Here is a 72089-nt window from a genome sequence, read left to right on the forward strand (position 1 = left end):
ATAAATGAAGTTAATGAGCATCTTCCCCAAACCATCACTGAAGAAAACCCCAAAAGGAGTGACTTCGTTTTGTTTGGAATGAGATCTCGAGCTTTGAATGATTACCAGCATTTACCTGCACATTATTCTAAGCAGGTCTCTGAATCATCAAAAGCTATGCAAGCTTTCCTCAGCCTTCAGGTGCTGTAGCTGCTTCCCCAGGGTCAAGCTGAATTGCCAACTTACTTGGGAATGCTACATCCACTGAAAATATTCTAGTCTATTAAATACAGATGGGTGGAAGAGTTAGGGTCTGCAGGCAAATGCAACGATGCTTGAGCTCCTTATGTTGCTCCTAATAGTACGTAATAACACAGATGATTTATTAAGACATAAATACGTTTGAAAAAATGCACATATTTTAACAGGAAAACCTGTGTAAAAAAAAAGCAGAAGTGTGAAAATAAAAAACTGGGTCATGATTTGCACAAGTGAGAGACAGAACAGGAATGGTGATTTTCAGGTCAAAATATCCTGGAACAGAAATCTGAAATCATCCATATATTCAAAGCCCTAGCCACTCAAGGCAGAGATATACACTCCCCAAGACTCGGATCAATTCCGATTCGGACAATTCACACGTAGGACCCGAACCTCCGAGCTGGCTCGCTTCCTTTCTGATCTTTCCCAGTGACAACTTGAAAAGGAAATCAATCCAACTGAAAAAATCTGAATTAGCCAGAAGGTTCCAATAAATGAAGGATTTCTCTTCGCAACATCTGCCCGTTATGCAAATTTACCATAGCTGTTGAATCAACCCCCCTCCTTTTCCCTCCCTTTATCTTGCTCTGGAGACATCCTTCCCCTACAGATAATGAAAAGTGTTTCCTGCTGATAAATATTTCATCTGTTCAGCTTTGAATCTCTACAACAAAAGGCAACTCCACCCCTCCCCATCGTTCATTTCAAAGCAGAATCAGTTTTGATTCAACAGCGACTGGGTAACAGGGAAATAGCCAAAGAGACAACTCTGATAACCTCTTGCTCCAGCAGAATCTCCCCAAATAACGGCCAGGGACGCTTCCACATCATCATTGCCCTCAGTCTGACTGGCGAAGGCAGTACCTGTTTCAAAAGAGTGGTTGGTTGTTCCCTTTGCATAGGAAATTCTTCTTCTCTTTGATCAGAAACCTGCCCACCTAACAGGCATGTAATTAATCCCAGTGGCCACTCATTGCTTGCTCATAAGAAACAGCATTTTCCCCCACCCTACAAAAAAAAGTTTTGCTTTCTTCATAAGAAGGCAAGCCAGGCAATCAAATATGAAGTCCCAGCCATATAGGAAATCTGCTGTTCTCTCAGTCACAAGTTCAGAACAGGTTACCAAGATAATTAAAACAGACCTGAACAGCAACATTGCAGTGGCCGTGCCAACCACAACCACATGTCGAAATGGAGGAGAAGAAAACAATGTAAGGTGCCTTTGTTTCCTTTGGGAGAGAAGACGGTGGGTAATAAATAAACAAACAAACAACAACAATAACACACTAAGAGAGCAACGATCTGTCTGTTCACCAATTAAGTGGAAAAGCCCTCTTAAACAATTCACCCTTGTAACCTTTGAGGAAACATCAACATAAGCCACAACTACTGTGGGGGAGGGAGGGGGAGGGGTGTGGTTTTTTTTGGGGGGGGGTGTCTGGATTGTGCCTTCAAAGAATTGTACACAGGAAGGCATTTTTATAAAGACAATATGGTTCTCATATATCAGTGATGGCGAACCTATGGCACGGGTGCCAGAGGTGGCACTCGGAGCCCTCTCTGTGGGCACGCACACACAGAGTTTGTCATGTGGGGGGCGGAAAATCACCCCCACACACACACATATCTAGGCTGGCCTGGGCCACTGAGCATGACGTGCACACACCATGGTGAGCAGGGAGGACTTGACTGGCGGGCCTGGTGCCTGTGCTCCGGGTGGCTGCTGCCCGAGGGAGGGAACGCAGAGGAGGCAGAGATGCTAGAGAGGCACAGAGTGGTGCACGCAGAACTTGCTGGAGGCTACAGCAGGCTGGGCCCTGCTCGAATGGGTGGGGCAGAGGAAGAGGGAGCCAACCATTTTTTTCTAAACTAAAACCTCAGCATTCGGGTTAACTTGCCGGGTTGGCACTTTGCGATAAATAAGTGGGATTTGGGTTGCAATTTGGGCACTCGGTCTCAAAAAGGTTCGCCATCACTGTCATATATGGTTCTCAATTAGGCAGTGTCATTACATTTATTATATATGTCACACTGTTTCATTGCACCGTTTTGAAATGCTGGAATCCATCTGGAGTCTAGGCAGCAAAGGCAGAGTACAAGTGAAGTCAAGAACGACATTTGTTTTTTTTATTTATATATTTATATATTTATGTATTTATTTACATGTACTTCCCACCTTTTATGTTGGTCTCAGGGCAGGTTACAATAAAAACCATATAAAATCTCAGTCAAGAGTGGTAAAATCACACTTAAACCTCAACCTAAACCCCTAAAACAATCTAAAATCTCAAGCACCCATCCCATGCACCCACAAAAGGGAAAGGCGTAGGGATACCTCGGGCGCCCCCTCCAAGTGTGTGTGTGGGGGGGATGTCAGACAAACACTGGGTGAAGAGGACAGTCTCTGCCAGGCACTGAAACTCCAAAAGAGTAATCAGCAGATGTGATGTAGTGGTATGGCTCATGCCTGGAAGTAGGATGGTCCATTTCCAGCTGATGGCAGGCAAAGTCCTGCCTGTGCTCTGCAGCCCCCCTTCCCTCATGCTCACTCAATGGAGGGCAGAGGAACGGGGAAGAACATAACATCACCACATCACAAAATGTCCCCATGTCCCACCACCAAAAGCTCCCAAGAGTCTCACCTCATCTCCCTGGATGTGTGTGCCCACCTTAATTAAAAGGCAGGTGGCAAGATGGAGAAATTACATGTGGTTTCTATAATATAAATGGAAACACCACTCATCATAGTGCCAGCTCTATCTGCTTTCCATGTGCTCACTGCTGACGTGGAATTTTTCAAGACCATGTTCTCTCTTCTTTTTTAAATTTTTATTTCTTATCAATATAAACAAAACAGAAAATCATACCACAACATCAATTTCAATTACATTGGAAGAAAAGGAGGAGGAAAAGTATGCATTTAATATAATATAATGTACATAGATTGGTAACATCTGAAATAGAAAATTAAGTTTTGCCATACGTTCATTTTTATTGCAGAAATTCTTCCCAGCTATGGAACATTTAGTTTAGACCGCCCCTGCAAGTCTTGTATTTTCACCCACATTGTTTTGCAATTGTCTTTGAATAGTGCGCTGTTTTTTCTGGTCAGCTTCTCACCATTTAACTGGAGATTACAGCACATCCTAGAGTCCTTCTGATATCTTTCTCTTCCTGCTTCATTACCCTTTTACCCCTACAATCTTATAACATCAAGCGGATTCTACCGCCCGTCCCCTTTGGGGTTGGGAGAACGGAAATTGGTGCCCTCTGTTTTTAATGCTACACTATTGTATTGTGTTTTAAATGGGGCTGGGTTTATTTTTATTAGAGCCGTATTTAATTTATATTACTGAATTTAACTTATTATTGTGCTCTATTATATATTGTTCACCGCCCTGAGCCCTTCGGGGGAGGGCGGTTTATAAACCCAATAAATAATAATAATAATAATAATAATAATAATAATAATAATAATAATAATAATAATAATAATAATAATAATAATTTAAAAATGTAAAATTATTTTTGTCTTTTTCCTATTGATTTTAGAACCTGAAAAGGATCTGACTTTTCACTGAGTTCTAGTATGTGTTGCATCAATGGGTGGGGGCGTGAGATTGTCAGCACCACATCATCTATATGGCTTTCCATTTTAAACTCTTTTCCATCCACTTTCAAGTGCGAGAAAAAATAAAAGTGCCAATGGACAACTGGTATGTATTTTTCTTTTTCAATTTGAAATATCTCTGTTAATACTCCACTTATTAAAATCTTTGCATACTGTTTTGTATAAATAGTCTGTGCCCAGTTCACGAATCTTGAGCCACAATTGAAACTAGCCAGCATGTTCAATTTTTTAAAATAGGCCAAGCTATACTGTCAAATGCTTTTTTGGCATCTAGAAACATAAACACTGCTTTCTTCTTTTTTTCATGAATTATATTGCATTAGTCATGAAGTGTACATTGGCCCTTTCCACACAGACACTATATAATGTTTTGAAGCAAGAAATAAAATGTTTCCTCCATGGAGTTCCACATTGTTTTTACCTCAAAATGTTGTACTTTCAGTCTGAAAACATTTTAAAAGAATGCCATTTTAAAATGATTCTTTACTTGAAACATTTTCAAAACGGCTTAATTTGCCTGTGTGGTTCCTTTAAGACATTTCCCAACCTTCTCTGCCTTCCCTGCACCTCCTCATCAGCACCTTTTTCTCAGTTCACTCCTTACCCCTTGCCTGTTTTTCCTGCAGGTTTCTTAATTGGAGGGTTGGGCTAATCACTGAAGGATGGACTGCAGAAGGTGCAGAAAATTACAGCATTCTGCTGTGAAATGTAGAAGCAGTGTTCTCAAATGAAGAGGGAGGAAAAAGGGAGAAATCACAAAATGACAGCAAGGAATCATGGGAGGGCGCAGACATACATTGTGGTAAAGGGAGGGATTGAAAACATTTTATAAATTGGGGGGGGGATTTGTCGGGAAAAGGCCATGGCCTTTCATTAATCTCTTTGGTACAAAGCCAGTCTGATCTGTATGAGTTAGTTTTTGTCTTTCTGACATTATTGACATAAAAAGTTTATAGTCCACTTTCAGTATTAAGATGGATCTGTTAGATTGTGTATCAATGTTAGGTAGTTTCTTGGTATGATGAAGGCAATATTTTTTTTACTATTTCATGTATAACTTTCTGCAGGGGTAGTATTGCATTTTTCTTTCAAGAACTGATAACTCATTGCTGTAAGTCTGTCTGGGCCTAGTGCTTTATTGTTTTTCAATTTCTTTAAAGTTTGTGATATTTCTTGAATTGTATTAGTTGATTCAGCATATCCTTGAATTCAGATGTGAACTGTTCAGTATGTATTCCTTTTATATTATTATTATTATTATTATTATTATTATTATTATTATTATTATTATTATTATTATTATTATTATTATTAACGTTTGTATACCACCCTCCCCCAAATGGCTCAGGGTGGTGAACACAGTGTATATAAACAGAGCACAAAGTAAAATCGATAAACATCCAGGAATAATTAAATTATGGCTCTGTACATATTAAAACCAAGCCCCATTATAACACAGCATTCTAATTACAAAACACAATAGATGGCGTCCCACAGCCTAAACCCTTTAAGAGAGGGGGGGGACGGCAGGGTCCACTGGTGTTATGAAAACAATACAGTTCTGAAAAGAATTTGCCTCCTTTGAAGTTTATTTGGTTCTTTTTTGGAAATCCATTATTCCATCCATATCTTTGAAGATCATTATTTCTCTTTGAAAATTAGAAGAAATTAGAAGAAAATTAGAGGAAAATTTTTGTCATATTCTTTGGGGCATATATCATTGCTAGTGTTTAAATCCTGCCTTCTGGGAGCCTGTTTTTCAAAATATGATACATTCCTTCAGAGTCTCTTAGTTTTTCTATAACATTTATCTGTAAATTGTTTATATATACCAAAACTTTTTTTATCCACTGAGGCCACTTATACTTTGCCCAACTTTTTATCATTGAAAATGTGTTCATATTTTTTTCTTTATATGAGTTTCTTTATGCATACAATATCTGCATTTTGGGGGTTTTTTAGTAGATTAAATATTTTTGTTCACATGGAAGGAGAATTTGACCGTTAATATTTTTCAATACAATTTTCATTTTGTTTATTTATTAAAATGTCAGGTTGTGGCTTACCTGTCTCACAGCCTAACCTACCTTGTGGTGGTGTTGTGTGGACAAAATGGAGAGGATCATTGCCCAGAGTTCCAGATTTAACATTGCATCTTGCATCAGTTGAACCTGATTAGAAAAAAACAAGCTCCAGGGTGGCATTGAACAATTTTTTATATAAATATCAAAATATATTAAAGATTTCAAGTGAATAAATTAAATAAAAATAATGTTTATGTAACGGAATGTTTATGTTAACTAAGCATTAACTTAAGCTCATTTTATCTTTTGAGTTTAGAGTGTAAATATATAAGCACTATTTGTTCATCTTATTATTTGATTGCTTTTAATCCCAACCCTGATTAATTCTTAGATGGGAGATCATCAATGACCCAGGGTTCTATGCCAAGGCAGACAATGAGCAGAGCAAGCCTTTATTGGCATAGACAACAGTACAACAATAACACAAAACGGATTAAAAACAAATACAATACAGGAAATAAATGTTAGGTCAAAGGAAATCTACCGGCGTTTAGTAATTTCCAGGAGAAAGTCTGCCACTAACATACAGAGAGAAGGATCAGGATTGTCCAACAAGTAGTATAATCTAATCGGGGAGATGGGGTAAATGTAAAGGAGTAAGATTCACATACTTGGATCTGATTTCCTTGAATCTGAGACAGTGTAGTAATTGGTGGGCCAGAGATTCAACTGGCCCATCGTTACATGGGCACAATCTTTTAGCCTTTTCTTGCTTATTAAATCTGCCATGTAACAAGGCAGGAGGCATGACATTAAACCTGATGAGCATTATGGCTCTCCTTTGAGCAGGGTTTATTAAGCAATATAGGTAGTGTGCCGCGTGGCGTCATTCAAATGGGAGAGAAAAATACAGGGGGGAGCACGTTTTCTTGGCTGCGGTGATTAGGGTAGAGAACTCTCTATCCAATAGTTGACCTTTTAATTTTGAAGGCAGACAATGGCAAACCATCTCTGTTCACCTCTTGCTCCAAAAGCCCTATGAAATCGTCATCTGTTGAATCTTGACATCACTGTCCATCAGCATGTGCTCAGTTGTTTGTAATAAAAAGGAATCAACATGTTTTAAGAATGTTGCCATATAGGAAGTTATTTTGCACAGTCCCCAAGTCTCTGGTCTCTAGTATATCAGCCTTGATGGATATGAGCCCCACTATGTGCCAGGTTGCAGACATGATCTCCTAAAAGGTAATTCAGTGCATGGAATCAGCACATAATGTGCAATATATTGTCTAGGGGAAGGCAAAACCCAAGCCCTCAGCAAACATTGCTTAGAGAGTTTGACTCATGGTTACACAACAAATGACAGCTAGCAAGGGAGAATTTCCCTTATCGTAGACAGAGTTGTTTTGTGCTGAAGATCTCAATGCAGCACAGCAAGTGATCAAATGTGGCCTTGCGCTTTGTCTCATTTCCTGGCCTGAAAATCACTACAAAAAAAAATTCAGTCGAGAAAAGAAGAAAAGGAAACCTTGAACTGTGTACAGCAAATACAAATAACAAGAAAGGAGAAAATTGCAAAGAGGAAGTCTACAAACAGGATTGTCTCATGCTGGCAAAAATTATGGTTTGTTGCTATACGCAGCGCATAACCATTACCTAGCCAGCCAATTTCGTGTGTCGTTCCCAGAAGCTCTCAGCCCCAAAGCTGTTTGATTAGCTGTTCTAGTTTCTAACTGAATGTGGCCAATTGACTAGAAATCAATGCCACATAAAGACAAATATTAGAGAACTTATAAGGTAGCAGGAGCAGCTGTGACTCAGTGGTAAAGAATCGGTTTTGTGCACAGAAGATCCTGGCATTTCCAGTGAAAAGGTTCAAGTTACAGGTAAAGTAAAAAAAAAACCTTGAATCCCTGTAAAGTCACGGCCAGTCATAGCAGACCTTGATAGACCAAGAGTCTGGCACTGTAGAAGGCATTGTCATGCAGTAGGCAGCATACATAGGTCAAATGTCACCTAAAGTTGGCTATTCTCAGGGACTTCCTCCCAGCTTCCCCTCTTCCGGCTATGACCCCTAAGATAGCAACATTTGCTCTCTGACTCTCTCAGTTAGGCAGCTATCTACAATGCCTATCTTGCTTTTCCTGTAATAGTATGGATTTCTTTATCAATAAAGAACATCTTCTCCTGTCTTAAAGCAACAAGCCTCATGTGGACTTTATCTTAAGGTGGTTTCCCTCTGCTTCCAGTCAGCCAGCTCAAGCTAACAAATAACGGGGGTGGGATGGGATCAGGGAAATCCCAACATATCTGCTGCTTGAAGCCCACAAGAAACAGAAATGAAAGATGTTGATCAAGATGTTCTGTAGATACCATATGCCTCTTAGCTGCACTGGATGTCTTGTTGATTGTTCAGGGTGGAAAGAAAATTCTTCATACACCAGACTGGTTTGTTGTGACTGGTGGTGGCAGCATTTCCATCAATTGTGGGGTAAAGTAGTCAAGTTCTACAAGAAGTGTAGGGCTTCCTATCCACAACCTTCCAAGGAATTTTGAAGCTGCCGATGCTCCAAAAGGCCAGCCAGAAGACACACACCCCGCCCCACCCACCTATACTCACCCCACCAAAGGTCAACCCAGAAGCTTCCCATTCCCCCATCTCACCCCCAAACAACCCCATTTCCCCCTCCCACCACCCCAAACAACCCCATTCCTCCATCCCACCACCACAAACAATCCCAGTGCTTCTTCTCACCAGTATTCCATGCCTACTGGGCTCCTGGGACCAGATGACCACCAGAAGGTAGGTGGGAAGCAGCCCTGCCACGGGGGGCGGGGGGGGAGTAAAGCTCCACTAAACTTTGTTGCAGGGGAAAATGCTTACTCATCCCCCCTTTTCCAGAGCTCACTGCCCCCCCCCCCCCCCCCCATGGCCTTTTCTGCTACTGCATCAATAAAACCAATGCTATTTCTGAGGATATTTATATTTTGGGCATGGATATATATTTAAGGAAGATCTTTAATGTCTATGCCAGGACTGCTTGAGGAGGTCAGCAGAGGTTTCCTGAAACTGGTAAATGGGTTATTTCCAGGCTGTTTTTTAGGGTTTTAGTATGGTTGAGTTTTGCTATATTAATTGTGATTTTTCTACTGCTTTTCAACCAAAAGTTCATGCCTTCATTTCATATGAGCTTGGTGGCAGGACTGAAGCCAGGGTCTTAGAAACCTATTTTATTCCCCTGGCCTACCACTAGGATCCAGGCGTGCCAAACTCCAGGTAGGACCTGGAAATCTCCCAGAATTATACCTGATCTGTTAGGCTACAGTGACCAGTTCCCCTAGAGAAAATAGGTGCTTCAGGGTCAGGCTCTGTGGCATCATACCCCTCAGAGATCCCTCTGGAGCTGGCAACCAGGTTGGGATCAGGTACCTGGGTTAGAGGTGTCATCACGGTGTAACAACGTTCTCAGTTCCAAGGGCACAGACTTCTTTGCCCACCTTACAGTCCCCAAAATGCATTATTATAAACCAAATAGAATGCAGAAAAATGCCAGTGACTCCTTTCTCACCACTGTCATTTCCAGCTCTTGAAGATGAGAGCAGCATTGGACAGAGATCACATAGCAAACAACTTCCAGTTGCCAACAAAGGAACATGATTTATTTTCTGTGTTCTCACAGCTGTCCTTTGTGTTTCTCTCTAATCTCTACTCAACTTGGGTTTCTCTCCACTCTCAACTCAACTCTCTACTCAACTCAATTGGATTTCTCTCTACTGAACCTGTGAGTTTCTCTCTAATCAACTGGCAGGCAAAATACCTGTGGCATTGTTCCTTGATTCTCTGTTAAGAATATGGCAGCACAAATCTGGCAACTGGTGCATCTCACATCCTCTCCCTCTGCTGCTTGCAGTGGCGAAGTGGTTAAGAGCAGGTGCATTCTAATCTGGAGGAACCGGGTTGGATTCCCCACTCTGCCGCTTGAGCTGTGGAGGCTTATCTGGGGAATTCAGATTAGCCTGTACACTCCCACACATGCCAGCTGGGTGACCTTGGGCGAGTCACAGCTTTTTGGAGCTCTTTCAGCCCCACCCACCTCACAGGGTGTTTGTTGTGAGGGGGGAAGGGCAAGGAGATTGTAAGCCCCTTTGAGTCTCCTACAGGAGAGAAAGGGGGCACATGAATCCAAACTCCTCCTCCTCCTCCTCCTCCTCCTCCTCTTCTTCTTCTTCTTCTTCTTCTTCCTGAATGCAAAGAGAGCTTGGGAAGAGCTATGGCAACAAGGAGATCCTACAGTTTAAGAAGACAGAAAACTGTTCTTAAGAAAGCTAAAGCTGGAACAATGAAGTCACCATTGCCAAGAAGGACACAAAGATTTTACCTTCTACTTTGATTTCTGAAATTCTGCAAAGCTCAGAAGAACCTGCAAATGAAAAGAATGGTGAGACATGAAAATGAATTGCATACGTAACAGGTCACAAAGCAGCACACCGCGACCTAAACACTTTGGAAAAACTATTTACTGATCTGGAATATTAAATTCTGAACCCTGGATCCAGGCAACAAATTAAAAAAAAAGTCCACACGACTTTTTGAGAGTATTTAAAATATACTAAATATGAATATGTTAAGAGTGGAAATCCACCCATTAGGGCCAGGGGCAGACACGGGGGATGTTTCTACAAACACAGGGAAACCTCTGTGTTGGCAGAAAAATTCAAATAGTTTTTTTAAAAAAAAATTGGAAGTGTTTAAAAAAGCAACTGAAGAACAATGCAAGTGGTGTGCAAAAATTGTGACTGAAAAATTAAACAGTTACTAAAATCTCATGAAATGACAGTTGGCATTGCTGGGCTGCCTAGCAACCATCAACGACAAGGCACCAAGAACTGCCAAAGAGAAGAAAAATGACAAGGCAGTAGCAAGAGTGGGCAGAATTTGATGGCGAAGGTGCAGTGGAGCCAGGGGTGATGAGAGACCTCTTAGTGGGGTGAGGCTGGGAGACTTTCACCTAGGACAGGGGTGTCCAACTCTGGTGGCCCAGATGTTCGTGAACTATGATTCCCATCAGTCCCTGCCAGCATGGTGGCCATGCTGGCAGGGGCTGATGGGAATCATAGTCCATGAACATCTGGGCCACCAGAGTTGGACGTCCCAGACTTAGGATCACAACTTAACCGCTGTAAAAAGTATTTTCTTAATATATGCGTTTAAAAAGTTAGATAGCAATTAATGTTCCTACTTGACTTACATACATACATACATACATACATACATACATACATACATACATTATCTACAGCAGGAGCATCAGTGGCGTAGGAGGTTAAGATCTCATGTATCTAATCTGGAGGAACCGGGTTTGATTTCCAGCTCTGCCGCCTGAGCTGTGGAGGCTTATCTGGGGAATTCAGATTAGCCTGTACACTCCCACACATGCCAGCCGGGTGACCTTGGGCTAGTCACAGCTTCTCGGAGCTCTCTCAGCCCCACCTACCTCACAGGGTGTTTATTGTGGGGGGAAGGGCAAGGAGATCTTCTTCTTCTTCTTCTTCTTCTTCTTCTTCTTCTTCTTCTTCTTCTTCTTCTTCTTCTTCTTCTTCTTCTTCTTCTTCTTCTTCTTCTTCTTCTTCTTCTTCTTCTTCTTCTTCTTCTTCTTCTTCTTCTTCTTCTACATACATACCACCTTGTTATCCATGAAGGTATACCACTTCTATCTCAAAATGGCATATGAGAATAGGTTTGGAAAATGCATGCATCTATCGTCTCTTCTACACAGAACAAGGAGTAAAATATTGTCGATCCTGATTCTGTATTCCTTATGTCTGTAGACAGATGAGTACCTCCTGGTTACATAGTCATGAACTTCAGAAGCCAGCTTTGTAGGACAATTTGTTAACTACTGAGGTTTGGGACTAGATAGTGATGAACACTGCAATATTATGGCGGGGAGTGAAAAGATGTCCTGATTGTTTATCCCTCCCAGGCCTTTTCCAACTTGTTGGATAACAGTCTAACCATTTAACATTACTTATGCATTCTGAAGCATAACTGCCTGCTAGTAAACCACACAGGAATCAATGAAAGTTATTGTCGATAAAACTCCTTTAGAATTAAATGGCACTACGTGCGCACTAAGCTCCAAATCCAATAGGACTTAATTTCAAGTAAATTTATATGCTTCTCCCCCTAACTGCCCCCATCTCCAGTTTTCTAATCTCTGATTAACTTGTTGCTTAAGCTTCCTTGACAACCTTTCCTGCTCTCTATGCATCTCCTCACAAATGTTTTGTTTGTTTGTTAATTTCATCTCATGTTTCACATAGTGATTGAACCAGCAGACATCAAAATCGAAGCCTAAACTTCACACGTTAACAAGTTTCCATGGTCCTTCATAGCTTAATGCTTGTCAAAGTCCTGTCTCAACAAGAAGGCTTTAAACTGGCTGAGAAACTGGGCCAATGAGCGAGGCCTTCAGGCAGGCTATTACAAAGACCTGTGGTAGTTTTTGAAAAGGAATCGACCTGGGTGGTGGCCAGACAAACAGTTCCTAAGTGGGTTCCAACAGAAGTAAACTTGAGGTATGTGACTTCAGAAAGGGAAGAGGTGATCTCTCCATCATGCAGGTTTTAGGTCATATCAGGCCCGAAAGGTCAATACTAGCATCTTGAATGGGACTCAGAAATAAACTGATCACCATTGGAGCCATTTCAAAATGGCAGTGACGTACTCCCCCAATTCTGGGGTGTCACTAACAGACAAGTAGTCATGTTCTTTTCCAAGTGAAACATCTTGAAATGTTTAATCTGAATGTTCCAAGTGGCAGAGGTTTTGTTGTGGCCCTTCTCACACCTTGAGCAATTCTTACATCCAGGACCGCCAAAAGGATCTCCTCAGACTGCAAGAACAGGCATTAAATAGAGAATGAGATTTAATGTGAGCAAGTGTCCTAAGTGAGGCTTATTGGGGCAAATAATTCCAACTTCCAATATACACCGATGGGATCTGAGCTGGAAGCAACAGACCAAGAAAGGGACCTTTCTGGTGGTAGTAGTGTGGTAGTAGTGTGCAGCTCAATGAAAATGTCAAACCAGTTTGCAGCTACTGCTGCCAAATTCCATGTTGGCCCTAATTAGAAAAGGAATAGAGAGTAAAACTGCCGCCTATATATTGCTCTTATACAAATATATGGTGAGACCACAAAAGGAATCCTGGATTCAGTTCTGGTGAAATGAATCTCTCTCATTATGCAGTTCTTGCTTTTCCATAGTTGAGTATTAGGCTTGAAGTCAACAAGAATCTCACTAAAGAACCTCACCAAGAACATCCTCTTTCTGCTGGCTAGGGATGTCAGCCTCCAAGAGGTACCTGGGAATCTTCCATAATTACTATTTACCTCCAGACTAGAGAGATCAGTTCTCCTGGAGAAAATGGATGCTTTAGGGCAGTGGTGGCGAACCTTTGGCACTCCAGATGTTATGGACTACAATTCCCATCAGCCCCTTTCAGCATGGCCAATTGGGGCTGTTGGGAATTGTAGTCCATAACATCTGGAGTACCAAAGGTTCGCCACCATGGCTTTAGGGGGTGGACGCTATGGCATTGTACCCAGTGGTGGGATCCAAAAAATTTAATAACAGGTTCCGATGGTGGTGGGATTCAAACAGTGGCGCCGCCACACACTCACCTCCAGTCCCTATTGGGCAGGGAGGTTGCTTTAGTAACCCCTTCTCGGCACTCAGAAAAAATTAGTAACCACTTCTAGAGAAGTGGTGAGAACTAGTTGGATCCCACCTCTGATTGTTCCCCAGTGAGGTCCCCGCCCTCCCCAGGCTCCATCCCCAGATCTACATGACTTTCCCAACCTGTTCTGGGAACCTTACTCTCCCCGCCTCCCCTAATCCCTTGTCAGTGGCTAGAGGGGACATGGCAACCCTACTGCTGGCTACTGCAGGTTGTTTTTTTCACTTTTGCCTTCTGTAAAACTAGAGGATGACCTGCCAGTGCTCATAGCCAGGCCCCAGGTTCAATCACTGACATTTCCAGTTAAAAGGAAAAGGGAGTTGGTGATGCAAAAGATCTCCGGAGAGCCACTGCCAGAAAACATTGCTGACCTTGGCCGTTTCCCCACTTAAAAAAATTACGTCGGTTTCATCCGGCGTGGACCTTTCCAGCACAGGGATTGTGTTCCCCGGCTTCCCCACTGCCCCGCGCTCTGTGCGGGGTCATCAAAAGGTGCCATTTTCAGCAGCGCCAGAAATGATGCACACTGAGGGGGGCGCGAGAGCGGCAGAGTCGGGGTGGCTGCGTTGTCACCGCCCCTGTAGTGGGGAGTGCTGCTGGACCCCACGCTACTTGGCAAGAGTAGCACGCAGCAAATGGTGAGTGGGGAAAGGCCCCTTGATGAACCAATGGTCTCATTCAGCATAAGGCAGCTTTATGTGTTCATGCTATACTGCAAGGGGCGGGGGTAGTCTGGTGAAGTGCTACTGAATCCACACTGTATACTTACACAGCCAGCTAATCATACTTTTGCAACAAGGTTTTCTCTTTCCATTTCCTCCCAATTTTCCTAGGTTTATAATGCTGGACCATAACAAGGGTGACCTTTTTTGGCCGGGTGGGGGGGAGGGTTGTCCCCCAGCTTCCACAGCATGAAAGAGAAGTTTATGTCCCCTCTCCCTTCTTTCTCTTTTCAACTATGTGGGGGAACTAAAGAGCTTTCCCCCATGATGGCTTTTGGTTCGCATTTTTCATCAGCTAGGCCAAAGTCCACCTAAGCATGATGAGGTGTAAATTGTCCACTGAACTATAGCAATGTTCCCTAACCCCCATCAGCCAAGCCTTTGTGAGATTTTGGGAAAAGCAATTACCTATTCTCACTTGCCGGATAAACAGAAGATGTGTTTTTTCTGGAGCTGTCAATCAGCCTAGGCAGCGCATTAAAAAAAAGAGTGATATGATGCTTTTGCAAAGGACCTCTTACCAAGCATGCACACATGATCTCCATATAATGTATAGCATATGGGTCAAAAGTCACACATCAAACGGATTTCAGTATTAAGCTAAAATGTGTATTGGAATTCACCATGCAGTGTACACCACACTGGATATGAATTTGCCAGTAGTTATATTTTACTTACCTTATATTCATCTATGATGGTAATAAAGATTGATTGATTGATTGATTGATTGATTGATTGATTGATTGATTGATTGATTGATTGATTGATTGATTGATTGATTGATTGATTGATTGATTGATTTACCATAAGGCAGGGTCCTCAACCAATTTAACCTTTGGGCATCTTTGGAATGGTGGGCGCAACTACAAAATGGTAGCCACATAGGGTTGCCAATTCTGGCTCGGGAAACTCCTACTTTGAGGGGGATGGTGTTTTATCAGGGAGAAGAGGAAGATGACTTTGGATTTATACCCTGCTTTTCTCTCCTCTAAGGAGTCTCAAAGCAGCTTGTGAACTCTTTCCCTTTTTCTCCCCACAACAAACACCTTGTGAGGCAGGTGGGGCTGAAAGAGTTCTGAGAGAACTGTGACTAGCCCAAGGTCACCCAGTAGGCTTCATGCATAGGAGCAGGGAAACAAATCCAGTTCATCAGATAAGTGTGTACCCTACTGCTCAAGTGGAGGAGCACGAAATCAAACCTGGCTCTCCAAATTAGAGTCCACCTGCTCCTGACCACTACACCACTGCAGACTTTTGCATTTGCTTCAATGTCCACAGACCACCAGACAATTTCAGAGGCAAACAACTGTTCAACCTCAGGTGTCACTTCCCCTTTTTGGGTCATTTTAACCCACAGTCTGATCTAGGGCCATCAGTGGCACATATTTTCTCACTTTCCCAAGCAGCCCTCATCTGCCCCCAGTGAACCTTTTTGAGACCGAGTGCCCAAATTGCAACCCAAACCCCACTTATTTATCGCAAAGTGCCAACCTGGCAATTTAACCTGAATGCTGATGTTTTAGTTTAGAAAATCCTCTTCCCCTCCCGCTCCCTCTTCCGCCGCCCCACTCGCTTGAGCAGAGGCCAGCCTGCTCTAGCCTCCAGAATGTCCCGTGCGCACCGCTCTGTGCCTCTCTAGCATCTCTGCCTCCTCTGCGCCCCCCCCCCTCAGGCAACAACCACCCAGAGCACAGGCACCAGGCCCGCCAGCTGAGTCCTCCCTGCTCACCGCGGTGTGCGCACATCGTGCTCAGTGGCCCAGGCCAGCCTAGATGTGTCTGGGGGGGGGGTGATTTTCTGTCCCTCACATGACGAACTCTGTGTGTGTGTGCCCACAGAGAGGGCTCCGAGTGCCACCTCTGGCACCCGTGCCATAGGTTCGCCATCACTGCACCAGGAGAAAGGAAGTGAGTAGATCCTGCAGTGATCCCTCTAGTGCTGGATTAATAGCATTTCAAGTCCCTGATAATAAACAACCCAAACAAAAAAAATCAGCTGGTGAGGCAGGCTAAAACCTTGCAACAAAGGGACACCCACATGGATCACTGTCTCCACGCCTGCCCTTTCTGCACACCACCAGAAGACTCAGTCAGCTCCGACACCATGCTGAGTTATGAAGAGATAGCGGGCGGACGTCAAACCTGCCTTTTGAGCTTGTTAGTCAGAAACTTGATTAAGTCAGCAGGAGCTGTCAATCCATCGAAAAAGAAGACCGTGGTGGGGAGTCAGCAATAAACCCCTCTGCCAATTATTGCCTCGTTTGCTCCCGATTGGTGGGTTTTTTTTGCAGTTCCCCCCAAGTTGCCTAGCAGGCAGAACATGATGGCTAATTCCCACGATAGTTTTTGGAACATTGATGGAACTTCCCACATTACTTTCCTCCAACGCAATATCGGCTTGTGCATCACCACACTGATCTTATTCGTGCTGCCTTCTTCCTGAGGGATTCAGAAGGGGTACCCACGTTGGGTGTGAAGTGGATCATCATCCCGGAACCACCATGTGATGTGAATTAGGCTGAGAGACAGGGACTGGCCCAAAGTCATAAAAGCTTCAAAATGGCAGTTCCTTTTCATTATAGCAGCTTAGCTACAGGAATCAATAAGAGGTTTTGGGCCAAGAAGCAGCTTTGCGCAGTGGTAAATTTTTCTTTGGGACCAGCGTACCTGCCAGAACCTGTCTGGGGGTTTCTGCATCCTGGTAATGCAAGCCCGATTGTGCATCTTTGTAATAAAGTTTGGAAAGATATTGTAAAATTCTCAAAGAGTTTGCTTTGTTTTTCCCTCTCTCCCTCTCCCCTTCCCCAAAGAGAAGCACTGCTCAGAGAATACAGGCAGCATTGTTCAGAGAAATTCCTTTAACTCCTTTTTACCCGATTTCTCCCTGTTTCTTGCTGCCTAGGTAGTCATTTGAAGTCCATTTCTCGATTCCATTTTGTTCAAAAGAGATTTTCAGAAAGAGGAGAGGCAAGACGGGAAGTTGAACAAAATTTCACTCTGCAGATGCTCAGAGACAGCCCCCCCCCCCTCCTATTCTCATGCTAGAGTTTGTGGTGTGTAACATAAAAAATGTAAAAGCTGAAGTTAGAAAAAGACACATAGAAGACCACCATGGGACGTAACAGAAATCAGAAATAAATTCCTCTAGTGAACAAGGGGGGAAAAATCAATCAATGGCTGTATCTAAACAAAAGAAATTCAGAGAGAAGAAATTCCAGTCCCCATCCCAGACCAACTTGTAGATGCTTGGAGAATATTTTGAAATATGTAGAGCAATTAGTAAAAGTAAAAATTGATGTAACCAATGATTTATTAATTGTGGGGATAATAGATGATATAAGAGTGAACAGAAATTTGGAACCAATGTATAAAATAATGATTGGAGTAGCACACGCAACGTTGGCGTTGGGTTGGAGAGATAACAAGAAATGGACAGTCTCAAAATGGTTGGAATATATTTGGGAACAAATACAGTTAGGGATTTTTGGGAGACTGGCAAAAAAAATACACAATGGCAAGAGAAACTGGAAGATATTATAAAGCTATGGACATTGGATGAAAAATGGATGGAAGAAGCTGGATTTAACGAAGAACTATGGAATAAGAAGAATGAACCTTCTGCTGCTTGCTTGAAATAATCAATGGAAAAGAGGGGGGAGGGGGTGAAAAAGGAAAAATGTATAGTTGGAACAAACATACTGAATGTAACAAATATGATAATATTGTATACAATAAAAATTTTTTAAAAAAACTTGTAGATATTGCCCTTACCTAAAAAATAAAGTGGATATGAAAAATACATGCATTATATACGCACGCTGAAGTAAGATTAGCTGTTGGACGCTTTGCAGAGTTCATATAGTATGCTTGCCTAGTGCCAGTTCTGTGTTTTCAGGCATCAGGCCAAAACATATCTTTTCACCTAGTCTTTTAATTAAGGGTTTAATCCTACCAGCTTTTGAAAAGTCTGCTTCTGTTTTATTAATACTCTTATGCCGTTCATGTCTAAATACGTAGGGATTTTATAGCCTGTTTTTATATTGTTAACGTTGACTTAATTGTAAGCTGCTGAGAGCAGACTGTAGGGTACTGTGGACCGCCAGAATGACCAATAAGTGGGCTCCAGACTAAATCAAGCCCTGGAAGCTGAAATGGTTAAAACAGAGGCTGTGGTACTTCAATCACATTCTCAGAAGATAAGTGTCACTGGAATTGACATTAATGCTAGGAGAAGTTCAATGCAGCATGAAATGAGAGAGACTCAACGTGAGACGGATGGAGACTCAAAGAAGCCAGTCTGCAAGACTTGAGCAAGACGGTTAACAATAGAATGTTTCGGAGGGCATTGATTCACAGGGTCACCATGAGTTGGAATTGACTTGATGTCACTTAACACACCCAGGACAGGAATCTTATGAGGCAGCCCAAAAATATCCTACAGAAATAAATGAAACAGTGTATGTTAGGTAATAAGTGATTAATTGGCAAGGAGCCATGTGGTGTAGTGGTTAAGTGCTTGCGCTGCCACTCACACGGTCAGGAGTTCGAGCCCCCTGTGGGTCAGATATCCTGGCAGCTGGCTCATGGTCAACTCAGCCATCCATCCATTTCTTGGTTGTTGGTAAATGAGTACCTAGCACCTAGCTAGGGGGTAAAGAACAGCCAGGGAAAGCAATGGCAAACTACCTGACAAAAATGGCTTGCCTATGAAATCACTGCTCGTGGTGGTACCCCAGAGTCGGATACGACTGAAGGGGAAACTTTACCTTTAAGTGATTAATTAAACACATTTTAAAAGGAAGCTTTTAGATGTACATAACAGGCATTTATTCCGTGTTAAATGCATATTTTTTACTGTGACGTGGATAGCCCAGACTAGCCCAATCTCATCTGGTCTAAGAAGCTAAACTGGGTTAGCCTTGGTTAGTATTGAAACAGGAAACCACCAAGGAAAACCAAGGTTGCCATGTAGAGGTAGGTAATGGTTTGTCTCTCACCTTGACAGTCCTACAGAGTCACCATAAGTTTGCTGAAATTTGATGCACGAATGTGTTTTTCCTTATAAGAGCAACCTCCTTGGTACATAATCCAATGAGAAATTCCTCTACTGAAGCAGAATGAACAAAGGAGAGTGGAGTGGGCCATACACAGAGCCATCCCTGGTATGACCACCCCAGGCCCTATGGTTTACGGATTTCTATACTCCCCCACAGAAACTGGCAATCACCTGGGCTGATTTTCCACCCAGGTAATCAATGGTGATTCTAATACACAGTGGCATAGCGCCAAGGGGACAGGGGGTGCACGAGGCACCGGGCACGGGCACCTGTGGGGGTGTGGCAAGGGCACTCCGGGGGTGTGGCGGGGGCATTCCAGGGTGTTCCAGGCACGTTCTGGAGCAAGGCGGGAGCGGGCGTGGGCCTGGCAGGGGCACAGGACGCATGTGTGCCCCGGGCACAGTTCCCCCTCGCTCCGCCCCTGCTAATACAGGTGCCAGTATATTTATCAATATGGGCCAAAACAGTGCCCCCCTCCAGGAGAGTTTCAGGTTGGAAAAGAGTGTGAATGGAAGGTTGCCCACTCCCCTTGCACTGTAGTCATAATTAAGCTCCTGCAGCTCTGCTGCTAGGGGAAACAAATGCTGTCTATAGCATCTGCACAATCTCATATCATATAGACCACATCCACATGGTACAGCAGCAAAGTCCACCAGGCGTGGTCAGAAGCCCACAGGAAACAAGTGCGTTGCCAAATTCTGTTTCCTAAAATCCTCTGGCTTCCCAAAAGAAAAGATACTGGAATTCCTTAAATAATTACAACACCAGCAAACAAATTCCCCAACCTGCAGGACTGTGATCCCTAACGATCTTCCCTTCCCCAATGTTTATGCCCTTTTCCCGTTCACCCCTCTGTATTCCTTGCATTTTTTGCTCTTAAAAAAACACAACTATTTTCTCTGTGCCATGAAAGAAAGAATGTAAAAGATGAATGACCTAGTTTTAACTTGTTGGGCGCTTTCCCTCTGAATCAATACACTGCTCTATAGGACATTTCCAGAACTCATTCTGTCTCCTACATGATCAAACAAATTGATGAACGCAAAAAAAAAAAAAGTATTTTCAGCAAAATGCATCAGGGAGATAGGCTGAACATTTTGCCGTGTTAGAAAATATTGCCAGGGCTGCATGCATGCAAATCATCCACGAACATGCTAATTGGGACATAAAATTGTTTTTCTTTTCCAAATTCCAAGGTCTTTTGTCAAGGTGGTGGTGAATTCTGAGTATCCTGGTGGGTGAAATAATGATATATTCGAAGCTTTATTCATGCATATACAGTGCTTCACAATACGTTGCTTCCTACTATACTGGATTGTTTCTGGTTGCCAACATTTGATTTTGGAGAACTGAAGGGACTCTTTTCAAGCAGTTAAAAACTATTTACATTCATAAGCAAAGGTGTGATTTATTTGGTGATAAGAAAAGGCAGAAAAATACAGAGGCATTGTACTAGATGCAGATTTGCTGAAAAAAAATCAGTTTTCTTATTAAAAGAAAAACAAGTTTCTAGCTCTTGGGATTTGAATGATAAACTCAGAAGTATTGACAAGATCTTCTGCCAGTTTGAGAACAAGATTTCTAGAGTCTAGAACTTAAGTGCCCTACAAAGCTCCTTGCTTTCCCCATGACTAAAAGGTAAGGGTAGTCCACTGACCCATGCGGTGATGTCACATTATGATATTTACTAGGAAGACTTTGATCGATTATGCACAAGGGGTCTGGTGCACAATGGGGGTGAATGCCCCTCACAGCAAGATTTCTTGTATGGACATATTTCATCGAGCACCACTTTCACTTTGCATTCTCTTCACTACAAGCGGAACCACTTCCAATTCGACTTTGCTTTGTCACCAGAGCAGGCAGATTTGTCAGTGAGCCCAGCTTTGCCCCAGACATGTTGGCTCAACCCACAGCCAGCCTACCTAGCTCCACTCTTCCCACTCCCTTGCACTGCCATTCACACCTTCCCACTCACTCCTCCTTCCATGTTGCCAGTTCCTTCTCTAAATGCTCATATTGGAATAGTACAAGCAGGGTCTCTTTTTGCCTCCACCTCACTTCCCTCACTCTTGGCGTTTCCCCACTCACCACGCCCCCCCTTATGCAGTGCGCTGCTCTCAGCATGCGTCATTGCTGGTGCATGCAGGTGTTCCCAAGACCCCGCACTGTGCGCGGGGTCATCAAAAAGCACCATTTACAAGAGCCCCAGGGATGCCGCGCGCTGAGGGGGCATGACAACGGCAGCGTTGGGGCGGCTGAGTTATCACCGCCCCTGTCATGGGGAGTGCCGGGGGAACCCGCGCTACTTGAGGAGAGTAGCACGGGGCTTAAGGTAAGTGGGGAAAGGCCCTTTGTTTCTGCCTTTCCCCAATGAGCTTTTTACAACTTTACTTCAAACAACCCTATATTTTAAAACCATTTTCCTGACTGCCGTAGCTGCAGGAAAGAGAGAAAAAGAGAGAGAGTATGTGTGTAGAGGGGAAGGAAGTGGGGTCTATTACATGGTCCCCTTCTTCAGCAGTGTGTGGTCCAAGGAATTACTTTACCTATCTTGTTGGGGGGAGGGGGAGGTTATATTGGGATATGGGCTATGACATTGCTATGCTTGCTATCACAGTATATCGATATAAATGCAATTTACAAAGCCCTTTATCTTGCAACTATAGGTGTGATGAGGTCTGTGCCTTTAAGAGGAATTGATGGGCAGAGTTAAGAGAACCAGTAAAGCAGAGGCCCATTGAAACCAGCAAGCCAACTGTGGGGCAGTCAGAGAATGGCTCCTAGCATGTAAACAGAGAAACATGAGGCAACTACACTACAACCTCACTGTGCAGCTAAGAGCCATGAGGTAAGCATTCCATGCATCATGGACCTTAATTTTGGGGGAGGGGTTGCCATTGCCTTCCCCAGTTGTCTACACTTTATCTACAGCAAGCTGGGTGCTCATTTTACTGACGAAGGAAGGCAGGCAGGCAGGCAGGCAGGCAGGCAGGCAGGCAGGCAGGCAGGCTGAGTCAACCTTGAGCCGGCTACCTGAAACCAAGTTCTACTGGGATCAAAATCAGGTCATGAGCAGAGCTTTAAATTGCAGTATTACAGCTTACCACTCTGCGCCACTGGGATTCTAATTCCCCATGAGCAGGAAACACTAAATAACATTCTCTGAGCAGCACAACATGCAGTACAAACTCGGCAAAGTAGGGGATTGCACAACTTTGCCCCGCTGGAACAATCTATGCAACTTACAGAATTCAGCAGCCTACATGCAGACTTGCCTAAGAGATTATTTATTTTGAATATTGATTCCCCACTTTCTCAATTATGCTAGCCCCCAAAGAAGTTTCCAACATAATGCAAGCCATGATATATCAAACAAGAGCAAGTAAAAGACTAACAGCAATAAAATGATAATAGAATAAACAGCGGTTTTTCAATCATTAAAAGATAAGTAGTAGCTAAATATTAAAACAATTATTCCTCGGTCTAGAAGGCAACTTTAAGGGAGGCAGAGAAAGAGTGAAAAGAAAAAGTCAACAAAATAGTAGAAAAAGATCTACCGTATATACTTGTGTATAAGTCGACCTGTGCATAAGTCGAGGCACCTAATTTTACCACCAAAAACTGGGAAAACTTATTGTCTCATGTATAAGTCTGGGGTGGTAACTCCAAAGCAGGCAGGGGCAGGGAAGAGGCAGGGCACCCACTCCCCACTGGATTGATCCCTCCCCCTGCCGTCTCCCAGATCTCCACAGAAGCCCCAGCCCTTGGCTGTTCTGCCGTTTCCCTGCTTGCAAGCAAGGAAACGCCACACAGAGCATTCGCCTGCTTTGCAATCTTTGGAGCATTGCCCTTTTAAGAAAATCATAAAGACAGGCTGCCCGAGCGGCAGTTTCCCTGAAGCCGAGCCTCAGAGCCTGTGGGGAAAGGAAAAGGTGAGTGAGTGAGTGAGTGAGTGAGTGAGTGAGTGAGTGAGTGAGTGAGTGAGTGAGTGAGTGAGTGAGTGAGTGAGTGAGTGAGTGAGTCAGTCAGTCAGTCAGTCAGTCAGTCAGTCAGTCAGTCAGTCAGTCAGTCAGTCAGTCAGACAGACAGACAGACAGACAGACAGACAGACAGACAGACAGACAGACAGACAGACAGACAGACAGACAGACAGACTGACTGACTGACTATGGGCAGCGGTGGCAGTGGGTGGCTCGTGTATAAGTTGAGGAGGGCTTTTTCGGCCCAAAAATGTGTTGAATGGAACTGAATTCCTTTATTTTAATATAAACAAGAGTTCCAGATGGCACTTACTTAGCTAATTTTAGGATATCTGGCACAAACCCTAGCTGTAGTGAGCATTGGTTTCTTTTTTTTGGGGGGGGGGGGTCACTTCTCTACCAGCACTTGCCTTCTCATTAAAGAATGCCTGAAAAGTTACAAGAAATCCTAACAATCTCTGGGACATGTTTCAAAAACCAAAGTACTGTACACCTCAAAGATGTGTACAATAACAGAAGAACAACAACTTGTTACTGTTAAATCCTATCTGCTCATTTTGGTAAGGGATTTAGGTGACTTTCAGTATCCCAGAAGTGTATTTATTACTGAGCTAGACAGGAAAGAAATATTGTAGTCTTGTAGCACCAGCCTGGAAATGTGATTCAGAGAAAACAGGTTGCCATGTGAATTTAGAGTTGCTCATGGCTGTGAGGAGCTATCTGCCCAGCAATTTCGCTATCCTTCTGAACACTATACTAGATTACAAGAGATCATATTTAATGAGGGAGATCTTTTTAGGAGCCACTAAGCACATGCCTGACATGTTAGAGACAAATTGTCATTATATCATGTCACAATTATTTACCAAAAAACCCCTCCATAATTCCTGTATGCTGAGGTGAGATCTTTACCTTCTGCGTGCAGTGCTGGAATGCAGTTGTTGGTATTCAGAGGTTCACAGCCTCTGGCTATGGAGGTTTTTTTAGAGTAACCATGACAAATATCATGAAACCATCTAACTCCCTTTATAAAGCCATCTATGCCGCATGAAGATGCCTTATTCAGAGTCAGACCAAAAAGTTACCAAGATTAACATCGTCTTCTCTGACTGGCAGCTCCTCTCCAAGCTCCCAGGTAAGATTTTTTTCTCTCCTTGCCTGCGGCTTGATCCTTTTAACTGGGCATGCTAGGAAATTAATCTGAGGACCTTCTACAGAGCAGATGTTCTGCCACTGACCTACATCCTAACCTTCAAAGTTGAGCACTTGCTCCCAAGAACATGTTAAGTTATATTACACTGAGTCAGACCACTGGTTTATGAAGGTTACTCTGACTCAGAGGCGTATCTAGGGAAAATGTAGGTGGATGCAAAATCTGAGTTTTCTGCGCACACACACACCCCGTATGGGTAGCTGTCCTCCCCAACCACGACTAAACAACTTTTTTTGCACCAGGTCATCTCAAAGTCACCATCACATTATGGACCCAGGGGGGAGGGAGGAGGAGGGGTGTGGGGATGTTTTTCTGCTCTGACGTGACTAAATGGGCACAGCCTAGGGACATTTGACCCCATATTTGGCCCCTGCTCTGACTTGTAGCTAATGACTTTTGCATCACCAACTACCTATTCCTTTTTCCACTGTGAATGCCAAGAATTATACCTGCATGTCAAGCAGATGCTCTACCACTAGGGCTGCTGGAACCCAGCAGAAGTATTTGGTGGGGGGCAGGGACAAACTATTGAATGCCACAGTGATGCACAATGGCACTTTCAATGTGTTGATATCATTAGTCAGATCAATGCTCTAGAATTCACCCAAATATCTATGGTAAATCAGGGAGTTTGAGGTGAATTTTATTGTGTCAATGCATTGGCATCGCACCAAATCTCCACTCCCTCATTTTCCCATGATGCCCTGTCAAGCAGTGGCAGAGAATGTGGTCCAGGTACAGAGGTCTCCTGCTGTAGTGGGGGACCCAGTCGCCTGTATACCAGCCGTATACTCTCTATTCACCACTGAGAGTTTTATCCTGTCCCCCTTCTCTTCGTTGCTGTTTCCTAAACTAAAAAGTCGCACTTGCTTGTAGGGAAAGTATCTGCTTGCCAACTAAACCCCCAAAAGCAATGGTGGTTAGCGATACCGACCTTTAGGTGGCACCTAGAGTTCTCTGCTATTATAATTGATCTTCATATGACCAACATTAGTTCTCTGGGATAAATTGGCTGCTTTGGAGAATGGATTCTCTGGTATTATATCCTGCTGAGGTCTCTCTTCCCCATAAGCCCCACCTTCCATAGGCTTCACACCCCAAATCTCCAGATATTTTCTAACCCAGTGCTAGCAACTGTAATGGAGGAGCAGCAGTGGCGTAGTGGTTAAGAGCAGGTGCATTCTAATCTGGAGGAACCGAGTTTGATTCCCCGCTCTGCCACCTGAGCTGTGGAGGTTTATCTGGGGAATTCAGATTAGCCTGTGCACTCCCACACGCCAGCTGGGTTGTTACCACGCTGCCTGGTAACGTTTACTAACCCCACAATGCCCAGCTCTCGGCAGCTCAGGGGAACCCAAACAAGACCCGACACGGAGAGTATGATAAGAAAAAAAAGCTTTATTGAGCTGCTGACCTAAGTGTCAGCACCTCCGTTCCACACAACAACTGCCCCCCCTAGCCACTTTACAGCATCTTAAATACCCTTTTCCCCCGTCAGGAGTCCGGGAGAACACAAGACAGCCCACCACCATTCATTAACAAAATACAAAACAGACAATCGTGCATTTGCAATACATGGGACCCAATCGGAGTTCGAGGGGCATTTCCTTCTTGGATTTCGCACCAAGGTAGGGCGAGGCGATGACATGTGCACTGGCAGGAAAACACAAAGGGTTCCTCAGGTGTTCGGGGAGCTTGATGACGATGGCCCCCTTATCTGCCTGCTGACGGGATCAGGCAGGGCGAGGCGCTTCTTCCGGGATCTCCTTTGTTCACGTCCCCTGAGGATCTTTACACGTGAAAAGGGACAGGCCCAAATGGAGCCGGAAGGGATCCCTGCCTTGAGCCAAAGAGGTTCCATGCATACACAAATACAGAAAATGCAAAAGATATCCACAAATCCTACTTCCTATCTAATACAGCTAGCTTCTACCTATCTAACACAGAAATTAAACACAGTCTAATCTTTAATGAGAACAAAGTCCAGAAGGGGAATAAATTCACTTCTGGCTCTGCTATCAGGGTGACCTTGGGCTAGTCACAGCTTCTCGGAGCTCTCTCAGCCCCACCTACCACACAGGGTGTTTGTTGTGAGGGGGGAAGGGCAAGGAGATTGTCAGCCCCTTTGAGTCTCCTGTAGGAGAGAAAGGAGGGATATAAATACAAAACTCTTCTCTCTTCTTATCCCGGCTTGGTTCGAACCTCTAAAATGCCTGATGCTACCTGCTTCTTTATGTTACTGCCCTTGTTTAATGAAAAGAAAAAGTATTTCTGTCTCCTTTTGTAGTTAGCATTTCCTGATTCTTTCCCAGAGCAAAGGCTTAAGAGAGAATCCTTGCTTTGCTTTTGTAGACCATCCTTCAGGGAGATCCTTAAACTTGTTTCTCTCCCAATAATAGCCGACAAAAGCAAGGCTCAGGGTGTTAAGCTCATGTTTAACTTTGATGTTAAGGGGCAAGATTGCAGCTGATAAAATAGAAAGGATCTCTTGAAAAGTAATGAATTCCCCCCTCAACAAAAGCGACTTCAGCTGGCCTTCTTCTCCATTTACTTGTGATAGTAATCCGTTAGGCAACGTGGAGTGGGAAGAAGCTGCTCGTCGTCCTTCAGTAAGACGCGTTACCTTTTTTTTCCTCCTGAAAACACCAGGAAATCCTGTTGGGAGGCAAGCCACTGACTCCCTTGGTTTCCTGACAATTTTCAAATCTCTTTAACAGCTATTCAGACTCGCTCACTCACTGGGAGACCTCTCCAGAGATGAAAAAGGGAACGTTTCTAGCTGCCAGGAATTCAGTAATCAACTAACAAGGACGCAGCTAAAGCCACATTCACCACTGTAATTAGTTGATGGGTTGAAATAAACAAAGGGCCAAATGCTCAGGTCCATTTAGGACATGCTAAAGTCACCACAAGGTCATCTCTCCCCGCCCTCCCCCCCCACACACACACTGAATTGCTGAACATGGGTAGCAGCAATTATGCATTGTGTGGGCTGAGGCTAGCAAATGCAGCTGTCATCCTGCAATCTTACATGCATTCCTGGCTGCCATGTAAAAGACCGCCCAGAAATGGGATTTGGTGGCAGCACAATGCAATCTGTAGATTGCTTGGAGGAAGATTTTTGGAGGAAGATTTTCCATAATCTTCCATTATTGCCAAGAATTGCTTGCCTTGTTCTGCTGGAAAATTAAGTTGGCATTATTGGCTGCCACCTTTAGAAATCCCTTTTCCCATCCAAGGACAATTTCAAAGCAGAAATTCCTTCAGTCGTTCATGCCACAACATGTAAGCTTGGAAACCAGTGTGTAGTTTTGTTAACCCTTCCCCTTCATCCCATTCCCCTGCAAAAAATTATCAGGCACTGGAGAGCAGCAGTGGCGTAGTGGTTAAAAGCAGGTGCACTCTAATCTGGAGGAACCGGGTTTGATTCCCCGCTCTGCTGCCTGAGCTGTGGAGGCTTATCTGGGGAACTCAGATTAGCCTGTCCACTCCCACACATTCCAGCTGGGTGACCTTGGGCGAGTCACAGCTTTTCGGAGCTCTCTCAGCCCCACCCACCTCACAGGGTGTTTGTTGTGAGGGGGGAAGAGCAAGGAGATTGTAAGCCCCTTTGAGTCTCCTACAAGAGAGAAAGGGGGGATATAAATCCAAACTACTACTACTACTACTACTACTCTTCTTCTCTTCTTCTTCTTCTTCTTCTTCTGGACAACATCTGTGATTATTAAAGTTGCAGAGTTTACAAGGCCTGAACAAAGCTCTTAATGATAGGACTTTTGAAGGTCATTAATTCATAGGATCACCAAAAGTCAGAAGGCACTTGACAGCACATATAACACGTCAGGTTGCGTGACCTTTAGAAACGGTGTATTTAAAAAAGGTCCTAACAATCCTTAAAATATTTTTTCAAATCTGAACAGCTGGATCTGTATCCCCTTTTACTCTTTTCTTTTGCATTGGGGCTGAATAGCTCTTTATGCAGTCCAACAAAGCTTGCTAAAAATAGTAAGAACCAACAGATGATACAGATCTGATCATAATGCTGGATATTGTCAAAGGACACAATACAGTTACTTGGAATTCATATTTCCTCCCGGTCTTTTGGGAGGGGAAGAATCACGCACATTTCTGAAGTTATTTGAAAATTAATCCAGATTTACTCTCATAAGATTTCTTTAGAGAGAAATTTGTTTGCTTGCAGGCGCTGGTGCAGAAGGACAGAAGAATGAACAGGGACTGAAAGCCAGGTCTGCCTGATCCAGTCTAGGGTTCTATGCCACATGTTGTGACTGAGAAATATCGCCACTTGACTTGTCCACCAAGCTCACTGTGCCAACAAATTTATCCCAGCTTAACCTACATTGTAGGGCAATTAGTTAAACAGCAAAAAGGGGAGAACTGTATATGTTGGCTTCATGAAAAAACAGTGAGATTTTTAAAAGTATAACCCCCCCCCAATAACTTGTTCAGCACCAGTTGTTCCTTAGGAGCACCTGTGGGGGTGAGGGTATCTACCTGCCAACTTAAACTACTTGGTTGAAAGGATGCATTATTTAACCAGTGGGTGTAGACCAGGAGTCTCAAACTATAGCCCTCCAGATGTTCATGGACTATGGTTCCCATCAGCTCTGCCAATTGGCCATGTTGACAGGGGCTGATGGGAATTGTAGTCCATGAATATCTGGAGGGGCGTGAGCTGGAGACCCCTGGTGTAGGCCAAACTCTGGAGCTTGGTCACAAACTGACTGAGAAGTCCATCAGAATGGCAGGCATTGCATTTCTTACTGCTCTGTCTTTGTGTATTATAGGACTAATCAGAAAGCCAGAGCTGATGGCAGAGATGAAACACAAATGGAAAATACTGAAGACTAAATAAATTTACAGCCTCAGTCCCCAAGTAGATTGTGCTGGTTCTTGAAGGCTGACAAACACTGGAATGCCAAGGCACATCTGATGAGCCCATGACTATAATGAAAAAGGACTTGGCTGCAATCCTGGAGACCGCAATAAATTTCACAGTTCTTCAGACATGGGAGTGCAGCAAAATTAATGGCAGTTTTTATGTACCTCCAGCTCAGACCGAGAGATCTAAATCACTAGCACTAATTTTCAATCTGTTGATCCAGTTGTGTGCTGTTTTATTAAATTTCTCTCTGTTTGTCAATCACTCCCACAGAGTTGTTTTTTCCATAGCAGAAATTGCTGTTCCTGCTGGTCCCTTTTCAAGATTGTTGAGCTTCTCGCTTGTGACATTGGCTTGATTTGCATTTCTCCTCTAATGCAGCTTGGTTTCAATCTGTTACCCAAAATAGTGAGGTCTGATCCTTTTTTAAGAGTGGGGAAATTAGCAGGGACATACATAGCACAGGGAGAGGCCAGATAAGCTCGGGATCTTTGTCACCTAAGTTTACAGAGATCAGTTTCCACAAGAAATCTGCATTAAATGAGAGTTAAAGTTTAACCATTTCTATTAGCAGGACAAAAATAATAAATGTATACACACACAAATCAAAGCAGCAGGGAATTCACATGATCCTAAGATACAGATTATGTTGAGGGGAAAGGTTTGGAAAAGTGAGGGAACTGGAGGGAATAAAGGCAATAATTACCTGATCGAGAAGAGGAGTGGTCCAATGAGCAGAGTCCAGTGACCAGTCCTAAGTTCCAGTAGAAGAAGAAAAGCAACAGGTTGGGAATAGTATTAGCCAGACAGAGAGATGTACAGGAAAATACTGGACACAGAGTGCTAGTTGAGAGTGCTAATTGTAGAGAGAAATGGACCCTCAGATGGACCCTAAGTGACCCTAATCTCTCGGGAAAAAGAAGCTGTCACCTTCCAGTGGGAAGACAAGAGAAGGACACTTAACTGTTGGACATTTAAGTTAAGCAGTAGATAGTAAAATTAATAGTTGGACACTTGTTAATGTTCTAAGCTAGGGAATGCCTGGAGATAGTTAGCTTTTTAGGTTTAATAACAACTTTGGGACAATTCCAAATACAAATGAGGGTGTTCCTTGGAGGGGTTAGTCAGAAACTAGAAGATGATAGTATTTTGACAGGAACTCTTGATGAAGTCCTGATTAGCATATCCTTCATCTCACGTGGTTTGTGAGTCAGGGCTGAAGTTGGGAACTGACCTTGTAAGCTGAAAGCTATTGTCTCTTCCTCATCTCTTTAGGAAGAGGTAAGACAAGTTGTTTTGCAAGGCTGATGTTGGGGAGGGCAAGTCCAGGCCGTTTTTTTCTATTCGTGTGGGTAACCCTGAGCTACTGCAAAGGATGACATCTTCAACTAAATCTAATCCAGCTTTCTGTATGATATGTTCTGCATACAGTTTGAAGAGACAGGGCTCTTTTCATAAGTTGCTGACCCCCTGCCCTAGAGTGCTGGGATCCAAAAGTGGGTCCTAACTATCTTATTCAGCTAAAGCCCCTCAGTTTCAATCCTGGACTAGATATGTGGTAGAAGGTGCTAGGATAAAACTGATCTTCACCAATTGCTGCTTGTGGCATTCCTTAATAGCACTTCTCTACACATCCACACACACACCCCACACACACAAGCTTCATCACAATGAAAATGGGCCGGCTTGTCTACTAGGTGCCCTTGACAATTGTGCTAGGTGCAAGAGATGGAGCAGCACTTTCCAGTCCTGTAGTCCTCCCTGCATGGCATCCAAGTCTGCCATGGCAAGCAGAAGCCCTAGAAGGTACCTCCACATCCTCCCTCCATTTGGGTGGAATGTTCTCCCCAAGTCCCGGGGGGGGGGAGCAATGACTCCCTGTCATGCCACAGTGGAGAGGGTAATGTTACTAGCTCTGGATTGTGAAATTCCTGGAGATTTGGGCAAGGGGAGTGGTATTTGGGAAGGCGACAGATTGCAGATGGATGTTGAGTCCACCTTCCTAAACAGCCATTTTCTCCAAGGTAACTGATCTCTGACCAGCAACCCTAGGGAAGCTGCCTTGTTGACAATGGACTTGTTGGATTTCAGTCAAGATGTGTCCTAAGTCACATATGCAAGAAGGGGAAAAGTCTATTGCCCTTTGTTTCCCACACTCCATTGCACTTCTTCTAACTGTCACATCGCAGTGTAGCTCAGATGCAACTTAAGTAGTAAGAAAATTATTATTTTCTATCTATGCATACTCTTCATATCTAGCCTTATTTCGTAAAATCTTTTTACATAAACTCACTCACAGCCTGTCTGTTCTGTCTGTTGCAACTCTGTACTCCGCAAAATATGCATGATGATTATTAATATTTGTCCTGACAGAAAGCAAACGACCCAGCAGATGGAACTGGGTGTAGAGCTTTTTTAAAGGGAAATTTGGAATTGCACGGCACATGATTGTAATAAACACCGGTACGACTTATCTCTGCATTTTCCTTGTGTGCACATGGATGCTTTGCAGCTGACAATCATAGTCCAGGGAAGCCTACTCATTTTTGAACTCTTGGAACGTCACTCTCACCCCACCCCCCCAAGTATTTCTGTTCCCAATCATACATTTTTTTAAAAACCCCATGGCGTTCTGACCCAGTAATGCCTGAAGTCATCATTGCCAAGGGTCCGCTGCCTGCCCTGTGCTTTCCTTCCAGCTGTACATTTTTTAAAGCCCCACGGCGTTCTGACCCAGTAACGCCTGAAGTCATCATGCAAAGGGCCCACTGCCTGCCCTGTGCTTTCCTTCTCAGTTTAATCTGCTCTGAAAAATGGCTGACACAGCTCATTTCCGACAGTGGAAATGTCGGGTTTGCACAAATATACTCCTTAGTCCAAAACATGCTGCTGTCAACAACAAAATCCAAAAGATGCTGGGATTTGGCCGACAGAGTCGCAAAACTTGCAGCTGCTGTCTGGAGCCACTGGGTGTGTGCGTTCTCACGTGTGACCCATGGAACTTTGCACCCATTATCGGCGTGCGCTTTGAAGCACGGACATCAGATATGCCCGTCACTGACAAAAATCAGGCTCGTGTGCATCAGAAGATTCCTTTCATGGGCTTTAAAGCGAGGCATCCAAAACTGGGCCGCTTGCCAAAAAAAACTAGCTTGGAACAAAATTCTTTAGCCGTGACATTTTTTAAAAATGCAACATTATCTTTGCTAACGGTTCAGTTCGCACAAGAAGAATGCACCTTCATTCTTTTTTTGCTGGCAGAGTTTCCAAAGAGATGCCAGCAGTGATTTTTTTTCCCATAACTATTTTCCCCCGTCGCATAATTTTTTTTGTTTTAATTTGAAGATGCCGTTAATATTTCAGGCTTTCCATCAGCTTCATTGACTTTCCTTCCTCGTTACCCACTTGCGATGATTACGTCTTACCAGGCGGCCTTTTCAGATGCCAATATTCACAATAGCTGGCCCCCTCCAGAGATAACCGCCAACTACAGCAATGTCTTTGTAATCCCAGGATGATCAACGGTCACTATCTTGAGTCCGGCCTTACATCTAATAAAATAAATACACATTGACTGTATTATTATCATTTCCCCACTTTGCCTTTCTACCAAAAAGCTCCAGCTAGGAAGTTTGCAAAAGGGTGGTCAAATTGATAAGCGCTTCCTGACAGGATGCATGAAATGTGAGTTGGGATTGGCATTTCACAATGTATCAGGAGGAATCAGTTCTAGAACATGGCGTAGCAGCACAAAGGTCTTCCGTTTCCCTTCCCTTCCGCCCCATGCTACTTTTGACAGGAAAAAAATTCTTTGATGGGGACAACAGTTTGTCCAGTGGTTGTCCAGGTCTGTTTGTCCCTCTCAGGAGCCACAAATAACTAAAGATGCACTGGAGAAACAATGGTCTTTTCCATATAGCAGAAATATAACATCTTGAGGATGTTACAAACAGTGTTTGGGGGAAGAAGTTCACGCAACTCTCTCTGAGCAGCAGTGGCATAGTGGTTAAGAGCAGGTGTACTCTAATCTGGAGGAACTGGGTTTAATTCCCCGCTCTGCTGCTTGAGCTGTGGAAGCTTATCTGGGGAACTGAGATTAGCCTGTACACTCCAACACATGCCAGCTGGGCGACCTTGGGCTAGTCACAGTTCTTCTGAGCTCTCTCAGCCCCACCTACCTCACAGGGTATTTGTTGTGAGGGGGGAAGGAGATTGTAACCCTTTGAGTCTCCTACAGGAGAGAAAAGGGGGATATAAATCCAACTCTTTTTCCAAAACGTCTTCAGGACATTTTATTTCTCTCAACCCAGTTTTTTCAAAAATCACTAAACTAGCAATCTTTTTTTCCTGAAGACTGGTTGAAGACGTCTCCTGCTTGTCTGTGCGAACAAGAGCAGGCAGGAGATGCATTATTTCTCCAACCTCCCAGCTTTTACTTTCATTTTTGCTACAGTTGCATGCACTATTTTGTGCTGCAGAGCTTCTCTGTCCATGCCTGGAAAAGATTGCTTTTGATTTTTTTTTTGTAGTGCACTCTCTAATTGTGTGTGGATGCAATCTGTCTGCCCCCAAGCATGTCACTTTAAAATACTACAAACAGCGCCCAAGACAGGTCTTCCTTCAGAGCTCATTTTAGAATGTGAAGGGTATCCAATGGGCTTTGTGGGGTCAACTAGAGGTTCAAATGGGAGGAACATAAAGAAAAAAGCCAAGCCTCTGTCATGATATATATAAAAAAGAAAGGTTCACAACAGGTTCATCTTCTAATCAGCAGAAGTTTGCCAACACAGAGGCCGAAGACAGTCAGTCTAGGGACAAGGAGCAACAGTTGACCTTTAACATGATTGGTGAGTTCAACTGTGACTGTCTAGACCAATGAGAGGCTGTTGCTGGGGCAGAGGGAAAAGTATCCTTGTTGGATGTATAAGCAATGCTTTGTGCATACTGAGTTGAGTCTGAGTTGAGAGTATAGCTCAGTGTGTGTTCAACTTTGTTCTTACTGAAGAGTTCTGTATAGTCTTATAGTCTTGCATAGAATAGACTTGTGTAACCTTGCAACTGCTAAAGTAAAACCTTCCTATGGAAAGAACATCTTGTGTTGAGAGTATTATTTTCCAAGTGTGATATGACGTTGCAGTGAGTGCAAGAAGACTACTAAACCTTCTCATATTACCAAAGTGACTTCGCTTTAAACTCTGCTGATAGCCTTGGCATGGTGTCTCAATGCTTAAGGCAGACTAGGTTTCAGCACCAATAGTTTATATCAGTACATTTTCCGTTTGGGTACCTTTGAATAGGTAAAGCCAAATAAAGCTGATATAAATTGGCACTATTTGGCTTCTACCGAAAATATTCCAGTAAAAAAAATGAACCCAAAATGGTGCCCCTTCTCTCCTCCCGGGGGGCTTGGGAAATGGACAGAGGGAGAAACCTGCCCCCACCAGTGCTTTCCAAGCCTCAGAAAGGAAGCAATCCTGCTTGGTTCTGCTTGCGGAAGGGAGTGAACTCCATAGTCCAAGCGGGATCATGCCCCCCCAACTCACTTTCCAAAGCTTACAGGCCTTGAAAGGCAGGGCAGGGGGGAAAGGCAGCATGATTCTACTTGTGGGAAGGAGCGTGGAGGAGCATGTCAAATGACTAATTGGTCCCAGCCTCTTTTTTGCACCACTGTGGCTATGGGCCTGCCCACCATACAATTCACTCTGCATTATGTTTTGAGGGAAAAACATCTTACCATGACATGCTTCCGAAGTTGCCAGCTGCAGATACTGGCAAAACATTAGGAGCTAAAACCACCAGACCACGGCCGCACAGCCCGGACCTACAGGAGCTAACTTTAATATATTCATTATATTCCTCTCCACCTGGAAAGCGGAAAGTAAATACTGGGATTTCAGTACAGAGTTCTGTTAAGCTTTTTTCATTTCGACTTTTATTAGATTGTTCACGAAGCACCGGGTGTATTTATTCATTTAATTAGCATGACTCAATTATAGATGGTTTAACTCTAATCATGAAGGCATAGTGGGGTCATACAGAGAATCCCTTTGAAGGCCACGAGAGCTGGATTTTAGCATCTCTCTTGGCTCATATCAAAGACATCTTTGAAATGCAAAGGGATGGTAGGAATAATTAGAAAATTTACCTCAGAACACAAGAACAGTTAGTGCTCTTGTTTTGCTAACAGCAGTTTTCAAAACTTTTTTTTTTAAAAAAAAGAACTGCAGGCATAACAGAGTACAGCAACAGGACTCATACAATTTTTATGACAGCAGCCGAATTTACTTTCTATAACCACCAAGAATATGAAAGGCAGTTTATGAGTTTTGTTTCTAGGCTGATTTTCATGAGACAGAGTGAGAACCCTGAACCCAACCTGTGAAGTTCATCCTAACAATACAATATTTGTGCAATCTCCTTTCTCCCCAGACACACTATTTTTTGCTCCCGGATCAGGACCCTAGCACAATATAGAAGTTTTACCTCCCCCCACCCCCCAAAAAATTGTTACCATGATCAACAGTGGTCTATAGAACTAAATTTTTGCAAGTAACTAACTTTTGCAAAAGATCACGCAAACATGTAGTCTTTTACAACGGATCGAAGAATTTCCCCCCCACCACCATTTCTGTTCATAGTAACTGCATAGGGGGAGGACTCAGGCTTCTTCTGAACTGCACCAAAGTCCCTATCTATAATGGGAACAATGTACAGGGGAAGAGAAGAGAACATGCAAGTCATCTGAGATTGTGATGGTGTTCTCAGAGTTGTTTCAGGATCACCAACATCTCTTACCCTGAAAACACACTCTCATGGAAATTGGCACCCTGTCACGCAGAACCCCAAATAAGGATTTAGAGAATTAGGCAATCTCCATTGTTTTCATGGAGTTGCATTTTTTAAAAAAAAGATAAATGAACTGCAACGGAGAAGAGCACAGAGAAAGAAGAACCTGCCTCCATCTCCAATGCAAGAATCACAAGAGGAGAGATTCATAGGCAAGCTTTTCTCAATTGCTAACTAAGTAACTACATGCCTGATACGACCGTGTTACAACACCTGACTAGCCTTCCCTGTCAAGTATAAAAGAACTCATGACTGAATGACTACAGAAAGAGAGTAGGACAGACAGTGATGACATCCTTCAATGAACTATTACCTTACAATCTATGTAGAGTTAGGTCATGTTCACATCAATAACTCAGAAGCTTCCCCTCTTCCATTCTCCCTGGCCTTTAAAAAATGTCAAGAAGTAAAGCAATCTTATTTATTCCGAGGCATTTTCGAAGGCATCTTGGTAATGCTCCTCTGTTGCGCTTGAAGAATTCATCAAGCATCCCACTGCGGCTTCCCATGCGCCTTAAGGGCATAACACCAACTATTTAAGCACATCCTTCATCTGATCTCCCCTTCCTCATACCAGACACTTGGGACGAACCACCAATCCCCTAGCACTCTGACAAACTGTTCCTAAAAAGGGAGGGAGGACAAGGAGGGAATTGCCCTTGACGACATCACAGCTTACCTGAGAAAATAAGATTTATTTTTTTCTAATCTCACTCCAATTTCCTGTTCTGTCATGGCCACTCAAGTGCTTTGATGAATTACTTCAAACTTTGTTGCTCGTTCTTGAATCAAAGGGAAAGATCTGCTTGTTCTGCAGTAATCACAAAGAAAAACATTGCAGCCTTTAACCAGCGTCCCTCGGTGCCTCAAAAAACACGGAGCCAGCAGGGTGCCGTGGTTAAGAGCAGGTGGATTCTAATCTGGAGGACCAGGTTTGATTCCCCACTCCTCCACCTGAGTGGAGGAAATATCCAGGTGCCACATGGAGGTTGTCAATCATGATCCTAGCAGCAGAATTTTGCGCCAACCGAGACTTCTGAATACATCTCAAGGGCGGTCCTAAGCATAGCACATTGCAGTGATCTAACATACAAAGGACCAAGGCAAGCACCACGTTGTCCAGATCTTTCCTGGCCAAAAGAAGGTCACAGCTGAAGTTGAATCAGTTGAAGTTGGTGAAAGGCACTCCTGGCCATAGCTGCCACCTGCTTATCCAGCAAGTTGGCCTGGGTCCAAAAGAACTCCTAGCATATAGACCAGTTTGTTCATGGAAAATTCAATCCCATTCAGGACAGGTGAAACCTTGAATCCTGGGTCAAACCTTGTGCTGAGAGGGTTGTCAGATCCCCACTAGCCACCAGCAGGAGGGGACGGGGGGAAGGGAGGGTTGCCAGATCCAGGCTGGGAAACTCCAGGAGATTTGAGAATGGAGCCTGGGAGGACAGGTGCTTCAGTTGGGTACAATACCAAAAAGTGCACCCTCCAAAGCAATCATTTTTCCCCAGAGGAAGTGGTCTCTGCAATCTGGAGAGGAGCAGGTATTCTAGGGGGGTCCTTAGGTCCCACCTGGAAGTTGGCATCCCTATCTGCTCACTAATAGCTCTTTCACCTTGATGGCAGTCAGCTTAAGCTTCAGTTTATTACGCTGCATCTACTTCGAACCATACCTGCAGGAGCTGGTTCAGGGTTTCTGCAGCTTCCCTGGGATCATCCAGAAGCTGGGGATGGAGAAGGGCTATTTTATTTGCTTCTAAGAATGAGGAAGGGCTAGTACAACAGCAGGTTCTCACAGGTTCCCGAGAGTAGGTTACTAATTATTTGTGTGTGCCGAGAGGGGGTTACTAATTGGTGATTTTGCCACGTGATTTTTGCCTTAGTTACGCCCCTCCTCTCAGCAGTAGCGCGCAGAACTTGAAGCAGTCTAGCAGGAGGTGCACCGGCATGCGTGGCAGCCTGCGCCTGCGTGCATTCATTTCCCGCCCAAGGACCGGTGCAGGGGCTGTGTCCTTGCCACAGCCTGGCCCAGGAATGCCCCGCCCCCAGAATGCCCAGCCACGCCCCTGACATGCCCCGCCCAGCCCCATTGGCACTACGCTACAGTTTGAATCCCACCACCATGGAAACCTGTTACTAAAATGTTTGGATCCCACCACTGCACCCCCCCGCCCGATCCCAGTGTGGGTGTTGGCCCTTTACACAGAAGCCCTCTACAAATAACACTGTGCACTTTGAGGTCTACGTGCATTGAAGGGGAGCAGACATCACTGCAATGGCCCTGTTCCCCCATCACCACCACCACCCCACCTTCCAACTACAAATGATTGCACAGCCACAAAATCTACCTGTGTACAAAGTGTACATGTCTTGACCAGGCCAGGTGATTCAGTAAACCTGAATCACACAACCCACCCACCCGCAAAAAGTCATATCAACTTTTCGGGTTTTCTTTTACCAATAAAAAAAATCCAGGTGTTTGCAAAAAGCCAACTACATCTGGGGCTAAAGAAAAGCCAACTAACATGCAGCTACTTCAGCTTTTCAAATCCCCTGCTATTCTCCAAGCCACACGGAAGCCAGGGGAGGGGGGAGGGAGAGAGAGATCTTCATGCTGCTGCTCTTCCAAGACCCAGAGGGCTTGGAAAACATGGGCAGGGGGGAGAGGCAGAAATATCTCCATGGCACACTGAGCTCGCACAGAGCTCTCCTCCCCCCTCCCCGTTTTGTTTTGTAAACCCTCTTGGGCTTGGAAAGCACTGGCATGGGTTCTCTTCACCCCTTGGCCCCTTCCGCACATGCCGAATAATCCACTTTCAATCCACTTTCAATGCACTTTGCAGCTGGATTTTACTGTGCGGAATAGCAAAATCCACTTGCACACAATTGTGAAAGAGGATTGAAAGTGCATTATTCTGTATGTGCAGAAGGAGCTCTTGTCATTTTTCTTTTTGGAGGGGAGAACTAAAAAACTTCAGATTCGGGTTTTTTAACTTGAACATTATCAGTAATAGCCGATAGCTATCAGGTTTATCCAGCTTTACTGAAAATTTCTGGGTTAAAAAACCCACAAACCTGAAATTTACCAATAATTTTTATCAGCGCTCAGATCGAGAGCAGACTCCCTTCCTCAAGCTTTTTTTTTTTTTGATGATGTGAGGGACTCTATGCACACAGACTCCATGCTCAAGAGCCAGTGACTGCACATCAGCTGAGATACAGAACCAGGCAAGCTCTTGCCAAGTCCCCGTTCGTGAATTGATGCGCTTAATGTGATGTATGTGTGCATCAGTCTAACATCTTCTGTGAAGTATAGCTGACACAGTTCCATCATTTTTTAAAAATTCAGTTATATAACTGATTCTAGCTGATTGGCAAGAAGGAACTTCGGCTGATTCCGCATGGGCCAAAAACAGTGGTGTGAAAACGGTGTGAAAACAGCATAAACCCTTTTACACCATTTTCACACCGTTTTTCACACTGCTGTTTTGGGCCCATGCGGAATCAGCCTTTGAGTGGCTTCATTAAATACTCTTGGTTTGGAAGAACAGGCAATGTGTACTGTGCCACCACAGTTTATGTCTGTGGTGGCGAACCTTTGGCACTCCAGATGTTATGGACTACAATTCCCATCAGCCCCTGCCAGCATGACCAATTGGTGATGATGTGAATTGTAGTCCATAACATCTGGAGTGCCAAAGGTTCGCCACCACTGGTTTATGTCAACATTCTCCAGTTCCCCGCTTCTCATTTTGCATGTTTGTAAGTAAATCCCATAAGTCTCCATTATTCTCAACCAATTAGGAATCTGTTCCTGTAAATGGCAAGCTCTACACCTCCTTGACATGCCAGCAAGTGAAAAGTGGTCCTTATCTTCAGGGTAAAATATGGACAAATGTCATCTCATCACATACTGAGGTCATAGATAAGCATCTCGGTCTCATAGCAAGCATACCCATTGACAAATTAGGCCATCCCTTTAACTGAAGGTTCACTTCCTAACCATTTGTGTCAGGAAAAGTGGCATTTGGTAGGCTTAGAAGGGGGGGAATCCCAAAAGAAAGAAGGCAATTATCCCTGTTGCATCCCACCCCCTACACAGTGGCAGAGCTTTCAATATTTTCTTGCCAGAGCCTCAGCAACCTACAGCATCACCCTTACCAACCGCAGAATCAGTTCCTGTTCCTTCCGTACTATAGAAACCTTCTACCTTCTCCTCGTTTCCAAGGGTGCTTTCAGGCTTTTTGTCGAAGAATAAAATGCAGCTGAATGGGAAGATGGGAGGGGGAGTCATTTACAGAGCTTTCTTTTTATACTCTGGATGGATTGCCTCAATCATAAAAACCTCTTGAAATCATTGTGAGAACAACAGCGGGCAGGACACATGAAGGTAATATTAGGGAACTCAGCATTTAATGTCTATCATTTTTCTAAGTGGTTCATGGGCAGTGCTGGGTGCATCGGTTTTATATATATATATATGTACACACACACACACACACACACACACACACACATTCCTCTGGAACAATAAGGGAAGAGGGAGAAATAAGACTGCAGGATATCAAAGCGACTGAAAGCCCTGAGCTATTGTCAGGAGACACACAAATGATTCGACAACTGTGGCAGAAAATGAGGAGCTGATTTAGAGGCACGGGGGAGGAGATTAGATAAAAACCCATGAAGTATAAACACAAAACAATAAGCCAGGTCATTCATTCATTACCAGGTCGGAGGCAAGTGGGTAATCAGGCACTCGGAACCAAGAGTATGAACCTGACAGGTGAGCTTCCATCCCATTTGCTGTACCTGGAGAGCAAGTACAAGAAAAAAGGGAGGGGAAAGCAGCCCGTAAAAACAAAGCAGAGAGGACAGGGCTAGAAGAAGGGATGTGCATTAGTGACCATCCAAGTGGCTGTTAGATAGTGATGCTAGGGATGGGGAATGAAAGACGGGGAAAGCACACATGCCTTAACGGTCATACAATCATAAGAACATAAGAACAAGCCAGCTGGATCAGACCAGAGTCCATCTAGTCCAGCTCTCTGCTACTCGCAGTGGCTCACCAGGTGCCTTGGGGAGCTCACATGCAGGATGTGAAAGCAATGGCCTTCTGTGGCTGTTGCTCCCGAGCACCTGGACTGTTAAGGCATTTGCAATCTCAGATCAAAGAGGATCAAGATTGGTAATAAGTCGACTTCTCCTCCATAAATCTGTCCAAGCCCCTTTTAAAGCTCTCCAGGTTAGTGGCCATCACCACCTCCTGTGGCAGCATATTCCAAACACCAATCACACCAAACACCAATCACAGCATATTCCAAACACCTATCAGAGCTTTTTGGGGAAGGGCACTGACAGTTTCTCAGCAAGTGATGCAGATGCAGCATGGAACAACACTATTGTATTTCAGCAATGCTACAAGCCCAATGTTGGTAATGCAAAGAACTAACTTTTGGCAGGTAACTCCCACTAGCAGTTATACGCTGCAGAACCTAGGACAGCTCCAAGGAAAGGCAGTTGTTACTTCCAAAAGATCCACAGCCATCATGTTCCCACCCAAGGCCTATTGATTACCAGTTTCCCACCCACCCCTTGTGTAAATTTACAAAGCATCTACACCATGCCACTATTCAACAACCTCAGATTGCACTCTCTGTATTTTAACAGCTTTTGGATTTAGCCGGATTAGTGATTAGGTCCGATTAGGTCGGTCGGTCGGATTCCGGTCAGGTCGGTCGGGTTAGATTACACGATTAGGTCCGGGTCCGATTACCGATTAGGTCGGTCGGTCGGTCGGTCGGTCGGTCGATTGATTGATTGATTGATTGATTTTACCATCTACTGATCCAAACCCATAAAAATAATCATGTGCAAATCAGAAAATCTAATACCAGTTGAACAGCAAAACAGCAAATAAAATGTTATAAACTTATAGAAGAGACTCAGGCCCCTGCCGTGCACGCAGAATCATGCACTTTCAATCCACTATCAGTGCACTTTGCAGCTGGATTTTACTGTGTGGAATAGCAAAATCCACTTGCAAACAATTGTGACAGTGGATTGAAAGTGCATTATTCTGCATGTGCAGAATAGGTCAAAGTGTTGAAGCAAAACAATTTAGGAATCAGCATCCAAGATTCTCCAATTTTTCAACCAAACACCTCGGCCAAAAAATTTGCAACCTCCAAAGAAATCATGCCACTTTTAAGAACATAAGAACTAGCCTGCTGGATCAGACCAGAGTCCATCTAGTCCATCATTCTGCTACTCACAGTGGCCCACCAGGTGCCTTTGGGAGCTCACATGCAGGATGTGAAAGCAATGGCCTTCTGCTGCTGCTGCTGCTCCTGAGCACCTGGTCTGCTAAGGCATTTGCAATCTGAGATCAAGGAGGATCAAGATTGGTAGCCATAAATCGATTTCCCCTCCATAAATCTGTCCAAGCCCTTTTTAAAGCTATCCAGGTTAGTGGCCATCACCACCTCTTGTGGCAGCATATTCCAAACACCATTGCGTGAAGAAGTGTTTCCTTTTATTAGTCCTAATTCTTCCCCCCAGCATTTTCAATGAATGCCCCCTGGTTATAGTATTGTGAGAAAGAGAGAAAAATTTCTCTCTGTCAACATTTTCTACCCCATGCATAATTTTATAGACTTCAATCATATCCCCCCTCAGACGTCTCCTCTCCAAACTAAAGAGCTGCAGCCTCTCCTCATAAGGAAGGTGCTCCAATCCTTCAATCATCCTCGTTGCCCTTCTCTGCACTTTTTCTATTTCTTTGATATCCTTTTTCTATCTCTTCGATATTTTATCTTCTATCAGAAAGTAGACACAGGACTGAGCTGAGCTAGCTGTCAGGATCAACAATAGGGGGGAAATTGGCCTTAATTGGTGCTCACGATCATACAACTTTCAGTCTAAAAGAATGTGTTGGAGAGTTTCCATGTCTTGAGAGTTACAGGGACACACTATAAGCAGGAAGTGAACATCTTTGAGCCTACCTCTCAGGTATTCAGAAGTGAATACATTTAGCCTCGCTTTTTGTAAAAAGGTCTTTAAATAATTAGCGCAAAAATGGGGTGCCGTGTAGTTAATAGGAAAGAAAGCCGAGGAGCAAGCTGCCTGGGAACAGGACCAAAGATCTGCTAATGTAACATCCCTCAGTTTATGTTCTAGTGATTGAAGAGCTAAATCATACCACCAAAAGGGTAAGAAAAGGGGCAGAGAGACCAATTGAGGTGGCTTTTCATGCTGCCATTTTCATCCATTTTCATCCATTTTCATCCATCTGCTAGAATAATCATCTTGGGCTAGGAATCCTAATAAGCAAAGATTGTGCAAAGATCTTGACCTTGAGCCAGATGTTAGGGGCTATATCTAGAGCTATTCTTGCATGTTTGTAGCCCTTTGCTGCCCTTTCCCATTGCACATTGCTCTTCTTGACCCATTCTGTACTGCCTTCATTTCCTTTACAATAACACATCCTGCACCATCACCTAAAACAGAATGAATTATTTAGCTGCCTGTTAACACTTCCCTGTATTCAAGGCCGATGCCTATATAATGGAAAGTTTAATCTCACAGTGGATATGATTGTACTCATGACAGAACACTTGCCATTCAAAATATGCAACAATATTTATCTTCTGGGCAGGTGTTTATGGAACAGATAACAGGGAAGTGGTACCACTAGCCTGCCCTTATGCTCAAGAAGATGCACACTGGCAAACAGAGAGATTTCACAAGATCCAGGGGACAGGACTAGAAGCTGAAGGACACCATTGCACGCAGCATGACATTTATTTTTTTAGAAGCATTCTCTGCATCATTACAAGCCATCCACTGAGAGTGTTGAGAATGTAAGAGTCTTGGACCAGGACCAGGTGGAATCAGGTTCTGATCCCCACCATACTGTGAAGATAATCCTGTATCAGTAGTCAAATAGAGCTGTTGCCCAAAATGCTGGGGTCTGCCAATACAATGCCCCAAAATATTAAGGAAGATGTTTTACAAGAGATGAACCATTGGATCATATGATATTGAAGCAAAGAAGGGCAATGATTAGCAAGATGGACTTCTTGAAGATGCATCAGTTTCCTGGAATTAGTTTGGAGTCTGAGAAACAAAGCTCCAGCCCTACTCCCAAAAGACTGTAAGTTCAAGAACTCCTGTGGTCACTAGTGTACTGAGGCACTCTTAAGTTTACATTTAAATTTAAAAGCTAGCATGGTTTGTCAGACTAGAGCAGGGTCTGCAACCTGCGGCTCTCCAGATGTTCATGGACTACAAGTCCCATCAGCCCCTGCCAGCATAGCCAACTGGCCGTGCTGGCAGGGGCTGATGGGATTTGTAGTCCATGAACCACAGGTTGCAGACCCCTGGACTAGAATGTCAGACTAGAACCCAGAAGAACCAGGCTTACACTGTGCCATGGACACTCATGGGGTGATCTTGGACCAACAGTTCTTTTGCAGCCAAATCTACACCACAAGGCAACTGTTGTGAAGACAAAATGAAGGAGGGGAGAGTGATATAAGCCAGCCCGGGTCCTTCTTGCTGATAAAATTGGGGGCAAATAATGAAATGACTAACGTATCATTTTTCAGATGAAGTTTTAAACTTGGCAAGAGCGTAAGCCATGACCCAAAGATGCTTTCATTCCACTCATTCTTTATCATTAAGCAATTAAAATATCCACCTTATCACAAATTAATATAGTATCCATAGATCATATACCTAAGTAGCTTAGAGACCCAATCCTGAAAATTCATCGGAGATAAAAGTGGGTGTCACTTGAAATTAAAATGTGTTTTCTCCCCTTTCCATTTGGAGTTTCATTGTAGTATGAGTCATAACCAGGCATTTTGAGTTGAAGAATACAATCATATTCTTCAGCTTCAATTTTTTTTTTAAAGGACAAAGAGCCAGCTTGTTAGTTCAGAAAGACTTAAGGAGACACAGGCGAAAGGAATAGTTCTCAAATGAATGGCAGCATCCCCACCCTATTGCGCACAGCCTTTTACTGACCTGCCACAAGACCTGATCATTTCAGCAGAGCCATCCACCGTAAAGTTTGGCTGATGTATACCCTAGAATAGTCAACTAATGGCACAGACGCAGACCCAAAACAGTTAATGTAAAGGAGAACTTTCCTCCACTGACGTCAATCATGCCCCAAGATGGTGACCTTTGATTAAAATGAAAGAGTATTGCAGGATTTGTCTTCAGAAAGGTGTGGGGGGGGGAGGGAGGCTGATAACAGTGTGGCCCAGCATGCTTGGCGGTAAAAAGCTTTTGCTTATCCTGTTATCTCAGTGCTGGGTCAGGGTGAAGGTCAAAGTATCTTTTCAGAGTTCTCATCAGGCTTACAGGACAGCTCAGAATTGTTCCCAGTTATATCTGAGCCCAATGCTGACTAATTTACATTCACACACCTGTCAAAATTCCCCAAGCTTCAATAAAATCAACTTCATTATTAATAAAATGGGATTAACAAAGGGCAACCATTATTCCAGCATACGCTTTTGTGAGTCAAGAGCTCACTTCCTCAGATTCACTGGAGTGCATCACAATTTTACATGTACCTTGAAAACCCACTTTACTAGAGGATTTGAAGAGGTGGAGCTGTAGTAGAAAAAGACCTGCTGAAAACATTCAGGTGTGAGTCCCCGTGAAAGAGACTGAAAAGGATATAGGAGTCTATTAAATGGTTATATATTTGCATTTCTGAAAAGCAAGGTCTAATGAAAAATAGTCTATTCTGGAATAAATTTTGACAGCCCAAAATTAGATGTTCCATCTGTCCCAAGTTGGGTCAGGGTTGCCCCAACTCAGACCTTCTATGAGTCAGGATTAAGTTTACAAGTGCTGTAGGAATCTGATCCACACGGTGACCACGACACACGGAAGTTGTAGCTCCTTCCTTCCCACCTGCAGTGGTTTTCAAACCCAAAATGACTTTGGGGGTCATGCAGTATCCAATTGGGGAAAAGAACCCTGAAGCCCCGTGTTCCCCACACCATGATCACAGTGCAAATTAGGTCCCAGCAGTGCCTCAAAACTTCATTCACCTTAGATCATCTCTTGAATCATAGAAAATTCAATTAGGTCAGGAGGAACCTGGCCTGACTAGTGGAGAAGGCGCTAAGCCCTGCTTGGTAGACATAAAACATAAGAAAAATCGTGACCCTCCTTATAATAAATGGCACAACCATCGATTAAATCACAAGGTAAAGTGAAAAACAGCAACATTCAAACCAAGGTTAATAAGAGAAGCCCAATTTTTAAAAAAGGAAACCTGGTGCCCCAGACCAGTCACAGGAGTAGGCCACATGGTATCCCAACATTACAGGTGAGGCAAAGCAACATGATGAGAGGGAACTGATCCTGGTGAGAGAGGTGGCTAACTAAAATGAGAAGAAGTCAGTGGATCTAATATATGAATGACATGTTCCTCAAAACAGTCAGGACTCAAATCCATAAATGGGCCTTTGTGACCTGAAGATTGTTAATGAAGAGTTCAGTTGAGAGTTACCACCCAGCTCCCAGTTCAGTTGAGAGTCACCACAGATATAAACAACAGCCAAGGAAGTGATCTCTTTGCACCACTAAGTTGGGGGAGATCAGATAACATTATCTGACCTCTAGATCTACTTCCATGCCCTCCAAGGAGTTCAGAAAAACATGTGTTGTCACCAGTGGTGGGATCCAAAATTTTTAGTAACAGGCTCCCATGGTGGTGGGATTCAAACTGTGGTGTAGCGCCAATGGGACTGGGCAGGGCACAATGGGGCGTGGCCGGGCATTCCAGGGACGGGGCATTCCTGGGCAGGGCTGTGGCAAGGACACAACCGCTGTGCCGGTCCTTGGGCGGGAAATGAATGCATGCAGGCGCAGGCTGCCACGCATGCCGGTGCACCTCCTGCTAGACTGCTTCCAGTTCTGTGCGCTACTGCTGAGAGGAGGGGCATAACTAAGGCAAAAATCATGTGGCAAAATCACCAATTAGTAACCCCCTCTCAGCACACACAAATAATTAGTAACCTACTCTCGGGAACCTGTGAGAACCTGCTGAATCCCACCTCTGGTTGTCACCCTTGCCCATGAAGCAGCCAAACACACATGACTTGCCCAGAGTCAACCAGTCAATTTCATAGCTGAGTGGAATCTGAATTTAGGTATCCCAGATCCTAACCTGACACTCTAACCACTACACCCCATAGGTCAAGGGATTCTGCTCTTGATTACGTCTCTTCTGCCTTTCCCTGGTCTGACTTCCTGCTGTCTTATTATAGAATAGACTGGAGATACACTGCAGAGTCACTGGTGTAGTGGGTAGGGTCAAAGATCTGTATTCTGGGATCAAGTCATGGTTCAGAATTCTGAATGCTGAGATCAGATTAGTCAATCAGAGGAGACAAATGCAGAAGGGGAGAAATATGTGTGCTACCTTGAACTCTTTGGAGAGCTGAAAATGAAGACATGGGAAGCTGCCTTATACTGAATTAGACCATTAGTTCATCAAGGCAAGGCAAATGAGGCAAACCAGCATTACAGATAGCATCTTATTTATTAAGGCCACATTGTGCCTAGGAATGAATCATGGCAAAAGAGGTAACTAAAATAAGTGAGAAGGGACCATACCTCAGAGATAGTGCATCTGCCTTATTACCCAAAATGGAGGGAGTCTGTCCCTTTTAGAGTGAGGAATTAGCAAGAGCAGACTCTTGGCTTAGAAAGTGGTCAAGCAAGCTCGAGATCTCTGTTGCCTATGTATACAAAGGTCAGCTTTTGCAAGAAATCTGCAGGAGAGCAAAGTAAACTGTAATAAATTTATTTAGGGATAAGAAGGGTACACATTCCACATTAATCAAAGCAGCAGAACACACACACAGTTCTAGGACATAAACAGTGTTGAGAGGACTTATTTGGAATAGGTGAAGGGAACTAAGGATGAGAGTTATAGTCACCAGATCTTGGAGCAAAAAGGTCTCATGAACAGTTCTGGTAAAAAAAAGAACAACTTGTTGAGGATAATATCAACAGACAGAGATATTGAACACTGGTCACTAAGAGGGGGCTTCTTATAGGGGAAAAGGGTTGTGCAGAGTAGCTCTTAAATCTCCCAGGACAAAGGGGAGCCTTATCTTTCTAGAGGAAGACAAGAGGCAGACATCAACTTTAAGTGTTGAATCATAAATCTAATGGTTTGAGTGTTTAGCCTGATAGGTTAAGTTGGGAATGCCTGGAGGTGGGCAGAGGCTGGGGTCAATCATAGCTGTAAAACAATGGCAATGTAAATAAGGTAGTCATTAGAGAGAAATTAGTAAGAGAAAGAAGTTTTTGAGTTAGTGCAATACTGGCAGAAACACTTGGGGAAAATGCATTAACAAGTCCTTTGACTTTACAGAGCAGATAGTTCAGGGCTGGAGATGGGAATGCTTTCAAAGGCAGAGGCATTTTTTCTCTTTTAATCCCTTTAGGAAGGATGCAAGGCAGATATTTTGCAAGACAGATATGGGCAAGGGCAAGTTCAAACAAGATTTACTGTCCTTGTGGGTACACTGGCCCATGCAGAGAATGGGCTCCTTATTTTTGCACCACACTGCTAGGCACCCCGGGGGTTGGCAGGATGGGTATAGATGCTATTGTCTTAAAACAGAGTCCCCACCCACCCACTCACCATAAGTCTGGTAACAGCGTGGCATGCAAAAGGTCCCAAGTTCAATCCCTGACCTCTGCAGTCAAAAGGATCAGGTTTTCCCTATGCCAGATTTCCCTATAAGCTTGGTAGGCTAAAGCCTATGGCCTCAAAATCTAGGGGGCCTCTGGCCAAAGTGCATAATATTTTGGACACTATCATAATCCTTCCTTACACTTGCTGCCATAATGCACTGTGGTCTCTAAACAACCCTTCAGTAATTTTCCTTACACTCCATTTCAGAATAATACTGTCTTAAGCCAGTAACGCGGCACTAGCTTTGATTTCTGTATTGATTTTGTCCTTCCAGGACTTCACTGAAGTGGACCCCATTTTGTGGACTTTACCTTATAAACCCCATCTTCCTCTAGTCATGAGGGTGGGGGATTGGGGGAGGCCTCACTACTGGAATAGCTTAGGGCCTCTCTTCATCTAAATCTGGCACTGGGATCAGGTGATGGGAAAGACCACTACCTGTTTCCCTGGAGAGCCACTGCCACTCTGAGTAGACAATACTGATCTTGACGGACCAAGGGTCTGATTCAATATAAGGCAGTTTCATGTGTTCAAGGTCAGTATTGCCTACTGAAACTGTGGCTCTCTGGCATCTCAGATAGACTCTGATGGTGGTGTTGCTGACTGACTGACTGACTGACTGACTGAGAGAGCTTTATAGGGTGCTATTCTGAGAGGGGATCCTCAGTCACAACTTTGAGCCCTCCCGTCTATTGATGAGATTTGCACTTGCAGGATCAACCAGACCCTTAGCTTGCGGCTTAACTTCTAGTTCTATCCTCAGCCAAAGCCTACCCGTGCTATTTTATTGCATTGGGTTAGTGACTCATTACACAGTGCTGGTATTTCAGGGGCAAGCTATACACTGAACGACATGTAATCATTACAACCGAAGACTCCATAATTGGAAACAAGAGTGCTTTTTTATCTCTGCTCTGGCCGTTTAAAAGGGGCTTCCTGTGCTCCTTGTTTAACAGGAGCACTAATATTTGCTTCTTGCCTAATGTATCCTTCAGAAGCCCACACCTTCCATTGTGATTTAATTAACCGTAAGGCCATTAAGAGAAAGGCTAATCGATGCAAGAAACTCATTCACATTTAGACGGTGCAAAGTATTCGTAGGGGTTGTGATGCGGGAACAGCTGGGTCAATTTCATTTTCTCTCCAGGATATATATATTTTTTATTATTAAACAAAGGACAAAATAATTACATCCTTAAAAGCCCTTTATCAAAGTACAAATCGATTTTTCTAAACTCACTTTTGCGGGTTTTTCTCATATGAAGAGAAGCCAATAGGTATCGCTGTATAAATCAGTGGCTCTCAACCTTCCTAATGCCGCGACCCTTTAATACAGTTCCTCATGTTGGGGTGACCCCCAACCCTCACATTTATCCATTTTACAGATGGAGAACACTGATGCAGAGAGTCTTAGGCGACCCCTGGGAAAGGGTCGTTCGCCCCTCAAAGGGGTCCTGACCCCCAATTTGAGAACCCCTGGTATAAATGGTTGAACTTGTTACTAAATTCTGTGAACATGCAACTGGAGCAAGATTATCACTACTCAAACCTCAAAATGTCATTGGTTCTGAGCCAGAGGCGCCCCCCCCTTAGAATGCTCACTCTACCCAAATCCAACTGAAACATAGAGATGCCACAAACTTCCCAATAAACAGCTTTAGTAGGCAAACACGCCATGCTCAATAGCCAGATCACTCATGAGGGGAATCTCGGATCCTTTTACCTCTCAGCCATCTCTCACGAGCAACTACCAAAAAGCTTTTGGCTCTGCAGCAGCTGACCAGTAAGTGAAGTCGAATGCCAGACCAGGTAATTAAATGACGCCGGGTACGCTGCAACTTCTGGTAGGCGGTGCCAAAACAAAAATGTGCAAAATGACCTAATTGATAACACAAACTTAACCCTTGGCCATTTGACCATATTAGGCAGGCACGGTCCCCAAACTGACTGCTTCTGGGTGCTTATTCAAGGAATCACAGAGCTCGGTGGCATCAACATACCAATGATACCCAACCCCAAAGTTCCAGATAATCTTATTTGGAGTTCTAACGACCTATTACCTTACCACAGAGGCGTAACTCCAAGGGGACGGAGCGGCACGACACACCAGGCATGCGCCCCTGTGGGAGTGTGGTGAGGGCGTGGTAGGGGTGTTCCAGGGGCGTGGCGTGGTGTTCCGAGGCAGGGGCATTCTGGGGCGGGAAGGGGGCAGAGGACACACCAGTGCACCAAGTGCTTTCCCCCCTTGCTACGCCTCTGCCTTACCATTGATATACACCTTGATGCATTGTGTGTGTGTAAAGTGCTGCCAAGCTGCAGGCCATTTAGGGTGACTCCAGCAAGGGGTTTTCAAGACCAGTGAGAAGCAGAGGTAGTTTGCCATCACTTTCCTCTGCAGAGCTGACCTTGGCAGTCCCCCTTCCAAGTATCGACCCAGCTTAGCTGCCAAGATCTGATGAGATGGGGCTATAACATGCCACCTTCTTTCCGATATCCCAAGCTAATACTGATCTTCTCATTCTTCCTAATCTTCCTTTATTCCTCTGTTACTTGAAGGACCACCTCTTCCCATATTGTCCAGTCCACCAGCGGACAACATCTTCACAAGCCCTGCTCTCTGTGTCCCTATCTGTGGAGGCAAGAAGAGTACCAACTAGACAACTTTTTCCAGTTGTGGTTCTTCACCTTTGGAATGCCCTTCCCTTTGATGCTTGCGTGGTGCCCACCTTCCTGAAATGTAGGTGCCAGGCCCTAACATTGCTCTTTACTCAGGCTTTTAGCTGAAGGGTTCCTTTGTTGTTGTTGTTGTTGTTGTTGTTGTTGTTGTTGTTGTTGTTGCTGTTGTTGTTGTCGTCGTCGTCTTATGATTGGTCTCATGCCTATGAACCATTTCATCATCATTTTAGACAGCTTTGTTTTGAGCCCTTTCATATTCATCCTTGCTTTTATCTGCTGTTTTTATGGGTGTGGTTTTTATTGTCTATATTTGTTCTTGAGGTGTTTCAAAATTCTTTTGGCTGTTCAAACTGCAAACTGCAAGCTGCAGATCTAAAGGTACAGTAAATAATTATTGCCTCTAGGGGGGGGTCTGCAACCTGTGGCTCTCCAGATGTTCATGAACTACAATTCTCATCAGCCCCTGTCCGCATGGTCATTTGGCCATGCTGGCAGGGGCTGATGGGAATTGTAGTTCATGAACATCTGGAGAGCCACAGGTTGCAGACCCCTGCTCTAGGGGCTTGAGAACAAGGGTGGGACCCTTTGCATCATGGGGAAAATGGGACTTGCTGAAACAGGAGTGCCATCTGCTGTGTTGTGGCACCGCAGAGGCAGATATTGCCCCACAGAAGGCAGTCTGGCAGCCTACCACCTCAGAGGAATCATGTGAAAAAGGGGTCTTCAGGTTTGTCTCAGCTAAGAAACAAGGAGAACAACAGATTCCCACCTGGTCCCATTAAGTTCCTGAGTCCCACCTGGCTCCAAAGTATTCGGCAACATCACTATGGCATTTTATTTGTTTGTTTAAACATGCATGCCTCATTTACGCTCTTGGCTATAATTTCAAGATTTGAAACATTTGAAATACAATAAAGCCCCATTAACGTTCCCACCAAGAAAATGTCTGCTGCTTAAACTTCATTAAAATCCCTCACATATAAAATAGCTACAGGGCGGTCTTAGCAATTCTGAGGAAAAGTCTAGGATGGGGTCCAAAATCAGTGCTGCCCCCACCCCCCGCAGCTAGGGACAAGTGAGAACAGCCCTCATCCTCTGAGGCAGGCAACAGACATTGCCAAAAGTTGAGTGCCTCAGTGGCTGTCACTGCAAGTGAGCACCCCAAGAATCAAACAAGCCTGCTTCTGGTGTGCTGTGTGGTTTCCAGGCTGTATGGCCGTGTTCTGATAGCCCAGTGTTTTGCCTGCATCTGTGGCTGGCATCTTCAGGGGATCCTCTGATGCCAGCCACCGGTGCAGGCGAAATGTCAGGAGAAAATGCTGCTAGAACACGGCCATACAGCCCAGAAACCACACAGCACCCCAGTGATTCCAGCCGTGAAAGCCTTCAACTTCTTCTCCCCTTTGTGTTGGGGGACAAGGCTATAAACATTGCTTTTAGGATGTAGCCCAAGGCAGTTGCCTCTATTGCTCATTGGCTAAGACTGACCTTAATGACCATACAGCACCTCCTAAAAACTTCTGAAGATGATGTTCCCACCTTACCTCCTCAGGAAGCCTGTTCCTGGACATGGCCATGCAAGGGGTGGCATGCAAGGGAGGGGAGGGGAGGGGCCCCGGCATCTGGACCTGGCCCACTCACCCAAGCAGAGGGAGAGGAGGTGTTCTGCCCCCAAAGTGAATCTATTTGAGGTGACCTGTACTTGGCTAGAACAGAGTGGGGGAGACACAAGCCAGGTTCAACAGTTCTTGCAATAGGTTTATTACTCGAGAGAAACAAGACCCTAACTCCTCCCTTGGGTCTTTCTAATCAGAGTACTTGTTTGTCTTGAGCAAGTTTTAAGCTGTAGACGGTGTCTTCTCTTGGTTGCTTTCAAGGAAGTCCACTGTGTCTTGCTTCCTTTCAGTTCTTTCAGTCTTTGTCTAGATCTAATTACTGTTAAACTTAACTTGTGCTGTAAGGACCACCATATACTAATATGGATGTCACGAATATTCCAGTGTCCAACTACCCTTAGCACCTTTCTCTGACTGACTGGCTAGAACTAAAACAGGGGATTGCTGGGTAAAAAAAGGAAACTGCCTATTGGGAAATGTCTTAAAGGGACAGGGGCCAACTAAAATACGCTCCCTTAGAAGACTTAATAATGAACAAAAACCATGCTAACTATGGGGAAACTAAAGCTTAATGGGGAAATAACAAAAGCCTCTGTGGGGGCATGACAGGAGGTGAGGGAGGGGTGGCATGCAACAGAAGGAAGGGAGGGAGGGGTGGCATGCAAGGGAGGGGACGGGGGGGATTTCATTACAGAAAAGGTATGAGCTCCAGCAGATGCTATGGGCTTTTTCTTAAATGGAGGAATAACTTTTGAACTATCCCTTGGACTCCCCATCTCTACTTCCCTCTGTCACCTTCCACTGGCCTCTAAAGCACCACCATGACAGCTATCCTGGTTAACCATTTGATGTCCAGTCCTCTACCACATGACAAAAAAGTCTGTTGACTAAAACTACCAGAAAGCTGCTGAGATTTTCCTAGCTGAATAATATCCCTCTGCACAACAGATACTGGATTTGTCTCTGCTAAGAAACAAAGCAGGCTAATACCTATGACATTTGAAATATGCAGGACTTTGCTTTGTAAATCTCACCAGAATTAACAAGACATGCCTTTTTTGGCTCCAGCGTAGGAGGAGTGAAGCTGAGTAAAACCTAAATAATCACAGGATTGAGGAGCAGTTAGATCCGAAATGGGGTTTGAGCTACAGTAAGGACTGAAGCTTAGTCTGGAAAATTAGTCTGAAGAGTCAACGTCACATTTAAAGAACCCCTTTGTGGACTAGAGAGAAGAAGAAGAAGAGTTTGATTTATATCCCCCCTTTCTCTCCTGTAGGAGACTCAAAGGGGTTTACAATCTCCTTGCCCTTCCCCCCTCACAACAAACACCCTGTGAGGCGGGTGGGGCTGAGAGAGCTCCGAAAAGCTGTGACTAGCCCAAGGTCACCCAGCTGGCGTGTGTGGGAGTGTACAGGCTAATCTGAATTCCCCAGATAAGCCTCCACAGCTCAGGCGGCAGAGCTGGGAATCAAACCCGGTTCCTTCAGATCAGAGTGCACCTGCTCTTAGCCACTGCTCTTAGCCACTATGCCACTGTTGCTCCCCTCCAATCTCTTTGGTATCACAATTTCTTGGAAAGATGGCAGGCCCACTCTCTAACATACACTTTTAAGTAACCGCACCCCTTATATAAATCAGTCTTATTATGCAAGCAGGGCTTACCCCACAGTTCTTTCCTTTGCAGTGAGTTTTCCTGTGGTTTTTAGCACTGACCAGGGATTTTCCCACTACACAGCTTCCCCAACTGAGCCAGCCACCATTTCCCTTACTTGTCAGTTGTCTTGCTGCCTGCCACTTTTTTTCTATTAATAAAGCTATTTTAGGGCCACCCTGCTGGTCACGCGTGGAAGGAACTGCTGTTAAATAGGTGGGGAAGATGGGTGGGGCAAGCAAAGCCACAGCAAGCTGAGCACGCATAACAGATGTTTGTTTTTTCAGTGAAGAGAATGGAGAAATTGCACTTACAGAGGTTTTGGAAGCTGCAGGGATTCTCTGACCTGCCTCACAGTGAGTTGTGGAAGGGAAAAAATGTGTGCAAAACCAACAATCTGTTCCACGTATTTTCACCATAGGGTAGACCACAAGAGGAAAGGTTGAGATACTGGAGACTTCTTCGTTTGTAACACACACTCCCCCCCCCAAAAAAAAAGGCAGGGGAGGAATCTAGCAGATGTTTCAGCCGTTAAGAACAGTGTGAAGAGACTAGGAACAAACACATTTCTGTGTCATACATACACAGAACCAGATCTTGAGATCATCTAATGAAATGGGCACCAGGTTCAAACAAAAGGGAGCAGTTTATCACCCAATGGAACTAATAAACTTATGGAATTTCGCTTTCACAAGATGCAGTACATGGGCTGTAGCTTAGGGGAGCAATCAAAAGCAGGTCTGCTTGGAAATACGTTTCATTTTATTCAATGGGAAATGCATTTGCATTTATTTATATTCCACGTATATCCATTCATGCATGACTGCTTCGTCTATCTAGCAGCTTTTCATCCTACACTGCCTTCAAACAGCTCAGGGCAACATTTACGTGTCTCTCTTTCCCAGTTTTTCCTCTCAATAAACCTGGTTGGGATGAGAGAGCACCACTGGCCCAAGATCACCCAGTGAGTTTCGTGGGAGAATGATCGGAACCCACATCTTCCAGATCCTAGTTCAATACTCGAAAGAGAGTTTTATTAGGAACAGGGAGGCCTGGGTTCATATCTCCACTCTGCCATGGAAGTTTGCTGAATGACCTTGGGAAGTCACACTCCACTGAACCTGTCTCACAGGATAGTGGACACGAGGATAGAAATGGATAAGGCGACAAGGGTGTGGTAAACTGCTTTAGGTCTCCATTGAAAAGAAAAGCGAGGTATACATTTAAAAAAACAAATGCAAGAACATTGTGGAAGAATTCTCAGCTCTCCAAATAGCCAAAATTATACTTTTTTTCTGAGGGGCAGGGAGTCCAGTTTCATACTCTCTCCCCCCAAATATACGTTTGGTCAGTGCGTGATTTAAGAAGATCTTTTGATGAATAGTTGCTACAAAGGGGGAGGTAGAATCTTTTCAGCAAGTCGGTGCAGGCCTAAGGCCCCTTCTGCAAATGCCGAATGATGCACTTTCAATACACTTTCACAATTGTTTGCAAGTGGATTTTGCCATTCCGCACAGCCGCAAAGTGCATTGAAAGTGCATTATTCTGCATGTGCAGAAGGGGCCTAAGATAAGATTTGATTATACACAGAAGATGACTGCAGTGAGCTTGACAAAAACTCCCCTTTCAACAACCTTTTCTAACAGGCAGAACTAGAAACTTCTGACATTGTCAGACCATCTAAGTCCAAGAATCACATGAGTCTCTAGTATCAAATATAACACTTATGTACAGCAGTAGAATCCACTTCTGCATTCTTGAAGTACTTTATCTACCGCAAGCATCCTCAGTGTTTTTTTCTGCCTATCCTTTTGTTCCAGGCTGACTTCCAGCCAACATTTAAAGGCCTCGCATGCACTGGATCAGTATGCAAATGGTTGAGAAGAAAGGGGGGTTATTGAATTATTGACAATCATTATATCTCACTGTCTCCCTTGAAAATAATAGATGCAGCACACGACCATCCACAGCCATGACATTTTGGCATCAGGAGTCTTTTGAAACAACACAGAAACAATATAACTTTGCAAATGTATTCCTCCCCCCCCCCCCAAAAAAAAAAAATAAGTGTAACGGGTTCTAAAAATGCTTTAGAGAAAACCTGAGTGTCAGAGAGAGGGAGGGAGGGAGAGAAAAGAAGACAGAAATCAGCCTGATCAAACTCTCAGGAGCTCAGAGCAGGCCATAACAAATCCCAGGCCTAGAAATTTCCTTCTGCAACTAGTATTTGCAGCCCTGATTTTATTGTTCTCTCCCAACACTCTTCAGTTGAAGTAGAAAGCTTCTTCTTTGTTCCACAGCAGAACATTTTATTGAATGACATAAAAATACATGCGCATGTTCTTGTCATTTCTTGTTGATATGCTAACACGGCACTGTTCAATGGTAGCGGGTGAATGCATTTCTTAACCAGTTGCTTTCTAACAGGCACTATTCAATTAGATAGATCTTTTTAAAGCAGTAAGGAAATTTTGAGACATTAGAGCAGCGATTCTCAACCAGGGTTCCATGGTACCCTGGGGTGCCTTGAGCATGTCCCAGGGGTACCACGGCAACGCTACCAGCCCCTTTACTTTTGTGGTGTCTCCTGCCGGCGCTAGCAAGGACATGGAGCTGGCCCGGGGGGGGGGGGCAAGGCCTGCCGCAAGGTCAGCAGCCACTTCCCCCCCAGTGCTTCCCTTCACCCTGGGAGCGGAAGGTGTGGGGGTGGGGTGGCAAGAATGGGCACTGGGAGGGGAAGGTGGGGGGGATGGCATGGGTACCGTGAAATATGAAGTGTGAGGTCAAGGGTACCGTGACATTGAAAAGGTTGGGAAACACTGCATTAAAGTTAGAGGTTAGCTTTTTGTTGTGTTAGTGGCAGCTATATATTTATTAATATACTGCAACAATTTTGTCTTAGTTCTAGTATGACGTGTATTTTCTAAATAGATACACCACAAACTCATGTAGGAAATATAACAGTCAGGGCTTCCTCCAAGGAATTTGGATTTGAGCATGGGAATTGAGAATCTGCATACCATCCCAACCATTTTCTTGTGGCAGCTAGAATTTTCAGCTCTGATTTTATTGTTTTGTTGTTTCGACAATCCTCAAGAGCAGTACAATGCTTGTTTATCATTTTACAGCAGTATAAAAGAGATACGACTGTAACACCACAGTTCTTATAGTGGGAAACAACGCCTAAGCATACCTGTACACACCCACACACTACTGAAATCTCTTTTGACCTTACAACATGCCGTGTTCATTTACTCTGCAATCACCTATTCTCTAATAATTGTTTGAAAAGTCAATAGACGTTGTTTTCATTGAAGGAGTATTAGAAAAGCTTGTCACCTTAGAATATGCTATACTCCAAAATATATTTCAGCAGCTGCATTTTGAGAAATGCCTTGGCTGTATGCTGCAGGGCTTTGCAAAGTTCACGTGGGCACATTTCCAAGGATGTCACTAGAGGTGTGATGTATCTATCACCAGCTTAATTTCTAGAGATCTGGGAAGGGAACCAAACTCCGAAGAATTCTCACGAGTCATATGAGCATATTTGTGACAAATACCTTATAGGTATTTTGACAGACTTTAAAAGGGCAGAAGAGGACACAGTAAATTATCTTCTGAATTAGTTTTAACTGTTTTAGCTTTTTTTTAATGCTTATTAAAGGTCTCTGAAATTCAAATTATTTTCTGGTAGTATGTTTGCAGCAGTTACACTAAAAATGACTGTCATGCCCCTGGAGGAGCTCTTGTTATTTTCTTATTAAGCATCAGTTTTCCTATAGCTAGTATGGGTTTATTTCTTTGTATAGTGTTCTAAGGGAGGGAATTTTAGTTAGACCCTGTCCCTTTAAGAAATATCCCTAGAAGCAGTCTTCTTTTTACTACCCAGCAATGCCCCTGTTTAGCTCAGTCAGTCTAAGGTGCCAAGGGAGTTGGAAGGCTGCAATATTTGTTATGTCTATGGTGTATAGTCTAAGGCAGTGATGGTGAACCTTTTCGAGACCAAGTGCCCAAATTGCAACCCAAAACCCACTTATTTATCACAAAGTGCCAACACAGCAATTTAACCTGAATGCTGAGGTTTCAGTTTAGAAAAAAACAGTTGGCTCCAAGGCCCGCGTTATTCAGGAGTAAGCTTAGTGAAGCAACCGTGCAATGCTTCAAATGGGTGAATCACGATCCTAGGAGGGTTTACACAGAAGCAAGCCCCATTGCCAGCAACCGAGCTTACTCCCAGGTAAAGGATCATGCCCAGACCAGCCTAAATGTGTGTGTGGGGGGGTGATTTTCCACCCCCCTCCCACATGACGAACTCTGTGTGCACGTGGCCACAGAAAGGGCTCTGAGTGTCACCTCTGGCAACCGTGCCTTAGGTTCGCCATCACTGGTCTAAGGTGTATATAGTCTAGAGAGCAAAAAGTTAAGGTGTTAACAGAAAGTAGAATCCAGATGAAGGACACTTAGGAACCAAGAGGAAGCACAGACAAGTGAACTTTCTTGGAAGAAGTCAAGAAAGAATAAAAGTCTCAAGCTTCAAGTTGTTCCAGTCAAGCAAGTACCTTATCTTAGTCACACCCTGGGAGGAGTTAGGGTCTCAATTCTTCTAAGCAATAAACTTTTTTTTTTACTGTTACACCTTGTGAGTCTCCCACTCTGTTCTGGCCAAATACAGGGCACCAAAGATTGTTTTACTTGGGGAACAGAACAGTGACCCTTACTATCAGCACTAATAAAGAAGATGGCCTCAATGCTTCTGAGTAAAGCCAAATAGTTCATAGTTTTTGGTGTTTTAATCCTATTAGGGTAGTGATTTTATTGCATATTTTGCACTTTCTGTCATTTGTGTATTTTGTCCCTTTACGTTTCCCATTAACAGGATAATATTAGGATAATATTAGGAAATAGAAATGCTGTAAATCTTAAGTTTTAGTCTTAGTCATAAGTTTTAGTCATACGTTTTAGTCATAATTCTTTTAAAATTGTATTTGCCTATTTTAACATTTTTATCCCTCGAATGTATAGTTTTGTAGGTATGGTCTATGTCTATGTCTATTAATGTACATTTTCTGTACCAGCTGTGACGGCCTGTGGCTAATGCTATAAATGAACTGAACTGAGTGTATGTGGGGCCTACTCAAATTTCTGCACAAAAGGAACAGTTCTCTTTAAAAGTGATCGAAATGCTGGGGGTGGGGGGGTGGACTCTGAGACTCATGATTCCCCCTTGCAATACTGCCATGTAGATCACATCCATCGGTCACATCATCTGGATCAGATTGTTTATGAACCTCATTTGGTGGCAGGTAAATGCAGTTACTAACTGGGCAATTTTGACACTTTACCTCAGAGGAAAACAAATGCTTGTCAGAACGCAGCCAGGGTAAAATGTCCTGACTGTGCACACAATCTGGAAAAAGTCAGGCATACCAATGTCTACTTGAGATGAATAGCACTTGACTATTTCACAGTCTGTCCAAGGGCTGAGGGATTTCAACAGATGATGTACTGTATGATGAGGATATAGCCACCTACTTGACTGAACAAGTAGAGCTTTTAAAAGAACTACAGAAGGAGATATATTAGTACAGCAAATCATTGGGGTATAAATTATAAAGACAACAGTCAAAAATACTGGGGGTTAAGGTGAAGCATGACACTCAAAAAAAAAAAGTCAGTAAAAACATTTTTTCCCCTTCCGTGGAAAGAAATCTCAAATACACAATTGGGTATTGAGACCTATGAAACTACCAACGCTGTTCATTTTGCTCCAGGAATAAAAGACATTGAATTGGAGTCTGCAAAGGTTTTCCAATAATGGAATAGGGATTATTTCCACTTCCTGTTGCAAACAATCTGACTCCCAAGCTGTTTGTTTGTTTGTTTGTTTGTTTGTTTGTTTGTTTGTTTGTTTGTTTGTTTGTTTGTTTGTTCGTTCGTTCGTTCGTTCGTTCGTTCGTTCGTTCGTTCGTTCGTTCGTTCGTTTGCTTTTTGGGGGGTGTCTTCCAGAAGCAGCATTTGGAAGATCATTTTGGGCTCCAGCGGGAGGAGGAAAGCAGAGAAATCCCGTTCCATTGACACAAACCCTTTCCATTATGGAGAGATTTGCTACAGGATCCAAGCCATTAAGAAGAATATTGAGAAAGATGAAATTATCATAACTGGAAAGTTAATGTTCCAGAACTACAACATATGTCTTAGATAGCTTTTTGCTCCCTTATTCTTTTCTTTTTCGCCATCAAGCCAACAGCTGACGTATGGCAACCTCATAGGGCCATTGCTTGCCTCTGCTTAGCAACCCTGGATTTCCTTGATGATCTCCCATTCAGCTATGAACCAGGGCTCACCTTGCTTAGCTTCTCAGATGATGCAGGACTGGCTACCCTGGACAATCCAAGTCAGCGCTTTCCTTCATTACCTATGAGTCTTTGGAATGTAAACAGGAATAATGGAGAATAACTCATGGTACCTAGGGAAGTTTTCAAGACAAGTTAAAGATGGGGGAATGAACATCCATGAGATCCACACATAGTGCAAGATCTGCATGTTTTGGGTTAAATGTGGGCTGAAGAGATTGATAGCATTTGGGGAAGGTCTATTTTGAATTATGATGAATTATGCACAGAAATGAGGAGGAGGAGGAGGAGGAGGAGGAGGAGAAGGAGAAGAGGAAGAAGAAGAAGAAGAAGAAGAAGAAGAAGAAGAAGAAGAAGAAGAAGAAGAAGAAGAAGAAGAAGAAGAAGAAGAAGAAGAAGAAGAAGAAGAAGAAGAAGAAGAAGAAGAAGAAGAAGAAGAGTTGGATGTATATTTCCCCCCCTTCTCTCCTGTAGGAGACTCAAAGGGACTTACAAACTCCTTTCCCTTCCCCCCCCCCACAACAAACACCCTGTGAGATAGGTGGAGCTCAGAGAGCTCCAAAGAACTATGACTAGCCCAAGGTCACCCAGCTGGTGTGTGTTGGAGTGTACAGACTAATCTGAATTCCCCAGATAAGCCTCCACAGCTCAGGCAGCAGAGCGGGGAGTCAAACCCAGTTCCTCCAGATTAGAGTACACCTGTTGTTAACCACTATGCCACTGCTGTTCCTTTGGTCTCCTTTAGTGCAATACCTGATTATATTAGAGTGTGCAGGAAAGGCCAAGTGTATAGTTGATGAGATCAGAGAAAGCCTTTAGTAAAATACTAAAAGTCTGGGTTGTTCTTTCATTACTGTAACATTTGGTTACCAACTGAATCTTCCACTGAAGAAGCATTTAGATCAGTGGGGAAAGGATCTGAACAATAACTTCATAATGGGTATGTGGGAGAATCTATTTACCCAAGAAATAAATACTAATTAAGGGGGGAGGAATAAATGACATACAGATGGTCTAGGACACCAGTTGAGTTAAGAAAATGACAATTGCGGGAGTCGGGGAAAAACTCTACTTGACGATTAGCATCTTCTTTGGCAGGCTGGCTCGCATTTGTATTTGGAAGGAAGAAATTGCAATATCAAGTGAAAATAGGACAAGAGTTCCCATTAAATGCATGGATTAGTCATGTAGGATGTATCAAATATTCTGTAACAAAGGAAAATAAAGTATTAGCAATCATCATTAACATCGAGGACTGAAACGGCATGTAAATGGAAAATTTATATTTTATCCATTGAAGCTTGATAAATAAATGGAAAATGTATATTTTATCCATTGAAGCTTGATGAGTAGGACGGATGGAATATATTGCCGATGGTAGAACTCACTCACTTAATTTCCTTTAGAGAGAGAAGAGAAATCCGAAACTTATTTATGGATATCTAGAATTTATTTTTAACCTTGCGGAACAGAAGAATTTGATTATACTTAAGTAGAGAAATGTTACTGTGTTGACCTTCTTAGGGGGCAGATCTCATTAATACTGAATATTTTGGTCAAGCATAAACTATTTTCCCCCTTCTTACATGCTTTCTTACTTGAATGTGTATGGAAAGTTGTCAAATAAAAATATTAGGGTGATGTGGTGGTTAGCATGTCAAACTAGGATCTGGGAAACCCAACTTCCAATCTCCACTGTGCCATGAAAGATGGCTGGGCGACCTTGGGTCAGTCACATAATCTCCATCTGAACTTCCTTTGCAGGGTTGCTGTGAGGATAAAATGGAAGACAGCAGAATCATGTGTGATACTTTGGGAACTGATTGTTGAGAAAGGTAGGGTGTAAATGAACCTTCATTAGTTCCACTCATTTCCTTTCTTCCCCCAGCCAATGTATGCTCTTCCACTTGCATGACTTTCCAATTCCTTGTCTTCCCATCCCCTCCTATTAAGGACTATGCATTGACAGTGGATGTGGTAGGCTTTGGGTTCCATAGAAGAGTTTTGTGGGAGGGTGACAGTAGTTTAGTAGTTTAGAATAGCTGATGCGCCCCTCTTTTCCGCCCCCCGATGAGGCATTGCAAGTCCTGGAGCAGCCTGGAATCATATGGGGCAGAGGAGAAGAGGGTGGGTTCTTCTCTTGCCTCATTTTCTCTTGTCCCCCTCCACATTAAAACTGGGAAGTTTTGTTATGCTTGGCTTTGCAAACCAAGTAGACCTGCCTCATCATCTAATAGGCTTGGCCTTCCCCAAAGAGTCTTATTTTACACCTTGGAAAAGGTGTGAGAACAAGAACACAAGGCCTGTTCACGTGTATTATGTGCTTTCAAGTCACTTGTGACCTATTAATCAATGACCTGTAAAATATCCTCTCATCAACAGACTTGCTCATGTCATGCAAACTGCGGACTGTGGCTTCCTTGAGTCAATCCATCTCATGGTGGATCTTCTTCTTCTCTTACAGCAGGGGTCTTCAAACTATGGCCCTCCAGATGTTCATAGACTACAATTCCCATGAGCCCTACCACTTGGCCATACTGGTAGGGGCTGATGAAGGTAGCCAGTCGCTATCTGGAGGGCCGCGTATCTTAGTCTTCAACGTTTCCTAACGTTATTGTCTTTCCCAGTGATTCTTTCTCAGTGACTTAGTTTAGCTTCTAACAGCACGATAACAAATAAGGCTTTGCTTGGGCTCTACTTTATAAGGCTGTGAAGAAGCGTGAGAGCGTTGACACTTCCCATGGCAAAATTATGTGTGCTGAATTTAAAAAATATCTGGGAAAAAGGCTAGGCTGAGAAGCCTTCTACGTAAGTTGGGTTTTTATGTGTACAGAGTGGTTGAGTAAATATTCAAACATTATGAATAGATGTATAGTCATTAACAGTTGATAGAGGTCAACGTAATTTATCCTATTATTTAAATGTCGTTGATTATATACATTGAATATATACATATATTCATAAAGAAAATATACATATATGATATATTCAGGTGCATAATTTTATACTTTAAAAAATGCAGATCTGGACCTGAATTGAAGTAAATAGCATGTCAAAAGCCTCTTCCACACATGCAGGATAATGCCCTTTCAATCCACTTTCAGTGCACTTTGAAGCTGGATTTTACTGTGCGGAATAGCAAAATCCACTTTCAAACAATTGTGAAAGTGGATTGAAAGTGCATTATTCTGCAAGTGCAGAACATAAGAACATAAGAACAAGCCAGCTGGATCAGACCAGAGTCCATCTAGTCCAGCTCTCTGCTACTCGCAGTGGCCCACCAGGTGCCTTTGGGAGCTCACATGCAGGATGTGAAAGCAATGGCCTTCTGCGGCTGTTGCTCCCGATCACCTGGTCTGTTAAGGCATTTGCAATCTCAGATCAAAGACTTCTCCTCCATAAATCTGTCCAAGCCCCTTTTAAAGCTATCCAGGTTAGTGACCATCACCACCTCCTGTGGCAGCATATTCCAAACACCAATCACCAATCACACCTTGCGTGAAGAAGTGTTTCCTTTTATTAGTCCTAATTCTCCCCCCCCAGCATTTTCAATGAATGCCCCCTGGTTCTAGTATTGTGAGAAAGAGAAAAATTCTCTCTGTCAACATTTTCTACTTCATGCATAATTTTATAGACTTCAATCATATCCCCCCTCAGCCGTCTCCTCTCCAAACTAAAGAGTCCCAAACGCTGCAGCCTCTCCTCATAGGGAAGGTGCTCCAGTCCCTCAATCATCCTTGTTGCCCTTCTCTGCACTTTTAGAAGGGGCTTAAGTGCTGAACGCAGACAAATCACACAGTACAATCCTCCCTGAGACTATACTATTTTCTAACCACAAGCAAGAAAAAAAATGTTTTAGAATGATTTCCCATATTTTTTTTATAAAAAACTTATCCATCTGGAAATGAAGCATGTTAGACTGAAAACCTAATCTTTGCTCATTTTCTCTTTTCTTATCATGGGAGACTGTCTAAACGGCAGGGAGAATTGAGTTTAAATTAAATAAAAATAATAATAAGATAGCCCCCTCAGCAACAGTTCGAAATTGTATAATCCTATCATTACAAGATTTTAGGCACATCTAACCAATATGTCTCACTGGTCTCAGTGGAAAACTCTACCCAGAAGCTTTGGTTTTCTTTCAGCTTCTCCCTAGAAAAATATAACGTATCAAGTCAAGGATGGGAAACAATATCACATCAGTCAAGCCAGATGCCTTCAATATGACTGTCAGTTGGTCCCAAAAGCTTTCTCTTTCAAAAAGCAAAACAAAGTAAGGTAAACATAAATAAAAGAAAGAACGCTGAGGGGAAAGTGAATCTAGGTGAATCACACAGGAAGTGAATCTAGGTTTTTTCAGAAGGAGACAGGCCCTAATTCTATTGAGGTTATTTTCTACCGAGTCTAGATTTAATTAGGTTTGACCTTTATTTCGATCAACACTAATGGGAAAGGTTGTGGCCTCCTTAGATTCGGTGTGGCATTTCCCCCTTGAACGTTGTGGCTTCATTAAGGTTAACAAGCTTCCTCATAAACTTGGGTTGAAACTGGAGTTCTTTATTTTGGCTTCATCCCTTAATTCGAAAATTAATTCCAAATAATAGAAGCATGAATCAGATTAGCCCAATTAAGACAGCTAAATTGTTATCTGAAGGTCGGAAATGGGTGCAATGCACAGATGTGAATTCTATGTAGAAATGCCTGTGCCCAAATCCAGGCTTGGAAGTGTCCACACAACAGGCACATTGTCGCCTGCCCCGCTGGTAATGTCCCCCACTGGCCAGCTGATCAGTGATGGGAGATGGGACCCAGAGGTGAGGGATCCTCCTCATGGGAGGGGGAGGCTGGCAAGTCTAGTTCCATATTTGGAACATTGTTTTAAACAAGGCCTAAGAAGCCACAACGTCAAAGAAGTGAACATAAACAAAAACACCATCAGCTTAACCAATATTTTTCTTCTCAACAAGAGCAGAGAGAGGCAAAGTCCTTCTTCAGAAGTGGCAACTGAGGGAGCAAGAAACCATTCCAAACAGTGCAAAAGCAACAACTTTAGAAGCTTTTAGGGCAGTGGTGGTGAACCTTTGGCACTCCAGATGTTATGGACTACAATTTCCACCAGCCCCTGCCAACATGGCCAATTGGCCATACTGGGAGGGGCTGATGGGAATTGTAGTCCATAACATCTGAAGTGCCAAAGGTTCGCCACCACAGTTTTAGAGTGTCCATAGCTGGACAGTGCATGTGCACTTGCTAAGGTTACCAGGTACCTCCCCACAACGAGGAGGGAGGACTTACTGGGTGGGAGAAGCCTTGCCAGCAACACCCTGGCATTACTTCCTGTGCGTTCTGGAAGTGATGTCAGCATGTCACGGGGCCCTGATAATCCTATGCGGTTGCCATTTCAGACTGCAGAGAAGACACAACGACGACGGCTGAGTGATATACAGATTCTGACTGACTTGCGGCACATATTCTTGCAGTCCTCCTCGGCATTGCAGTTGTCTTGAGGGAAAATAAGTTGGTCCCTGTCCCCGTGATCTTTCTTCACTGACTTAATTCCCATGATATCTACTCATTCACTGTAATAGATGTGACACCATTTAAAGAGAAGGGCAGAAGAGGAGAGAGACTGACAGGCACAGCTTTCCCAGCAAGCAAGACAAGGCGTGAGTCAAGGAAGAAACATTTTGAATGTGACCGGGATCTCCAAGGGATTTTCCTGAGACATTATTGGTTTTTCAGAATAGTTTGTTCTTCCCCGCTAGCATTTACTTTGCTAGCAGCTCAGAGAGATGATCCTGGCACAGTCATATAAAAATAATTGAAGCGCTTCAGGGGTTGGTAGGCTCAGACAAGATTTTCTGAAAAAGGAAAATGGCACTCGGTGACTTTCCTGCCCTTTTTAGCCCACAATTGGGAACAAGCCTCCATTTTGTGAGGCCTTCTATGTTCACCTCCATTTTGACTCTATGACCAGCACATCTCTGCCAAACAGGACTATGTAAGGTCCAAGAACATTTTTTGTGGGCCATTGATAGCAAAAAAGAAAAAGAACTTGACCTTTGGCTGGACCAGAACAGATAGGCAACTATAGCACCTGCTTCAGTGGTGGGATCCAAAAATTTTAGTAACAGGTTCCCATGGTGGTGGGATTCAAACTGTGGCGTAGCACCAGTGGGGCTGGGCGGGGCATGACGGGAGGCTTGGCCGGGCATTCCTGGGTGGGACTGTGGCAAGGCCGCAGCCACTGCACCGGTCCTTGGGCGAAAATGAATGCACGCAGGCGCAGGTTGCCACGCACGCCGGTGCACCTCCTGCTAGACTGCTTCAAGTTCTGCGTGCTACTGCTGAGAGGAGGGGCGTAACTAAGGCAAAAATCACGTGGCAAAATCACCCATTAGTAACCCCCTCTCGGCACACACAAATAATGAGTAACCTACTCTCGGGAACCTGTGAGAACCTGCTGGATCCCACCTCTGACCTGCTTTATCCTTTTGCTCAGACACTTAGACCTATTGCTTCCGCCCTTTTGGAGGAGCACATTTCAATGTGTGTTGGGGAGGAGGGTTGGAATTTGTACAGCAATTTACAAGATGCCTAGCCCCTAAAACTTTTGGAATCATATTACAGTCTTTTAAAATATTTTAGGCTAGAACAAATTATCCCCACGAAGGACAGACAAAAAGGAGTATAGAGTCACTGACAAAGCAGTCTAGCCACTGCAAAACCAGGGAAGAGCTGAAACATCTTGTCCGCATTTAATTATGGAAGACGTTACAATGCATTTGCCTACTGGAGGACTGTAAGATTTACCTGCGTTTGAGGCATTTGCATATGTGTTAAAAATAATGCACAGCTTTTTATAAATCTGCTGTCCAATTTAGCACAGGGACCTTTTAAAACAATTTGTTTTTTTAAAAAAGAATATCCAACCAGTTAATTGTTGGAAACATTGCAGCCCTATTGATTTTATAAACTTTTGTCACATCAAGAATGTAGCGTTTCAAAGGTGCCTTTAAGAAGGGTTGAAGCATCTTGTAAAATGGGACAGACTCCACCTGAGTACATCCAAAATATTTGAAAAGCACCAACACATAGAACAGAAAACGTTTCTCACAATACTAGAACCAGGGGCATACATTGAAAATGCTGGGGGGAAGAATTAGGACTAATAAAAGGAAACACTTCTTCACGCAACGTGTGATTGGTGTTTGGAATATGCTGCCACAGGAGGTGGTGATGGCCACTAACTTGGATAACTTTAAAAGGGGCTTGGACAGATTTATGGAGGAGAAGTCGATTTATGGCTACCAATCTTGATCCTCCTTGATCTGAGATTGCAAATGCCTTAACAGTCCAGGTGCTCGGGAGCAACAGCTGCAGAAGGCCATTGCTTTCACATCCTGCAGGTGAGCTCCCAAAGGCACCTGGTGGGCCACTGCGAGTAGCAGAGAGCTGGACTAGATGGACTCTGGTCTGATCCAGCTGGCTTGTTCTTATGTTCTTATGTTCTTATGTTGTTGAAACCCATAGTGAGAAAATGTTCACTCTTCCCCCAAGTAGTCTGCAACACTCATTACCATTCATCACATTTATGGCTGCGTTTAATCCTCAGTTGATTCCATTATTTATGTGGAATTTGTTGATAGACACCATAATGAGCTGTGCGCCTACAGGAATAGGAACTAACTTTACCCAAAAGAGGAAAAAAAGAAGCAGTAAATAATGGACGACGAAGAAAATAAAGAAAAGAGCTTGGTGTGATGAAAGCGTCAGTAAAGGTTGTTTGAAGCTCATGTAAACGCCCGAGTGCAAAGTAAATAAGGGGGAGGGACTGAACATTTACACAAGGCTAGTTGTAGGACCTCTACACGATGGCCCTGGTAACAAAGCCACTAACGCAGAACCAATTATGACTTCTTATAAAAATTAATTGGAATCACTGATTCCAGCATGATAATTCCCACCGCAGAGCCTTAGGCACAGTGAAGCATTTACAGCTTAACCAACCTCGATGAGGTCACATGCAGAACTGATCTGATGGGGGATTTATAACATAGTACAACTAGTAATGAGTAATGAATCGTGACTCATTCGGGCCCACGAAAAGGCAGTTTACAGACAGAAAGTCCTTGAAATATAATTTGAAGATAGCAAGGATTTTTGGAACAGCGGGTATCATGGGCCAATTCTGGAATGTAACCTGATGAGATTCCCAGGCTGTGGTTAGTCACTCCGAGTCTCTATCAGAAAAGGTGGATGTATCTACCCAATATGTCCAACCACTTGAAGAACACAGAGTTTTTCGTCATTCCTCTCTTCTTCCCACAGCCCCTCTGAACCCAAAAAATCTTTCCTGGGGTGGCAACATCCATGAAGAACAGTGTGACCAATGCAAAGTAGAGTGTTACTATTACTTTCCTTGATCTCGATACTATGCTCCTGTTGATTCAGAATTGCTCTGGGAATGAACAAAGCTACCTTTTACTGAGTCAGTATGAGGCCCATAAAGGTCAGTCTACTCAGCCTGGCAGAAGCTTCCCCCAGAGTGTCAGGCTGAAAAAAGTCTTACTACTACTTGGGATCCTTTAACTGGAGGTGTCTTGAATAACTAGGACCTTCTGCAAGACAAACCAGAGCCCTACCACCGAGCCACAAATCCCATCACTGAATGCCATTAAGTGTCATGAAATCAGATCCAGCTGGTCTGGTGGGGATGTGATCTCACAATGGAGAAGGTCACCTCAAGAAGAAGCCTGTTTTGAAAACGGATAGCGCTGCAACTGTTGATTGGGTTTCTAAGTAAGAAAGCTATGTATGGTGGGATCTCTAAACGACAGCCCACCACTATTGATTATCCCTTGCAATGTGCAGTGATAACATGGTGCAGTGTATGCTTCATTGTGTCCTAAGTCTGTCCTAGGCCAACACTGAAACTCCTCAGGCTGGACACTTGTGTATATGCAGAGGTGGGATCCAGCAGGTTCTCACAGGTTCCCAAGAGAAGGCTACTAATTATTTGTGTGTGCCGAGAGGGGGTTACTAATTGGTGATTTTGCCACGTGATTTTTGCCTTAGTTACGCCCCTCCTCCGCGCCTCAGCAGTAGCGCGCAGAACTTGAAACAGTCTAGAAGGAGGTGCACCGGTGTGTGTGGCAGCCTGCGCCTGCGTGCATTCGTTTCCCGCCCAAGGACTGGTGCAGCAGCTGCATCCTTGCCACAGCCCCGGCCAGGAATGCCCCGCCCCTGGAATGCCCGGCCACGCCCCTGGAATGCCCCGCCCCTGGAATGCCCCGCCTATTGACGCTACGCCACTGTTTGAATCCCACCACCATGGGAACCTGTTACTAACATTTTTGGATCCCACCACTGTGTATATGTACTAAACATAGGGTGGCCAAAACAAGGTGGGGCCTGGAACTCTTCCACAACCACAAATCTGAAGACTTTTTCGGGCTTCTGTTTTGCTCACGAGATGCTGGCAAGGGACGCTGGAATCTTCTCTCTAGTGGCATCGTTTCCATGGAGAAACCTTTGCACTTTGAAATTCAAAGAACTTTGCTAATGAATTTCTAATTGGAGCCAGCTGCTCCTTTAGTAGCCAAAGCTTTCCCATGTCCTGCTACCTTGAGCTCTTGCTGTATGGGTTCTTCGATTGATCAAAAATGTCAGCGCTAATGTGGCCTCATGTTGGGTTTGTTTCAGGTGGCTGAAGCAAAAAGGTTAGGCCTGCCTCCAAGGGGCAATTTTCAGAAAGGTTATTTTAATGTCGCTTTAGTAATCTTGAGTTCCTAGTAATTATTTGGTGCGTATTTCTAAAAGGAACAGGTCATCTTTATGACTTTTTTTTTGGATACAGTTTTTGGCACCGGGATTATGATCTTTGGAAACAGCTACAAATGAATGCCTTTGGAAATGCTAATGAATGTTAGTAGCAGTCATTGTTGGATTTCAACCCCACCTTGCTTAGTGGTATATTTGCTAAATCTGCACCGTAGTTCAGTTCCGCTCATTATCGGTATTATTTTTCAGTACCATTTGTAGACCCTAAAACCCATTCCTCTAATAACCCTGCATAAAGTCCTACAGAAAATGTCTAAGATTAGCTTCACACATTACTTCCCTGACTCGGAGATTAATTCCCATTGGCAAAAACAGATGTGCATTAAGCACCAAATTATTATTTGTCTGTCCCCATTTGTAGTGTGCATGGCTGTTTCTCATAGTTTTACTCACACTGGCAAACACACTTTTTGTCACAGAACTCTCTATCCTAGCATATTAAAAAGTAAGCAAGTATAGTATTGCCTCATTATTCAATATCATCTGTGGACTCTCAAACAAAGCTGAGGGTCTGAAATGTGGTGTCGTCATTTGAAGTGTCCTGTCTGACTTGAGAGTTTCTGGTTCAAAACCCCATTCAGACAGAAATTTCCTGGGCGCCCTTAGGCCAATCACTTGCTCTCAGCCTAACCTACCTATAGAATTGCCAACTCTGAATTGGAAAATTCCTGAAGATTTCAGGGCAAAGTCTGGAGAGGATGAAGTTTGGGAAAGGAATGGACCATTGTGGGGTCTGATGTCATGGAATCTACCCTCTAAGGCAGCCATTTTGTTCAGAGTGACTGATGTCTATAGTCTGGAGCAGTGATTCCCAACCAGGGTTCCGTGGTACCCTGAGGTGCCGTGAGCATGTCCCAGGGG

General features: G+C 43.8%; 1 long non-coding RNA gene across 1 annotated transcript; it reads right to left on the reverse strand.

The window, feature by feature from the left end:
• Positions 1 to 30218: 30218 nt before the first annotated feature.
• LOC125436848 lies at positions 30219 to 45449 on the reverse strand. The gene is made up of 3 exons (XR_007245125.1): positions 45381 to 45449; positions 32939 to 33064; positions 30219 to 30267 (listed from the first exon to the last, which is right to left on the reverse strand). It is a non-coding gene; the product is annotated as an uncharacterized LOC125436848 (long non-coding RNA).
• Positions 45450 to 72089: the final 26640 nt, after the last annotated feature.

This window comes from Sphaerodactylus townsendi, linkage group LG07, assembly GCF_021028975.2.
Source record: "Sphaerodactylus townsendi isolate TG3544 linkage group LG07, MPM_Stown_v2.3, whole genome shotgun sequence".
Taxonomy (NCBI): Eukaryota; Metazoa; Chordata; class Lepidosauria; order Squamata; family Sphaerodactylidae; genus Sphaerodactylus; species Sphaerodactylus townsendi.